Here is a 72,089-nt window from a genome sequence, read left to right on the forward strand (position 1 = left end):
TTTGACGAGTTCAATTCTCAGTTCTCCAGCTCCAATTATGACTGTTCTTACACATTCACAATTTTGAGTTGTCAAACCTCAGAAAGGTAACTACTAGAGAGAGTGTAGCATGGTGAGTATTCATGGTATCAAAGTTCATATTGGGTTTAGAAGGTCAGACAAATCTGTGCTGCAGAAGCTTTGGAACTTTTGTACAAACATATTATCGAATAACTAATGAGTATGAGCCTACATGCTATTTAACCAATAACATAACACCTTTCATTTTATGTTATAAAGTATTTCGCCTATTACCATCATAGCTATAAAGCTATTATTGCCCCAAGATGTCCTCATAGACACTATCCACAAAATGACCCCTTTCCCAATTTTTTCTCTCTTATCCCACTTTTTAATTTTACCAAACCATATAGGTTTTAAGTTCAATCAAATTATGGTCATGTCCCACTTTCTTGCCCTTCTTTATTTCTTTCTCAAGTTTACTGACATCATGTTGCCAGCACTGTTCTTTGTTTTCCACTCTCTACAATTATATGATTATTGTGTTTTTTTTTAAGCAGTTATTGTACTTCTGCCAGGCCTTAATCCTCATAATTCTAAAGCTTTTCCTTTTTGCTCCATTTTCTAAATTGGGCATACATCTGATAGATATTTAGTTACATCCTACATACTAAGTATGCATGATGCTTATTGGAACTTTGGCATTATGCTGACTCTTCACCTTGACCATGAGTGAGACATACCATACCTGTGTGTCCACGTCATAGATACATCACAAATAGAGATTTGTAAGGAGTAAGGATTGAGTATGCATGTGAAAGCATCCCCTTTTAAGCACGGGCCCTTCACCCCTCCTCTCTTCTCTCTTCCTGGTTGGCCAACACCTAATCATACCTCCATTATTTCCCTTCATCAAAAACTCCATGTGGGTATGTTGAGTCTTGTGTTTCCTTCTCTGCCACTGTAGCCACATAAAAATATTTGGTGCTGTGAAACTGACACATGCTCTCTCTTTAATCCTCCTGTCACTTGCTGGTGGTTGGCCAAGACATTTGTGGATTCTGATCCCTAATGACAGCCCACTCATCATCTGCTGAGATCACCATCTAATAGCGGCTATACTTCAGTAAGGTACCCTTTCTCCTGGTCAGGGGAGACATTTCCTTGAATTTGAAGGCTATTGATCTTCCAATAAGTACACTTCTGGTGATCCTGGAAGCAGGGGAGCCCCCGTCTCCTTCTTTAAGGGCACTGAGGATTCCTCTCACTGACCATTACCTCTGGTACATTTCCTATGGGTGAAGTCCAATACTGCCCTCGCTGAGCGGTACATTCAACTTTCAGCTTTAAGACTCTGGTGGTTACTGAGTACGGTTTTTCAGACTGCTGAGTCCTGTTGAGTCTTGCCCTTGACATCGTTCTCAACCTGGCAAGCTCCGAGAGTGATCTTTGACATTTTTGTTTCACCCATGGGAAACAAACCAACAAAAGACAAAATCACATCCACTACAATGGGATGTCTGCTAGAAAATATAAAACCCTTTCACTTAATTGCAATCTTTAAGCCACCCAGAACCACTCATGTCAGTAATAAGAAATGGCCTAGAAACAACATACATAATTAGTCAAACTGGCCACCTGATGGCTCTTTGGATCCTGACATTTTATGGAACCTTCCAAATTACTACCAGCAGAATGGTAGATGGAAGGAGCTACAGCAGGTCCAAGCTTTCTACTACCTCTCTGCTAAACATTCTCTTTCATCTTCCTCTTCTCCATCTCATTTCGTTTTAGCCATGAAATCTAACTATGAGGCAAACTCCACTAACACAGACCCCTTTGATGAACCTCCAACAATTCATCCTCAACATCCAACTACCCCTTTGGCTCTTTTTGCTCCTACTCCTTGTCTTTCTTCCTCTTGAGCTTTTTCTCCTCCAGTTTCTTGCTCTCCAGCTTCTTCTTCTGAATGACGAACTCTTCCATCTAATTTAACCCTAGTTACCTATGCTCATGCTGCTACATGCCCTCAACCTACCAAAGCCGAACCACCTACAGTTCTTCCCTTGTGAGAAGTGTCCACTTCTAGGAAATTCTTGCCACTCCAGCAGCTGCTCTGATGAGGGCGTTCCCCAATGGATTCAACTATTCCACCTAAAACCCTGTATTTCCTGACCTGAAACTCACAACTCATATACAGACACCACAATGGGATGTTGTTCCTTTAAGCTTCAGAAGAAACAGTTATCATACAGCTTGTGTCCTACTTCAGAAGAAACAGGATTCACTCCTACAACCACACATACCGGACTGGGAACCTCATATGCATTCCTTCCTGTTCTCAGAATGATCTGAACTCTTCCTTTTTTAATTGCACCCTGCTCATCAATTTCCTCTCTACCTATCCCTAAACAACTCATTCAAGACTTCTATTCCAGCCAAGTAGCTGTTGTTACAGGAATGCCAGCTAGAAGCCACTGATTTGGACAGACAATGATCTCCCGAGTAAAAGTAACCAGAAATATTCCATCCAGCCTAGACTACAATGGAAAAACCAACTAATAAACTAGAATTCCAACTCTGATTGTGTACTGAACACCAAACTATCCCAATATATGATCATAATTGCATTGTCAACATTAAAGAGATAAATTATCTGTCAGTTTTGAAAATGTTAATGCATCCAGACAAATTATTTCTAACACTAAGCTGCTAATGTGAATAGGATTTATATTTTCACAAACTCAGAGGGTTCTTGTAAGTTTCAGGATGCCAAACTTGACCCACACAAACAGGCCAGATTCACTCCAGACACAGCCTATTCAATTGCTCCCTCATCACTAGACACCTTTCCCTCATCTCTTGAAAAAAAAAAATACACCATGCCCATCTTACAGTCTTCCATTCAAGGACCCGTACTTAAGAAAAAAAATTGTTTCTAAATCTTGTCCTCCAATCTGCCAACATCTTGCCAGGCCTACAGAGGTACTAGATTTCTATGCATCACGGAATGTGATGAAACATCCAGCTTTCCCAGAATGTAGCAATAACTAATGTTTCTTTGGTTCCCCAAAGATGATCTATGCCCACAGATCATCAGGAAGTAGTGATGAGAACTAAATGTATTTACTCTATATCCTGCCACGCCTAACTCCCCTTGTATTTAATGGTAAGGGGTGGCATTGTTGGAACCTCGGCATATAATGACCCTGGCCCTGACAGTGGGCTGCACACGCATACCTGGTGTGGCTACATGATGCCTAAATCACTCCTTACATGGATGTGTAAGGACTCGGTGTACATATGAATCATTTCCGTTTTAAAAAAGCACCTTTCGCAAGCTCTCTCTCTCTCTCTCTCTCTCTCTCTCTCTCTCTGTCTCTCTCTCTCTCTTTCTCTGTTCCCGGTTGGCCAACAACTTTCACCCCTCTTATTTCCCTCCTGAAATAAACATCAGCTGGTCGTGTTCAGTCCTGTGGTTTGTGTTTAATTGCCTGCCCTTGCAGCAAAAGCACAACAATGGTATAGTGTGGATTTGTAACATAAACTTAATCTGTAACCCAGCACATTTATTTTAGTATAAACCTAATCTGGAACAAAACATCTCCATCTTTTGATTACTGGTCTAGCCCTTCGATCCTAAAGCACAGTTATCAGTAGACACATTTAAAGCAATTTTAAAAATGGAGGGATGGTATCCCTGATACTTTCCCATTACATCATACCACATCTATCGCATTAATTTGTTTGTTGTACTGGAAAATTAGGAACCATGATCACCATGTTTGATTCCTAGTAATCTGCCTAAAGAATGACTTGCGTTGTGATCACTGGAGTGGATGTAGACAGCTCATTAGCCCAAGGACAGAAAGCTTAGCCAATTGTTAATGTGTTTGTGGAGGTTCTCACATTGTGTGTACAATATCTTGCAAGGCTACTTTGCTCCATGAATCTATGTGACAGTCTCCATTAATTACTTTTCTATTGCTGATAAGAGATATGATAACCATGACATTGGAGCTCCTTTACAATTTTAGAGATTCAGTCCACTATCCTCATAGCAGGCAGCAGGGTGGACTGCAGGCAGACATGGTAGCTGAGAGATCTACATCTGCATATGATGTCATCAGACAGAGAGAAAGAGAAAGAGCCACGAGGTCTAGCTTGAGCTTCTAAAATTCTATGTCTCAATCCCAGTGTCACATTTCCTCCAATAAATCTATACCTACCCCAAACAAGGCCATATCTACATCAAAGAATGCCATTACCTAGGCATTCTCATATAAGAAACCTTTGGATGACATTCTTATTCAAACTTCACATAAACTATCTATTTTAATATTGTGGAATAATTACCATATCTGTAGCTCATTGGTGACTAGCACTTTATTTTATATTACATAATTATACATAATAAATATATTGTTGTTGATTTAGCCTTAGCATGTAATATAACAATAGACTTTTTCATCGAGTTTCATAATCTATATAGGAATGTATATTAATTTTCAGCAGGAAAACACTAGAAGCAAAAGAAACTCTTTAAGATATTAATATAAGTAATAAAATAAACCCAGACAAATGCCATTAAATTTAATTTATATATATCTGGATAACAAAGGGCATGATCAATTCAGTGAAGAGACTAACAACAGTACAAAAACAATACTTTGAGGAAATTGTTCATCTGAAAAAATATATAGAAGATCACTTAATGAGTCATTATTATTAATTATTACTATTAATATTCCACAATGAGTTATCTAAAAACTAGTTGTCGTGAATATGCAGCAAGAAATGTGGGTTGTAGTTGTCTCTGTTGCAGGCAGGCATTGGATCCTCTAGAAATATATACAAAAGGGTGATGTAGCTGCAACAGGTAGTAGTTCAATTTTAGTCTGTTGAGTGACCTATATATTGATGTCCATAGTGGCTGCACTAGCATTTCCATCAGAAGTATGTAGAGAATTTTATCTAAAATTAACTACATTCATCCAGTGATCTAATATTCCAACTTTAGAAACAATAACTCAGGCATTTTTCCTAGGGTGGTAAGAGTCAGTTCAGGTGAGGCTTTGGTTCTCACAGAGGTGTACACTGGATGCTCTGATTACTGGAAAGGTGTGTAAATGTCCTTTCAACATCTGTCCTTTCTGTTTTGAAAAACATTTTTAATGTGGATAATTTCCATCACAAGTGTTGCCTGAATATTCTCTGTTTATATAAACCAGGCTTTAAATACAAGCTGTAGGTATGCAAAAAAGAAAACAATGAGGAATAATGGGAACAACAAGAAGGAGGTGGTGGAATGTGGAAATAAAAAAAAAAAACATGTAGTAGAGAGATGAATAGGAATACAATATACTGACATATGTATAAAAATAATATGCTACAGGGATGAATAGGAATACAATATACTGATATATGTATAAAAATTATATGCTACAACCAACTGTTTTATGTGTAAACTTCAATATTTATACAAAAATGCTAAATAAGAGAACTCCATAAATGTATAATTTTACATTAGTTATATGTGTTATATTTTAAGTAAAAATTCTGGAGACAAAGAAAATGATTGTAAAATCATATGAAGACTACTTCCCCAGGAATGTGAAACAGTTATTAGCATGTGTTCAATATCTGTTAATAAACAACAGAGCTTCAAATCATATTATATAAAATATTCAAGATTAGCAGAAAATTGAAATAGAAAATTCTACCATTATGAATGGCAACCACAAAATGTCTCTACCAATATGTGATATAACAGGTATTTGGTAATTATGTTTAAGAATTCAAAATAAATCACAAACATGCAAAGAAAAATGTGTAATATGTTCTCTGGTTTAATAAATATCAAATTGTAGCTTAATACTTTCAGACATAAATTAACATAGCACTTATTATTTCACTATTCAGGTTTATGAAATACTTAACGAAATCATGCCAGTTTTAAACAGAGCTTCCCAGAAAGATGAGAAATATTTTCCTTTGACTGCTTGTATTGGAAGGGATAATATATAATGATTTAACATCATGAAAATACACACAACGAGTCAACTAATCGACCTGTAAATGTCAAAATATGGTTAGATAATGCAGGCTTGTCATTTAACTGAAATACAATGTCCATGTGCATAATCATGATTTGATATACTTGTGTCTACATAAAACACAGTGATAGAGTACATCTTGGAAAATGGTACTGCTTTTAAATATTTTAATTCTGTCATTCTAAAGGCAAATGAACATGGTTTAAGAGTTAAAGCTGTCACTCTCCTACATTTTTAATTTACTTAAAGTCTAGTGGGATTTTATGCTTTTGGATTATGAGCTAGAATCATAGGCCAACAAAATGTTGACCCATATAATATATTCAATCATAATTTTGATCATAACTATATGATGTGGAAAATTAAAATATATGTGGTGTGTTTGGATTTTAGACTCTATGGGTTGGACTGGAGAAATGTAATCTTATTTATCAATCGTTGAAAAGTCCCTTGAGAGAAATGAAAAATTAATGGAGGCGGAATATAGTCAAAATGCATGATATAATTATAAAGTCCATTGTTTTTTCAATCAGTATACACTGATGAAAAAATTTAAGACGTTATGACACAGCTTTAATAGATCCACATGGGAAAAGATATTTTCAGGCCTTGCTAGGGACAGAGAGGAATGATATGATTGCCAAATCTATTTGTTTTGTTTCGATTTATTTATTTATTTATTTATTTATTTATTTATTTATTTATTTATTAGAGATTTGGCCCGTTATGAAACAAGCATGCCTATTATCAATCTATATTTTCCAAATCAATCAGTAGGTTGACTATTCATATTTAGGTGTCTTTGGAGATAGAAATGGACATTCCATATATGTCTATTAGTTGTCATGAAGACAGGCAACACAAAGCAAGTACAAAGGTATACTACTAAGGATGTCACCTGATAAAATATGTAGATAAGTTCAGAAAGACCTGTTGGGGATCCCAGTTAAATGGATACGTATATAAAGTGGGTAATTTAAAACCGGGGGATTCTGGTTTTCTAACCCCAATAGTTTTATTTGCTAGTGTCCCTGCCTGTCTTGTCATCAACCTCATCATCATATCTCCTGTCCACATTCATTTTAACTCACATCCATCCTTAAATAAGAAGTGATTTCTCCCTTTAAATGATCAACTTACTGACAATTGTCTTCCTTCTGTTCATCACCAGTAAAAATGTTAATGTTAATTACTCATCTACCATTTCCTGCCTTCAAACTAGTACTTCATTAAAAATTAAGATGCACAGGAAATTGCATTCTTTTCATAGTAAATAAATCAAGAAGTATTCAAGTATGAAATTCAGATTCCCTTAGTAGTGTGACACTTGGATACTTTGCTATTTTTGCTTTTAGCCATCATCAGTACAGAATTCAGACCATAGAAAACTCAAATAAAGAGTCATATATATATATATATATATATATATATATATATATATATATATTGATCTCTGTGTGTTATTCCTCAAATAAAAATAAAGATCCATGTGGTGATTTCTTTAAGGTAATTTTCACAAAGATATGCATTGTAAAATATCATTTGCTTTTTACTCTGACAGGAGATTGAAGAAGTTTGGCCAAGATTTACTTTCTGCTACTTTACTGATGAGCAAGCTACTTTCTGTGGTTTCAAGACATGATTTTGAACAAAGAATCAACTCAGGAAAAAGAGTGAGTTGGGTATCACAAGGACGAGAATGCTATTAAAAAAAAAAAAAAAAAAAAAACCTCAAATGTAACATTCAATTCTAATTGTGACTGACTGGGTTCAAATTCCCATTTCCCCAGATACCTTAGATACATCAGTTCCTATTACCTGCCCTGCTTCCATTTCTGCTATGGAAGAGTAAATATCTAAGCTAACAGAAGCCATCTCAGAGCCCACCATATGACTGGACTGGATGATGAGCTAAAATATAGCAATCTGTCCAACCCATGAGACAAGGCATTGTCAGGCAAGTTTGTTGAGTGGTCACGTGACACTATTGATAATAAACACTTGGGCAATCCCTCATCCAAATGTTGCTGTGTTTATGAAAATCCGTGTGCCTTTTATTGAGAGGTCATCAGTAAGTAAAAAATATGATTATGACAATTGTGATATACTCTATGTTTGTGGTCATCACAAGGGAAGAAGCTGTGTTCTGTCAAGTACTGTTGCTACTACTTCACCTTCAAAGATCAACACACATCTGAATCCCTTCATACCCCTTTAATGACTAAGCCTCCTTTTGCTTTTCCTATCCCTGAGCCAGACTGAACCACAATATGCCCATGTAACTTCTCAGGAATTAAATGATTTGTGGATTCTTTTGTTTTTCTGTGTGTGGTATATTTAACCTTACCAAGATAAAAAATAAAAATTTAAACATGAAGGAAGGCAGAGGGTGAAATATGGATCATATAGAGTATTAGTAAGCCCTGTCTGGTATCGCATAGTTTCTTCTTAACCACAAAGGAATTTAGGTTCTCCAAGGCATGCCTGTTTACCCTTTTATTCTAAGATACAGGGACTACCTCTACCCATCAGCTCCTGTTATCCCACGGTCATCACATCAAACTCCACAATTTCTCCAAGTCACAACCTTGTCCACACAACTTTAGTTACTTTTCTCAAAGCTGTATGAATATTACTGACAAGAAGCAATGTAAGGAGATTATTTTGACAGATAGTTCTAGGGAATAAATTCCATCACAGCAGGAAATACAATGCAAGAGAAATGGAAGAAACATCTGGACAGTGGTGGCACACATGTATAATACCAGAACCCAAAAAGCAGAGGCAGGACACTCTCTGAATTTGTGGCTAGCCTGGTTTACAAATTGAGTCCCAGAACAGCCAGAGCTACAGTGAGAATCCCCCTGTCAACAAATAAAAATCAAGCATAAACAAACAACAAAAGAAAAAATGGGAGAGGCTGGGAGATACCTGGTAATATTGCATCTTGATTTTAGGAAAAAGCAGGAGATGCAACTCCATAGTTGATTTTCTGTTTTTTGTTCAGTCAGGCAGTTAGAATGGTCTCTCACCTCCATTAAGTAAATCAATTAATTCCCTACAGACATGCCCAAAGAGTTGTCCTATCAATGCTTCTAGATCCTGTCATGATAGACACCAAGAGAGGTTATTATAAGTCGACCCCTTATAGACTAGAGATCTTTTCTACTGTGGAATATTAAAGATGTGTTAATTTTGTTCTTGCTTGAAACATTTGTCTAATGATTGAAAGATGTGTAGCATTGTTCCCATGTTACATTTGTTTAACTCTGTTAAAATATGTTAGTTTTCCTGTCCTAAGCACCTAAATGGCCAGAAGCAAGGCAGGAGAATGGAGAAAGGGCTGGAAAGCTCAGATCATAAATAAAAGCTGAAGAGAGGTGAAAGGAGCCTGCCTGAGTATAGGGTTGCTTAATTTCTGGCTTCTATACTTACTTGTATGGATAACTGTTATTGTTAACTTAAGTATGTCAACTCAGGACATGGTTTTCCTCCTTAAAATACCTTGAGAATGACTTGGGCTATAATACAATCTCAAAAATACAGTGTAGTCAGTCACCAGCTGCCTAGTAACAATTATCTTTTGGCTTAAATCCATGACTCAGCAGTCTTCTCTGGTGGAAATCTCACAAAACATCGAGAACTCCACGATCACAGAATAAACAATTATGGATTTTTTTTTGCATATCCACAGAGACACAGCATTGTGAGCCTAGCCTTAATTACGGTCAATAAGCAATCTAATAAATCCGCATTTAACAAATATAATGGATACTATATATCCATTCTGTAGTTCTGTTATCTGAATCTAAAACCCCCATACATATAAATTACTTTGATAACATAATTTCCTAAGTCATATCCATTATAAGCTGTATATTAAGGAAGAATTTCCGTCTTTTTTCATCTCTGCTTCTAGTTTTTTCATTTAATCCTGTTATCATCATTATTATTATTATTATTATTATTATTATTATTATTATTATTAAACAATGGCTCTTCTCATGGAACAAGGTGGGATAACTGCAGATATGAAACTCTCCCACTGCTCTACCAATCCAATTCCTCAGTCCATAGCTCTATATCAGGCCACCAATTCCGGTCTTTCTTCTACCATCAGCCACATGTTCCCATCTTCTCCTAACCTGCCTTCGCAAATCCTTGCTTTGTTCCAGTTTTTAACTCCAGTCAACAATCCTGGGAATTGTTAATTTCTAATTTGAGAAGACACTGACTCAATTCTTCATGGCAATATTGATTAAAGGAAACTTATTTATTCATGGATATAGGGAGTCACACCTTAAGAGGGCATTCAAGTGGTTAAATCTTGGAAATTAGAAGATGAGGTCTTTTATATCTCAGGGGCTGAGAGTTTGCAAATAGGACATTTGATGGGACAATAAGTATGGTATAAAACAGAACAAGCCTAAGCATAACAAGTTAGTCTTTACGTCCTCCTGATACAAAGATATGGCTGCAATTACATACGTGAAAGGCTATAGGATGTCAGGTAATAGGTACTCATAATAACCTTTTGAAACAAAGGCATGGTTGTTAATTCCTAGAACAGGTAGGACAGACACATTTGTAGTTGAGGTTATTGATAATAAGGCAGAGACCAATCCTTGAAAAAAGCAGATTTAATCATAAACACGAATGTGCCTATGTTGTCTCTACTATAAAATGGCTTTAATCCCAAGATGGAGGCAGGCTATTTCTTCAACACACAGGTCAATATGACCATGAAAGCAGGTAGGCTATCTAGGTTATCTCCTTTTCCGTTTATCCTCCAAAACAAAATCTCCGAGTTTCATCACCAGATCTTCATCAAAACACCTGCTCCTTTCTTGCTTCCCCCTCTACCCTACTCCCGATTATTCCACACAAATGATCTCTTCCCCATATCCTCCCATCACCCCATCATTGCTTTATTCCAGCCCCCAACAGTGAAGGTATACCTGAGAGCCTAAAGACCACACCCATGTCCAAGGAAATAGATGGGCTAACTGAAAATTTTCACCTCTCCTTCATTCCTCTAAGGCCAATGCCACAATCCAATCACCTTCAGATCTCTAGCAAAGCAGACCTCCAGCTATGTCATTTCCACCCTGTCTGCAAAAATTCACACAAGACTAAGCAACTCTTCTTCCAACACCATGATTGTCGTCTTCCTCTGAAACTTCATCCCCAACTTCATAGCCTATCCACATTCCTAAGACTTAGGTACAATTTCCTGGAATCACATTTTACCTGTAACACCCAGTGGCCACTGTAAGGATGCAGTGAAGATGGTGGCCTGGCCCTGTCACCAGGTGAATGCACTCAGGTGGTATTATGGTCGGTCTAGGGTTCCATGAATAGCAGTCTGCACACATGTGTGAGGGACCACATTAAAAGACAGACCCTGCTCAATTAGGCTCTCATTGCAGATCTCGTTCTGACCTTTCATCTTCCCAGCTCTCCTCACTTCCTGGCTCTCTTCCCGCTCTCTCTTCCAACTATTCCTCTGGGGAAAACAGGACATTTCCTTTCTCTCTCTTCTGTCCTCTCTGTGTCTCTGTGTCTATTTGTGTCTTTTCTATTTCCTTCCCCCACTCCCCTTTCTAATAAAATGCTTACTTAAGCTCTGTCATATGTCTGGAATGTTTGTCCCTCTGCCTTTGGCACCCTCACCTGCCATGGAATCTGCCATGATGACCCATTCCAGGTCTGCTATGCTTCGCTTGAAGCTTTATCCTCACATTGGTACATGTGACTCAGCAGGTTATCCTGGCATTTGCTCCTGTCTGTGGCAGTCTAAGGTATGCCACACGTATTTCTGCCTCAATTGTGTAGAAAAATATTCAGCAAATATATATATATATATATATATATATATATATATATATATATATGTCAATATATTCTAACTTCTGACAAGACCGATGTGTTTATGGCAACTGCCATCTTAACCATGTGGCCTAGGCATTTGTTGGCCCACTACATGACTAGGCAGAGGGATAGTCTTTCCCGCTTGTGCCAACAAACCTGGTTTTCAGACATAATTTATTTACTTTTGCCTTTTCTTTACTTTTCTCTAACTTCTCCTTTCACTGGCTCTGTTTCAAATGGCTTGTTTGCGTAATGGTGTGCCTATTCAGGGCCTGGTAGGCCTCACTAAAACCTTGCATGTTCAATCCACACTGGAAATGCTTTCTTGTCACTCTCAGTTTTAAGTATACTTTGTCTCTTTATATGTCCAGTCTGTTTGATGCAACATGTGAATCAGAGATCACACTCTGGTTATTCTCTCTTACTTTTACCTGGTATGTATGTGTACAGGTAGGTACTGTTTAAACATGTAAGCTAACTTTCTAAATGTAACTTAATTTAACTGTGCTATGACTCAAATATTTCTAAATTGTTTTGTGTCAGGCAGTTGTGGCACATTTCTTTAATCCCAGTACTCAGGAAGCAAAGGCGGGTGGATCTTGAGTTGGAGGACAGCCTGGGCTTCACAGCCACTTCCAAGACAGGCTTAAAAGCTACACAGAGAAACTTTGCATCAAAAAACCTCAAACAAACCTAACCAAACACAACGTAAATCCTCCAAAAAATCAAATAGTCTTTATTTACTCCAGACCCAAAAATCAAAAAAGACATGGATACATTTCTCTATATATACCACATACCAAAATTGAAATTATTGGTTGCAGAAGATCTTAATGCCATTGTAGAGAGAGGTAAAGTTTGCATGTAAACTTATTTCATGTGTATTGTATTGGGTAAAAATATTTACAATTTTGCACATTTCTGTTCTTTTAACATTAAGTATGGGATACTCAAAATAAATTCAGTTATTAAATGATATAAGGTTGTTGAAGTCTCTAAATTCTATTGATTTCATGTGATCCTATAAAATTAAGTCAATTTCTTCTATACTGAAATGAATCCTATCTACCTTGATGTATCTAGCATGCCATTCATACGAATCTTTTTTCCCCTACTTCTTTCCACATATCTGCTTATATCTCTTCTCACTCATAGCAAAAGCTTTCTTCCATCTTCTTCCCTATAGCACCAAACTCCTTTCTCAAAAAGTCTCCTATGTTCATGAATACTTTTTTTCTTTATCTTCAGCTCAATGTACTTAATAAAGATTGCTTGCATGAGCATGGATGTATGTGAGGTTACTTGTTCAAATAAAGACAATTTTGTAGTAGTTATTGCATATTTGAATATGAATATGAATAACACACTCTTTACCATTAACTGCCTGTCGCAGCCCCAACCACAATAGAATGATGGCATATATAGTTTTGTGCAGGTATTGTGCCAGGCCATGATGGGAGATGTTTCTCTTAAGATATGTCTTAAGATAAATATGTTTCTCTTAAGGATTAATGAATAAAGCACTGGTGGCCTACATGGAACAACATAGGTGTGACTAGGAGACAAGGAGAATTCTGGGAGATGTTGTAGAGAAGAGTCTCAATATGATCTCAGGAGGAGAGGATGAGAGTCTTGCATAGATATACATATATTGGTAATTATGTGTTAGTATTTTAGACAGAGCTAGAAAATAAGAATCACTAGTAATAGGCCAACAGCTTTATATAAAATATAGCATCTCTGTGTGTTTTTTTGTGGCAGATGCAGCTATGGTACTAGGTTGGATGGAAGTGCTAGAAACAATGCCATATTCAGCAGATGGATTTTCACAATATTCTCCCAAATGCTGCCTATTATATTCTTACGATCCCTCCTTGCAGAGGTTCCCTGAGCTTTTGAGAGGCTGACATTGATGTATTTTTTTAGAAATGTGCACTCAAAAGGAACATACTGTCAGTGTGTTCACAACTAGTGATAAAGATGCTCTATTTAGTCCTTTGAGCGCTACAAATCCCTGGCATTAGCTGTCACCATTGGAGGCAGAAGCTTCTCTGACCAAAGCAAAGAAAAGCACTGCTCTATGGGTCAGCCAAACATATTTAGAAGGCAGTGTGGCAAAATGCCTATATAACAAATCAATAGTAATAATTTGTCCACTAGCTACCAGGTCTTTCCCAGCCATGGGATTTCAACCAGTTTTAAAGTACCTAGCATGAATATTTAGGGAAGTGTTTCTCATCTTAATGTTTCAATTCTTGGTTTGTGGTGACTCCCAACCATAAAATTATTTTTGTTGTTATTGCATAAAAGCATTTTTGCTAGTATTAAATAATAATGTGAATATCTCTGTTTTCTATTAATCTTAAGTGATCTCTGTGAAAGGGCTAGTTACATCCCCCCTCACACACACAATGAACAATTGCAAGCCTTATATCACACCAGATAGCAGATGGTTACCACTGTAGTAGGCATGCAACTATTTGTTGTACTATTTGGCTCATCTTTCCTGGCTGTGTTTATAGTTGAGTAAAGCTGCAATAATTTTTATCCCTCAGAAGCCTATGTTGAACCTTTACATCACTAAGAAATTTAGCCAAGAGCAAGGAAGCTTCTAGCTCATACTACTCTAATTTACCTATGTCTTGTAAATAATATGCGTTTATTTACCTTTTTCTGAGACAATAAGGCTCCAAGGAGTTGAAATTATGAATGTGTACCGAGGGTCCTGGACTGAAAACAAAGCAAAACATGGTTTTATTAGTCAAATAAAAGTTCTTGTGCTTGCAAAGCAACACTTTACATATGGAGTTATCACTTTCCTTATTTTGTATATGAAATTGAATGTGTACTCTGACAATACATTGACAGACTTCCTCACTATTTCTGATTGAAGAATGTGGTAGAATCATTCCTGATATAAAGATCATTTTATTGAATATATATATATATATATATATTCCAGAAATCTGCATATTTTGACAACCTATGTATGTTCATCTTTTACTCCATGTGTTTTAGAATACTGTACATACAGCATTTCTTTCATTCCTTGGAAATACCTTAGACTCTCATGTTGCCCATGAATACTCTCATGCTAATGACATACACCATAGGTATAGGTTGTCAGTCTGAGTATTAACAAGGTCCACAGAATTCTGACAAAAAGCATAGCCTCATTATTTGCAGATAACTGCTCTTATGAGTAAAAGTCCCTAGACCATGCAGCAAAATAATTTTCTGAAAAGAGAAAGAATAAAGATGGCTTGCCTAAGGAAGCAGGATCTTAAAGAATGTCCTAATGGTAAGCACCATTTTTCTCTTTAGTTTTTCCTAAATATGGCAGATGGTAACAGACAGACAAGCAGACAAGAGAGATAATAGAAAAGACGAAGAAGGAGTAAGAATGATAGATGGAAAGTCAGGGCCAAATAGAAGGACAGAGAGGGAGATAGAGAAACTGGAATGTACCTCCCAGATGAACTGGCCCCAAGACCATGACCATAGCAGATATTGCAATGCCCTCAATTGCCATATGGTAGGATGAGTGATGGATAGATGCTCCTACATCCTCCCAAAAGATAAAGCTGTACCTGAGCTCATTAGAATGGGAAAAAACTAAATGAATCTAATTTGGGCAGCATGACAGAGCTGACACTGTTGACTGGGGTTTGGTCACCCTGCCCTGCAGTTCTTAGAGTAGGAAAGCTGGCATTGAATCCCTGACTGCCATGTTCTGTTAAGTAAGATGGAAAGATGCTCTATCCCACTGTCCCAGCACCACCTCCTGAGGTGGGCAGGAGATGATGCCTTCTACCAGCCTCAGTTCTTAGGAGAGTGAGGACTACAACTGGCCTGGACAGAACATTAGAGCTGATCTTACTGGTTTGGGCACTAGGGAGCTAGCCTTGAATGTGTAGGAGGAGAGCTGCCCCCACCCACTTTGTCTGGCCAGCAGAAGAACTGACCCTACTCTGACCAGCTGCAGAAATCAGGAGAGTGATCCCTGCACCTTGCCTGGACATCTCAGGAGAGTTGACCCCATTGATGTTGTGGGGGTATGAGGTGGTCCTGAGAACATGAGCATCAGAGATTGGGTCTCACTTCCTATCTGCCATACAGTCAAGTGGGCAAGGATGAAAAGCCCCTCAACTCATCCATTGTGTTTATGGCATGTGGGAGAACTGGCCCTGAGGAGCTCACCTGAAAAAGAGAACTCCACATACCTCTCACCATATGTAGCACTCTGCTGAAGAGCCTTTGTGCTATACTTGATATAGTTGACCCTGGTGCTGTAATTGTGGGTGACTCAGCCATGAGGGTTTGATGGCAGGAGAACTGACCCCCTTAAATGTGTAGTGTATAGGGTGAGCTATCTAGTTTGATGCTGGACAGCTTATCCTGGTGGTATTGATTAGACAGACCTGGCAGAACCTCTGAAACTGTGAGCCACCCTACTTAACTATTCCCTTTGTAACAGTTATGGCGGTCATTGTGCCTTTTAGTAGCAAGAGAAACCCTGAAAGAGTGAGGATAGTGCTTATTCAGCTTACATCTTCCTTGACAACACATCACTGTTGGAAGTCAAGATAAGAAGTCAAGCAAGAAAAGACACTGGAGGAAGAAACTGAATCAGAGACCCTAGGGAAACACTGTTTACTGTCTTGCTCTTCATGGCTTGCTCAACTTACTTTTTTATACAATGAAGAATCCCAACCCAGGGATGGCAATACACATAGTAACCTGTTCTCTCCCATATTAAGTAAAAGACATACCTCACAGACTTGTACATAGGCAATGTGACATAGGCATTTTCTTAATTGTGTTTAGCTCTTCCAAGATGACTGGTTCGTGTCAAGTTGACAAAAATCTAAATAGCACATTATTTGACGATTTAAGTGTCTGATATGATGATGATTTGCTATCTGACGTGTCTGTAACAATTTGTTATTTGTTTTTGTTTTGTTTTTTTTTTCTGTTTTTTTGTCATTCAAACTACCTCACACATTGGTAGCTTGAATGAGAAATGTCCTTTACAAGCCCTAGTATTTGGATAGATAGTACCCACTTGATCTAATTGCTTGGAAAGGTTATGCATGTTTCAGGAAGTACAGCTTTACTATAGGAATAACATAACTGGGAGCTGGCTTTGATACACCTCATAGCCTTACCCCACTTCCAATTTGCCTTCTCTGCTTTATGTATGTTGTAGAAGATGTAATCTCTAAACATGCTGCTATTCATGCTTTCTTGACTCCCTTCCTTCCATAAGTTCTTTTGTAATGTATCACAGCAACAAAAGTCACAGCAAGTGACACATTCACTTACTTCAAATTTAAAGGATAGCCACAACAAATAAAGCTTTGGAGAATGCAGACGAATAGATCATAGACCAAATGGATTATAATATATGTTTATAGAGTCCAACTAACGTATGTAAAATATACATTCTTTTAAGAATTCCATTAGTGAGACATTGAAGAAGACTCAAAATCTCAAATCCCATTGAAATTAAAATGTAATAGGATTTTCTCCACAAACCCATTTTGATTGTGTAAGTACATAGTTATGAGTAATTATATGAAATTTTATAACTGACATAAATAATCAAATATTGTACACCAAACAAGCACAAATCAAGCACAATACTACACATAAAGATAAAAAGGTATAAACTGATGAAAAAATCTAAATTTATAGTGCTATGAAATAATGTAACAGAAAGGGTTCATTAACAATTCAAAAATATTGACAACACTTAATCAAACTAACATAAATGAAGTTATAGAAGATACAAGCATACATGCAATGAAAAATATAGATGATACAAGCAGACAAAATTAGAAATAAGTTAGCAACATTAAAACAGATACTTATGAAATCCAGATAATTGTAAACAATATGTTTAAGAGGTTATGTGATGATAAATTTCAAAATCAAAAATAAAGATTATATTTTCTAAATTAATAAGCCCACCAAATTGGAACCAAGTTAAATCTGAAAGACAAAATGAGTAGGTAAGTATGTAGGTATTATGCTTAGTGAAATATAGTTTTTCTCACTGTGAGTGACTAGTGAAACAATTGATTAGGACATGTTATTCTTTTACCCTTTTAATAAAAATAGATTCTTTACTCACATATGTCCAGATTATATTATCTCCTCTTTCACCATTACCGGTTCTTCTCCCACTGCTCTACAATCTGGATCCACAATTTTCTGTTTTTCATTAGAAACAATTAAGTTTCTGAGTGATTAATACAGTATAAAATAGTCACATATATATTGAATATAAAACTATAATTAGATGAAATAAAAAATAACAGACGAGGTTTGGACAAGACAGTAAAGAGAGATGCAGAGAAATCACAAGAAACAGAGAAACATTTGTTCAAAATCCAGGAATGTCATAACATCAATCGGGAAGCTATGGTGTGTGTGTGTGTGTGTGTGTGCGTGTGTGTGTGTGTGTGTGTGTGTGTGTATGTGTGTATACCATGAAACAGGGATGAAGGAAACTGATGTTCATATCATAAAATGATGAGAATATGTGTGCTCATGAATTAGCAAATTAATAGAATGAAATGGCAATATTAACATTTATGATCTATAGATTGAAAATAATTACCCTAAATTTCAGAATGATATTCTTCACAGAAAGGGAAGAAACTAAACAACAAAAAATAATACTCCTAAATTCCAAAATTTCCTATAAAGGCACAGCAAACAGTGAAGCCAGTCTTATACTGAAGGAAACAAAACAATGTTGACAATATCACAAAAGCTGGTTTGATGTCATATTACAGAGTCAAAGTAGGAAAAAATTCATGGCCCTTTCACAAAAGCAGGCATGTGGACTAACTGAATAGTTTCAATAAACAAACCTATGCAGCTATAGATACCTTCCTTTTCACAAAAGTTTCATAAACATGGCAACTATAATACGAAATGTTGTGAAACAAGTCATATTTGGAAGATACCTTTCTTATTTTATACATAATCTTATTCAAAATGATGAATGTCTTTAAATTATGTGTAGAAACTTTGAAAGTGGAATAGGAAAATACATTAAGATACATACATAGGCAACAACTTTCCTAATAATTCTACAATGGAATGTTTCAGTAAGATTCCATCCAACTCAAAACACAGCAACCAAATAACCAGTCTATAGATAACCTTCAAAGTGAGGGAAATCTCATACAACTGTTCTTCCAACAATATATATAACTGTCAATAACATGTAAAGTTGTAAGAGAATTAAACACTGACTGAAAAATAAGCAATTCTATTAATAATTAGGCCAATAAATTTAACAGATGCTTCCCAAGATGCAAAGAAGACTATACACCCATACCCATCACTGAATACTGTAAATGGAGTATTTAATTGGTCTAGATAACAAAAATCTGCCATCAGATATACAGAAAAATGCTGAGAGATCATAGAGAAAGAGCAAGCCACCACTACTCCTTACCTCCTTGGTTTCCCAGGAGACAATAAACAAATTCTGGTTTCTTCCAGCTTACATTCTGATTCCATTCACTTACCTCACTTCCTGCCTCTCTGTAAAGACCTGCAGATCTCTATGGTTAACTACTGGAAAGTTCCTATCTCTGACAATCAGTCAGGCTTTATTTGTACAAGCAAGATATCACCACGGAACACTAATTACACTTTCAATAGTAATGCAAATTACTTCATATGATATGGAAATCAATATGGAGTAATAGTAGAGCTATGTGTAACGCCCCCATAAAACATTTGTGTGTGTGTGTGTGTGTGTGTGTGTGTGTGTGTGTGTGCCAGTGCATGCATGTGTGTTCACGATTTAGCCTATGATAAAGAGTACCCTGCTGGAGAGAAACAGGCCCAGGGTAGATCTTCCTATAGGAACAAGGAACATCCAGAGTCTCAGCAACCAGGTTCTTTGACCCGCATACCCAGTCTTATACAGGACCCTGATCTCCGAACACATCTATAGGAGGTGGAGACACCTCCTATAGAACATGGAACACCCAGAGGTACAGATATGCAATCTGACCCACATAAGCTCTCCAGGAAAGTACCATAGAAAGAGGTAGACTCCACAAACACCTACTGGAAGAAGCTGTGGGAAGATGGTGATACAAGAAAAATCCTAATAACAGAAAGACAAGCATGACACCACCAGAATTTAGGGAATCTACACCAACTAGACTGGAACACAACAACAAAGCAGATGAGACAGAAAGGAAAGACTTAAAAATTGCTATCAAAAAACGATATAGGCCCTCAAAGAAGATATGAGAAAAATCCCTGATAGAAATGGAAGAAAAAAAAATAAACAAAAAAGTGGAAGAAATGAATAAATTACTCAAGGAAATTAAAGGAAACACAGAAAGCCAAGAAAAAATAATCAAGCAGGTGAAGGAAACAGATCAAGTCTTGAACCCTGACATAGGGAAAATAAAGGAAACACAAACCAAATGAATGCTGGAAATAGAAAAACTGGGAAAAAAATCGGGAAATACAAGTGTAAGCATAACCAACAGAATGCAAGAGATGGAAGAGAGAATCTCAGAAGAGAATCACAGAAGAAGAACTAGAGTTAATTGATTCATCAACCAAAAACAAAAAAAAATCATCAATCCAACAAATCCTTAAAAAAAAATCTAGGAAATGTGGGACACCATGAAAAGGCCAAACATAAGAATAATGAGCATATAGGAAGGTGAGGAAGCCTAGCCCAATGGTGCCAAAAATATTTTTAACAAAATTATTGAGGAATACTTTCCCAATCTGAAGAAGGACATGACCAAGAAAATCCAAGAAGCATACTGAACACCAAATAGGGTTGACCAAAGAAAAAGACAACTCATCATATAATAATCAAAACACTTAGCATACAAAAAACAATATTAAGAGCAGCGAAGGAAAAAGGAAAGGTAACATATCAAGGCAAACCTATGAAAATTACACCTGTCTTCTCCATGAAACACTCATGGCCAGAAGGGCCTGGATATATGTTCAACAATTATTAAGAGACCACAGATGCCAGCCCAGGCTACTATACCCAGCAAAATTCTCAAACAATATAGATGGATAAAACAAGATACCTAATGACAAAACCAGATTTTCCCAGTACACATCTGCATATCCAGCGCTACAGAAATTACAGGAAGGAAAACTCCAATCCAAGGAAGTTAAATATGCCCACAAAGACATAGGCAACAGATAATCTAACTACACCAGAAACTAAGGGTAAAGCAGTACAAATATATTCAAAATACCACTGCCAACAACAAATCTAAAGCAAACAAGCATCAACAGTCAATGGTACTTACTCACCCTCAACATTAATGGTCATAACTCACCTATAAAATGACACAGGCAAACAGAATGGATACAAAGACACAATCCATCCTTCTGGTGCATACAAGAAACACATCTAAGATTCAAACATAGACATTACGTCAGGTTAGAGGGTTGGGAAAAGATCTTCCAATCAAATGGAACCAAGAAGAAGCAGATCTGGCTATCTAATATCTAACAAGTTAGACTTCAAACCAAAATTAATCGAAAGAGATGAGGAAGGTCACTTCATATTAATCGCAGGAGAAATCCATCAACCAAAATCTCAGTTCTGAACATCTATGTCCCTAATACAAATGCACCCACATTCGTAAAAGTATGGCTATTAACACTCAAACCTCACAATAAACCTCACACTTATAGTGGGAGACTTCAACACACGACTTTCAACACTAGACAGGACCAAAAATCAGAATCTCAACAAAGAACAAAAGAACTAACAGAAGATATGTCTCAACTGGGTTTAACAGACATTCCATCCAAACATAAAAGAACATACCTTCTTCTCTGTTCCACATGGAAACTTCTCTAAAATCAACCACATCCTTGGTGACTTAAAATACCTCAAAAGATACAAGAAAATAGGTATAGTCTCCTGTATCTTGTCAGACCATTGTGCTTTAAAATTGGAATTCAACAACAACACAAATCACAGAAATCCTGCAAAGTCATTTAAACTGAACAGTGTAAAATTGCATCACACCTGGGTCAAAGGATGAAATTAAGGCTTTTCTAATAGTCAAGGAGAATGAGGACAAAATATACCAGAACTTATGGGACACCTTGACAGCAATGCTACCAGGGGAGTTCTTTGCACTAAGTGCCCATATGAAGGAAATAGAGGATAGTCCCATAACACAATTAACAGATCAACTGAAAGTCTTACAACAAAAAAATAAAACACACAACAGAGGAGAACATGACAGGAAATAATTAACTTGAGGGTTTAAATCAAAAAAATAGAAACCAGAAAAACAATACAAGAAAAAAAAATCAATGCAACAAAAGAGTTTTCTTTTTTTTGTTAAGAAAAGCAACAAGATAGACAAATCTTTATCCAGACTAACGAAAAAGCAGAGATAGAACATGCAAATTAACAAAATCAGAAATGAATAGGAGAACATAAGTAAGGACACAGAGGAAATCCAGACATTTTCAGGTCATACTTTTAAAACCTGTATTCCACAGAAATTGAAAAGTCAAAGGAAATGGACAAATTTGTGCATAACTATAACTTACCAAAGTTAAACCAGGAACAGAAAAAACAACTTAAATAGACCTATAATTGTAATGAAATAGAAGCAGTCATCGAAAGCCTTCCAACCAAAAAAAAAGCCCGGGTCCAGACGGTTTTAGTGCAGAATATCACCAGACATTCAAGGAAGAACTAATACCAATACTCCTATAGTTGTTCCACAAAATAGAAACAAAAGGTTCATTTTCAAACTCTTTTTACAAGGCCGCAGTAACCTTGGTACCCAAGCCTCACAAAGACATAACAAAGAATGAAATCTTCAGACCAATATCCCTGATGAACATGGATGTGAAATTACTCAATAAAATACTTGCAAACTGACTTCAAGAATACATCAGAGAAATCATCCCCCATGACCAAGTAGACTTCATCCCTGGATTGCAAGGATGATGTAACATACTTAATCTATCAAAGTATTCCAACACATAGACAAACTGAAAAAAACCCCATATGATCATCTCTGTAGATGCACCAAAAGGCTTTGACATAATTCAACACCTTTCCATGACAAAGGTTTTGAAGAAATCAGGCATTACAGGAATATACCTAAACATAATAAGATAAAGGTACAGTAAACCACCTGCCAACATCAAACTGAATGGAGTGAAATTTATGATGATTACTCTTAAATCAGGAACAAGACAAGGTTGCCCTCTCACTGCATATCTCTTCAATATCATTCTTGAAGTTCTAGTGAAAGCTATAACGCAACAAAAGGAGATCAAGGGGATCCAAATTGCATAAGAATTATTCAAAGAGTCTCTATTTGTAGATGACATGATAGTTTACATAAGCGATACATAAATTCTACCAGGTAACACTTACAGTTGGTGAACACCTTCAGCATACTAGCAGGATACAAGAAAAACTAAAAACATCAGTAGCCGTAATTTTATCAGAAGACAAAGAGGCAGAGAAAGAAATCAGAGAAACATCACCCTTTATAATAGCCATGAGCAACATAAAGTACCTTGGGTTAACGCTTATTAAACAAGTGAAAGATCTATATAATAATAAGATTGTGACTCTAAAGAAAGAAATTAAAGAAGGTACCAGAAAATGGAAAGACATCCCATGCTCTTGGATAGGTAGCATAATCATAGTAAAAATGGAAATTTTGCCAAGAGCAATCTACAGATTCAATGCAATCCCCACTAAAGTCCCACAATAATTCTTCACTGACCTTGAAAGCATAATACTCAACTTTATATGGAAAATCAAAAGACCCAGGATAGCCTAAACAACCCTATACAATAAATGAACTTCAGGAGGCATCACCATTCTTGACTTTAAGCTCTACTACAGAGCTATAGCTCTGAAAACTGCCTTTTAGTGGCACAAAACTAGACAGGTAGACCAATGGAATTGAATAGAAAATCCTGATATTAACCCACTCACCTATGAACACCTGATTCTCGAAAAAACAGCTAAAAGTATACAATGGAGCTAGGATAGCATCTTCAACAAATGGTGCTGGCACAATTTGATGAGGGTGTGTAGAAGACTGCAGATAGACCCATGTCTTTTGCCATGCACAAAACTCAAGTCCAAGTGGATCAAAGGCCTCAACATCAAACCAGCCACACTAAACCTCTTAGAAAAGAAAGTAGGAGGTACCCTTGAACAAATTGTTATAGGAGACTGCTTCCTGAACATAACTCCAGGGGCACAGACACTGAGAGCAACAAATAATAAATGGGACCTCTTCAAACTTAGAAGCTTCTGTAAGGCAAGGATACAGTGGACAAGACCTAAGGGAAGCCCAACGCTTTGGAACAGATTTTCACCAATCCTATATCTGACAAAGGGCTAATCTCTAAAATATAAACAATATTAAAAGAACTCAAGAAATTAGTTCACAAAACACCCAATAACCCTATTGAAAAATGGGGTGGAGATCTGAAGAAGGAATTCTCAATTTAGGAAATCAAAAGGACACTTAAGTAAGTGCTCACCATCCTTAGCTACGAGAGACATGCTCATCAAAACAATTTTCAGATGCCATTTTACTCCTGCCAGAATGGCTAAAATTAGAAACACCAATGACAACTCATACTGGAGAGGATGTGGAGAAAGGGGAACACTCCTCTATTGCTGGTGGGAGTGCAAACTCATACAGCCATTTTGGAGATCAGTATGGTGGTGCCTCAGGAAAATGGGAATTAGTTTGCCACAGGACCTGACAATCCCCCTCTAAGGCGAATGCCCAAATGATCCACATCCATGCAACAAAGACATCTGTTCAGCTATATTCATAGCAGCAATATTTGTAAAAGGTAGAACTTGGACGTAACCTAGGTGCCCCTCAATTGAAGAATGGATAAAGAAGATGTGGCAAATCTACACATTGGATTACTATGTAAAATATAATGGAATCTTGAAATTTGCAGGCAAGTGGATGGCACTTGATGAAACCACCCTTAATGAGGTAACCCTGTCACAAAAAGAGGAACATTGTATGTACTTGGTCATATATGGATTTTAGACCCAGAACAAAGGATCAGCAGTCTATAATTAACAGCACCAGAAGAATTATGATACAAGGTATATTCTAACAGATTTACATAAGTTCTCTCAGAGAATTGGGAAAGGACAAGTCCCCCAGAGCACAGAGAAAATCAGGGCAGTGAATGGAGAGAGAAGTATGAGAAAGAGAGGGAGAGGAGATGAAAACACAAGCTACTAGGAAGATTGAGTCAGGGTAGGAATAGAATGCAGTAGAGAGAGAGACAGAACATAAAAGAGGGAGACACCATTGATTTGAGGAGAAAACTGAACCCAAAGAAAGTCTTAGGGACCTTCAAGACTACTGCCACCAAAAATTTGAGCATCTGTGGAAAGGCTACCATAAATGTCCTACCCGGATACTGAGATCAACAAATTATTAATGGAGACCTCATGTAATACCTATAGGAAACAGAAGCTAACATACATAAATAAACACTGAGCTGAACGAGAACCTAGATGCAGATGGAGAATACAAGACCAGTTTTCAGAAACTCGTAAAGACAGCTGACCTGAACAAGGTGGAGGTAATGAGCCCCCAGACTTATATGTGGGAACCAAGCATGGGACTGAATCAGGCCCTCCTGAATATGTGTCTCAGCCAGAAGGAAGGAACAGTCTAAGGGACCTCAGAAAATGCACAAAAGGACCTTGCGAACGCATAACTCATGGAGGGATACTGCCTTAACCTAGAGACAGAAGAGAAGTACTAGTCCCTACTTCAAATGAACTTTCAGATCTACATGACCCCACCTGTGTGGCACTGCCCAACATGTGGAATTTGGGTTGGAGGATGTGAGGGGAAGGTGGTCAGGGTGCATGTGAGGGGGCAGAGGGTGTAAAAGGGAGGAAGGAAGGGAGGGATAAAGGGAGGGAGGGATGAGACAGAGATGGGAGGGACGTGTAAAATAATAAATATAAAAAACCCAAAAGATAGATATACATATACAATGAAGTAAAATCAGCCATACAATGAATGGATCTATATTATTGTTATGAATATGGAGATGGTAATATTAAACAATTAAGACATTTTAGATAAGCATCATGTTTTCTGTCATATGTAGAACCAAGGTTTGAAAAGACAGAACTGTAGAATGGTAACTCCTTTTTGTGGAAAAGTCTAAGAGAAGATAATGGATGTTAAGTAATAACATTGTACTTTGTATACATATGTGAAAACGTTATAGTGACTCCTTTATGCCTGCTACCTATTACCCCCTCTACAGCATTATGGACCATTAACCTTCTGGAATCATAAACACAAATAAACATTTTTTTCTATATGTTACTCTGGTCATGATGTTTTATCACAAAGCAAGAGACTAGTCACTAGGACACAAGCTAAACCTTTGGAAAATGGCATCAAAATATGCATTCATAACTGTATCAGCATAAATGACCTTTGCTGTGAGATATTCACTTTTTCTCCTTCTGTGGCACTGACCATGCCCATTGGTGGGTGGAGCCAGGTGTGGAACTAACCTGTGGAAGGAGGTCTGAGGAGGATTCTGAGAATGCTCTCTTGCTGGCAGGTCACTGAGGGGAGAGCATCCAGTGGAGCCAGCTGGTGTTAATCTACCCAGGTTGTAAGTTATTTCTCCTTGAATACATACCTATTCAGGCTATTTCTATATCCTGATCTGGTGTCAGAAGCAGGATAAGGATTTTCACAGGACCTGGGTTTCACCCAGGCAGCAGGCGGCAGACACCATTCCACAATGGACAGGGTCCCTTGCCTAAACAGGTCATCAACAGTCAATGATGCTTACTCACCCTCAACATTAATGGTCATAACTCACCTATAAAATGACATAAGGCTAACAGAATGGATACGAAGACACAATCCATCCTTTCAGTGCATATAAGAATCACATCTAAGATTCAAACATATACATTACCTCAGGGTAAAGGGTTGGGAAACGATCTTCCAATCAAATGGAAACAAGAAGCAAGCAAGTGTGGCTATCCTAATACCTAACAAGTTAGACTTCAAACCAAAATTAATCAAAAGAGATGAAGAATGTCCCTTCATATTAATCGCAGGAGAAATCATCAACACTAAATCTCAGTTTTGAACATCTATGCCCCTAATACAAAGGCAACTATATTCGTAAAAGGAATGCTATTAACACTCAGACCTCACATAAAACCTCACACACTTATAGTAGGAGACTTCAACACAACACTTTTAACACTAGACAGGACCATGAATCAGAAACTCAACAAATAACAAAAGAACTAACAGAAGTTATGTTTCAAATGGGTTTAACAGACATGTATATAACATTCCATCCAAACACAAAAGAACATACCTTCTTCTTTGCTCCACATGGAAACTACTGTAAAATCAACCACATACTTGGTGGCATAAAAAACCTCAAAAGATACAAGAAAATAGGTATAGTCCCTGTATCTTGTCAGACTATGATTCTTTAAAATTGGAATTCAATATCAACACAAATCACAGAAATCCTGCAAAGTCATTTAAACTGAACAATGTAAAATTGCATCACACCTGGGTCAAAGAAGGAAATTAAGGATTTTCTAATAGTCAACGATAATGAGGACACCACATACTGCAACTTGTGGGTCACCTTGACAGCAGTGCTACGAGTAAAGTTCATTGCAATAAGTGCCCATAGGAAGGAAACAGAGGCTAGTTCCATAACACAATTAACAGCACAACTGAAAGTCTTACAACAAAAAGAACAAAACACACAACGGAGGAGAACATGCCAGGAAATAATCAACTTGAGGGTTTAAATCAACAAAATAGAGACCAGGAAAACAACGAAAAAGAAAAATCAATGCAACAACGAGTTTTTTTTTTTTTTAAGAAAACCAAGAAGATAGAGAAAACTTTATCCAAACTAATGAAAAAGTAGAAAGAGAATATGCAAATTAACAAAATCAGAAACTTGAAGGGGAACATAACAATGGACACAGAGGAAATCCAGATAATTTTCAGGTCTTACTTTAAAAATCTGTATTCCACAGGAAATTTAAAATTCAAAGGAAATGTACAAATTTCTGGATAACTATCACTTACCAAATTTAAACCAAGAACAGACAAACAACTTAAATAGACATATAACCACAATGAAGCAGAAGCAGTCGTCGAAATTCTATCAAGTTAGGCAGCATATGCAAACTTTGAGGCTATATTTCTTCCTTGTCAGAAAATTTTATTAGTGTGAGGATCACATACATAAATGACTCACTTTTGATGATATCAAAAGTAGAGCTCACCCCCACTATAATTTTCAGTCCCATATAGAAGAACCAACAACTTGTCCATTTATAATATTCACTGAGTCACAATGTAGAACAAAAGTCACCTAGTGCTGTGATTTGCAACATTCCTAGTGCTGTGGCATGTGAATACTCTTACCCTTGTAGTGGGGACCTTCAAACATAAAATGATTTTCATTGCTACTTTATAACTGCAATGCTGTTGCTGTTATGAATCATAATGTATGCATCTGAAATGCAGGATATCTGATAAATTTCCCAAGGAAAGGTTCATTCAACTCCCAAGGGTCATGACCCACAGTTTGAAAACCTCTGTTCTGGTGGAGTACAACCCAGAACTATGAAACTGTTCTTAAGTTCTGTCTAAGAAGAATATTCAGTTCTCAAAATGCTTTGGACTCTACAAATATTATCCCAGCGAAATTTAAGATAAAGGATTTGTTTTTTTCTTCTTTTCCCTTCTTGACCTTCTGTTTTCTTTGGGTTGAATCAACCAAGAAGAGATCGGACAGCTTATTACAATGTTCCACAATCACTCATCTCATGGGTAAAGAAATACAGACAAAAGTTCTTAGAACATGTAGGATGCATTCTGACGTGGATATGTCTTTTAATGACTATGGAAGCTCTTATGACTATGGAAACACTTATAAAGTAAAAACACTTAATTGACATGGTGGCTGAGAGTTCAGATGTTCAGTGAATTATCACCATGGCTGGAGGGTGGTGTTATACAGGCAGACATGTTGTTGAAGAAATCTTGATCACAAGCCAACAAAAGGTGGACTCAGGGAGTGGGCATGTCTTGCTCCTATAGGAGACTCAAAGCCACATAATGACATACTTCCTGCAGTAAGGAACCATCTACCCCAGGAAAGAAACCACACCCCTTAACATTGCCACTACCCATGAGACTATGGGAACACACTCCATTTATATTGCCACACTTGGAGTAGCAAGATAGGATCTCTAATGATCTCCTAGGCATTAGAACCTAGGATTAGCAGGGTATTATCAAAGGTCATAGTGCTCCAGACAATTTATATTGTGTTGACCCTGGTTTACAATCCTCAAGAGGTGGAGCATGGAATGCTCCACTGGTTTAGTAAGCATCTAAATACTGATAAATGACTCAACTTTAGTGCACACAGGATTTTATTTGATACAAAGCCTCACTGAGTGTGCCACGATTCCTTAAAGTCAATGATAAAGGAAAACCTTTGGTTAAATGTTATGTCAATAAATACCCGAGGTCTATGGCACAGGATTATTGTGTAGCAAGCATAATCATCTACTCACAACTTGTATCTGGTAAGTTTCTGATTGTGCTCCCATTTTCAAGAGCTTAGAAAAGATTATCTGGATGTGGCAGAGCGTGTCTGCTATAATATAACATGAACCATGCTATACTTCTGCTTTATATATATTGGGAAAACACAAATTTCCCCCAATCATTCAAGGGAAAAGCAAATTTCCCTTGTATAGGTTGTACCCTGTAAGGCTTTAAAGGTTCTCTGATGCCCCAGTAATGTTTATTAACATTTATTTACTTATCATGTGCATTGTGTTCTACCTGCATGTATGCCTGCATGGCAGAAGAGGGCATAAGACCTCATTACAGAAGATTATGAGGCACCATGTGTGTGATAGGAATTTAAATAATGGATGACCAGATAGTGCTCTTAACCTCTCAGGCAAAACTCTAGGTGCACCAGCACCCCCCCCCCCAAGACAAACACCTACCACACACCAATGACTTTCCACAGTTCTCTGCCTCTCTCCATCAGCTCCAATCATGCTGCCCTGCTGGCTGATCCTACTCACACATGACAGATCTTCTCTGGCTACTAGCTTCAGCCACTGTCAGCCCACTACCTGGAATGCACATCCTACATATCTGATGCTAAAGGGCCAGACTCACTACTTTCACAATTTCATTCCCAAACTGAATCCTCCATGAGGCCCTTCTTGGGCACTATGTTTCTCTGAAAAGAACATCCTCCCTGCAATTTCATTTCCTCAAAATTAGCCTTTGCATTCCTTCTCTTATCACTTATCATAATGAAAATGCTTCATACTGACTTATGTAGCCACTGCACATCCCTATACTACATAGAAAGCTCCATGAGGATAGCATCTGTTCATCTGCTGTATCTGCTTACGTCTGTGTCTGAAACAGTAATGGGCAGAGCCCACCCAAAGTGCTAATGGGACTAAGATAATGCAAATGAAAGGAGAATCAGTGGGATGAAGCATGTGAAAACACACTATTATCTCTGGGTCTAGTCTTAAATCTAAAAATGCAGTTCCCACCAGGGCACGGACTTGCATTTTTTTTTCAGTGAGCCAGTGCGAGTTTGTCCCTCTGCAATTCCTCCCCCAGAGGAGAGGACCCAAGTATGGTGAGCTTGAGCATTCTGTCTGCCAGGTCCTCAGTCCTTCCCCACCGCAAGGACATTCAGATGCTTCAGGGAGCCTGGTCAGGAGCAGGAACTCGGTTTATTGCATCAAGCAGAGACTTATGTAGGGTTGAGGTAAGGGGTATGACACTTAGGATGGGGTAAAGTGACATGAAGGGAAAGGACCAATAATATTGCACGAAACTAGAGAAATGTCAGGCAGCCTGTGGACTTAATCATGTATTGCTTCCTAACACCAGCGTGGAGGTTACAGGACAAGGACAGGTTGCCTAACTTGAGCTAACCTCAGGAAATTCCACTAGACCCTATGCCCAGGCCTATTTAGGCCAAACATCTTCTCCTTCTCCTTTTGCTTTTGTTAATGGCAGAAATCATGAAACCTGTCTTAGGTTTTTCCCCACTGGGAATCTACCCGTCATCGGGTATCATGTATGTAGCTAATAGAGGATCCATTTTATGAACTGTCTAAGGTTGCCTCAGCTTATCTGGGATTTTAGTGATCAGTGTTCAGTTGGAGTGTGGGGTAGAAATGCTTATGTGAGGAAGGCTATTCATATGAGTAGTTTGGCTCTTGAGAAATAAATCAAAGATTTGACCTCATGATATTTTACTGCATATTACTGCTGGCGGATGAATTTTATGATCTGATTAATCATACAGGGCAGGACAATGAGGATAAGGAGGAAGAGGAGGTGGAGAGGCACAAAAACTGGAGAAGGTAGGGTTTTAAAAATTGTAAATCAGCCCATAGCATTTGGGTCATTTGGTCTCTTTCCTTATGGATATCTGCCCAATTTCACTTTTCTACTTCCTCTCTGGGGACGGGACAGGACTTTGAACTAATAACAGTGCATATGCCAATCCCTTCCTGTTCCTCTCCTGACTTGGGTGTAGCTGGCCACTGACCAGTATAGTAGGCTCAAGGTACCCCCTACCCACTCTGACGAGATACACAGGGGTAAGTGGGGACCTGTAAGGGCCATGATAGTAGGGTGGAACCTGAGTGGGGGAATCACAAAAGCCCTTTTCTCTTCCTACCACCAGCCTTCCAACCCTCTCCCAGGTTTCCCAAAAGAAGTAGTTAGGTGCTGGGGACCAAGGTGCTAAAGCTACAATGGTATCACAGGTTTTCATGACATTTGCATTTGTGAGCTTCAGACATCTTGATTGAAGTATGAGTTGTAGGGTGTTAAGTCCAAGGTCATGCTTAGATGAGTTTACATTCTCCATACAAATTGTCTCACTCACCTTGAGAGAGGGTTTGGTCTCTGTTGTGATTGCCCCATGTTGCCAGCATTTGAATTGAAGTGTGGTCCCTCTGCAATGCCTCCTTCAGATGAGAGAACACACGAAATTTGATCTTGCATAGGCAAGAACATTCAGATACTGCATGGTGCCTGCCTTATCAATGGCATAAATTCAGTTCATTACAACAAACAGGGAATTATATAGGATTGGCATAGTGGGTAGGAATCATAGGATGGGCTGGGGTGAACTGAAGAGAAAGGGCCAATAATATTCCACCAAGCTACCAATTACTGAGGCATCCTAAAGTTTTATATCAGACCTTGCTAACTCACACCTTCGTAGATGTTACAGGCCAAAGACAGGTTGCAAAACTTTATACAGGCTCAAAAATTTGCACGAGGCTCTTTCCCAGGCCTCTTTGGCCCAGAAAGGCAGGGCAACTGGAGGTATGGCCTAGGGAAACCTTTTCCAAGTTTAAAATAATTCGAACCCTTGCTCACACCACAATGCTTGTATACTTATTGGGACATGAGTCTTTTCCCAAAGTGTGTATGCTATAGAAACTTACCAAAAGTCTGCCTTGATGCATAATACAACAGAAATAGAAACATCAAAGAAAGCATGGGAGTTAGCAGAAATGGTCCCTGGAGGACCTGCTGATGTTGGCCGAGCAAAACAATATTATGCAGGAAGGAAAACTAAAGCTGCTGGTGGGGTGTACTTTTCCTGTGCCATTCTTGAGGCCCTGAGCATACGAGGTCACTGCTTGCTAGACAGTGTGCATCAACGATATTTTACACCTTCTTTTAATGTCTAGGATATCATCGAGTCCCCCAAGTATGGCCTCAGTAAGACCTCAGGAGGAGGAACCAGAAACACTCCTTTCTTTTGAGGCATCAGCAGGAGGAGCAGGTCAAACACACACAGTGCTGCATGTAGAGGTATGTCAGAAGGATGGAGAATGACAAGAGAGGGCAGAAGAGGGGGGGTACATGAATAAAGAGTAGTGAGGCAGTTTCTCTTCCCACAAACAACAGCCATTCAACATGGCAGTGTACAGCCTAAGGAACCAATTTGGCAAAGCCACAATACCCATCCTACACAATCACTTGGTTTATGTACCACACTCTCCAAAAAAAAAAAAAAGATGCACATAACACATCTCCATCAGAGTTGGCTTCGAGGTTAGGAAGGCAGGGGGAGCTAGTCTGATTATTAGGGACCCAGAAGGTATGATTTGCTACAGGCTTTGCAGGGAATCTAACTTGAATCATAGGCCTCAAGAAGGGCAGGTCCTCTTTGCTAGGACACTGAATGGAGCCAGCTCTGTCATCAGGCAGCTGTGAAAGAGCATGGAATGCCAGGTCCCCTCTATAGCATAGAGATATGAGGCACAATCATCAGATGCCTCCTCCACCCTGGAATGCAAGGAAATCCAGAAAGAGGAAAGATGGTGTTACATGGCTGTCATTCCTGGATTCCCCAAGGATCCATTTTACCAAAGGAAGTGTTTACCCTGTGCCCAGAGGTAGCCTGGAGCTACTACTAGTGCTTAGAGTTCAGATTGTGTCGGACTCGATGAAAACGGTTCAGTCTGGTAGGCAATTCGGTTCCACTGTTTCAGTAGTCCCATGGAAAGAGTCGTCTGAGACCGTGGAACATTTGTCCATTGTTTGCAAGGTAACCATTGCTTCCAATGGTAGCCACCCAGAAGAATGTGGATTACCAAGAAAGCCACTCTTCCTGGAATTGTTCCTTCTACATCTATGTCGTTCAAGTGCCTATATCTTCTATACATGACTCCTGCTGGCCAACCAATTCCCAGAGCCTCTCTCCTCAGGGTCCTCCCTGCAGAGCAGACCTAGAGTACCTTTACCATGTGCCTCATTAAGGATGGTCTGTGTATTCTTCTACCAAGTTGGTCAGGTTTTGTGAGGGACAGAAGTGACCAGAATGCTTTCCACTCTTTTCCCTCCCTCCATTTTCACTCCCCAATCCATATTTCTTCCTTTACTCTTTCTGTCCCATCATTGTGGCCTCTCTCCCATTCTGGCTATTTTCCCTTGTCTCTAGGCAGTCACCTCCACATGCCCCTCCTCCATATTCCATCTCCAGTCCCTTGTCCTCCTCTCCCAAACCTGATGAGTGAAGTCCCATTCCATTTGTAGATGACCTTATTTGATGCGAACTCACTTCTCTTATGGGTTGAATTGACAATAGTTCCTTTCTTTCATGCTCCACCCACAAACAAACACCCAATATTTCCACACTGCAAAGAGCACTCACAGCACGCCTTACCTACAGAAATGTGTCTTTGTCAGCACAAGCAACTGTTAAGCTCACTGTGAACTGCCAACGCTTTTATAGCCCTCTGTATATCTAGAAATTATAACTTTATTTCAGCAGTTGTGACATGACTTTACCAATCAATCAGATCTTTTTCACCATATCATAGACATAGATATTGAAATCATCCTCAAATTTGATAAAATATACAGATGATTTTGATTCAACTTGATGAATCACATTCCCAATTCTAGGAGACCCATCTTCTTTTTCGCATTGTATATTTTTGCCTATTAGCCCATCTGCAATTCCCAGATCTAAATCTTGTGGAGGAGCCTCCTCCAAGCGTGGAATGATATGCAGGTTGCCTTCTTTATAGACATCCAGAAGCTGGTACATATACAGGATTGGATCTTTTTCATAGGTAATGTAGAAAAAGGATGTTAAGACTGATGCTTGGCCCAGGACTATCCCCCCCCCCATTGAGTCTTAAGGCCACACTCTCCTTCAAAGAGGTGTGCTACCTCTTTTCCAATGATGTCATCTGCATCAACAAAATCATCAAGGAAATCTTTCCCAATCTGAAGAAGGGCATCACCAAGTAAATACAAGAAGCATACCGAACACAAAATAGGGTAGACCAAAGAAAAAAGACCCCTCAACATAGAATCAAAACACCTAGCATACAGAATAAAGAAAGAATATTGAGGGCAGTGAAGGAAAAAGAACAGGTAACATATAAAGGCAGAGCTATCAAAATTTCAACTGACTTCCCCATGGTAACCCTTAAGGCCAGAAGGTCTTGGATAGATGTCTCTAAGCATTAAGAGAACACGGATGCCAGCCTAGAGTACTATATCCAGCAAAACTCTCAATAACTCTAGATGGAGAAAACAAGATATTTAATGACAAAACCAGATTTTCCCAATATGTATCTACAAATCCAGCCCTACAGAAATTATTGGTAGGAAAACTCCAACCCAAGGAAGGTAACTATGCCCACAAAAATGGAGGAAACGATAATCCATATACACCAGAACCTAAGGACAAATCAGAAAAAATATATTCACATTACCCCTGCCATCAACAAACCTAAAACAAGCAAGCATCAACAATCAATGGTCCTTAATCACCCTCAACATTAATGGTCTGAACTCATCTATAAAAGGACACAGGCTAACAGAACCGATATGAAGACAGAATCCATCCTTCTGCTGCATACAAGAAACACATCTAAGATGCAAAGATAGACATTACCTCAGGGTAACAGGTTGGGAAAAGATTTTCCAATCAACTGGAAGCATGAAGCAAGCAGGTGTGGCATTCCTAATTTCTAACAAGTGAGATTTCAAACGAAAATTAATCAAAAGAGATAAAGAGGGTCATTTCATATTCCTAGCAGGAGAAATCCATCAACACAAAGTCTCAGTTCTGAACATCTATGCCCCTAATACAAAGGCACCGACATTCCTAAAAGAAACGATACTAAAACTCAAAGCTCCTTTAAAACCTCACACACTTATAGTGATAGACTTCAATATACCACTCTCAACACTAGACAGGTCCACAAATCAGAAATTCAACAAAGAAACAGAAGAAATAACAGAAGATATGTCTCCACTGAGATTACAGACATCTATGGAACATTCCATCCAAACACAAAAGAATATAACTTCTCTGCTCCACTTGGAACCTTCTCTAAAACCGACCACATAATAGGTGGTATAACAAACCTCAACAGGTACAAGAGAATAGGAATAGTCCCATGTACCTTCTCAGACTACCATGCTTTAAAATTGGAATACAACAACGCAAATAGCAGAACACCTGCAAATTCATGGAAACTGAACAATGTGCAATTGCACCAATCCTGGGTCAGAGAAGAAATAAAGATATTAAGGACTTCTAATATTCAACGAGATTGAGGACACAACATACACGAACTAATGAGACACATTGAAAGAAGTGCTACGAGGGGAGTTCATTGCACTATGTGCGCGTATGAAGAAAACAGACATGGTCATGTAAGAGAATTAACAGCACAACAGAAAGCCTTACAACAAAAAGAAGAAAATTCACCCCCGGGCAGAAGATGCCAGGAAATGATCAACTTGAGGGTTGAAATCAACAAAATAGAAACCAGGAAAACAATATAAAAAAATCAATGCAACAGAGAGTTTTTTTTTTTTAAGAAAACAACAAGATAGACAAACCTTTGTCCAAACTAATAAAAAAGCAGAGAGAGTACATGCAAATTAACAAAATCAGAAACATAAAGGGGAACATAAGAACGGAAACAGAGGAAGTCGAAACAACATTCATAGCATACTTTGAAAACCTGTTTTCCACAAAAATTGAAAATTCAAAGGAAATGTACAAATTTATGTATAACTATCACTTACCAAAATTAAACCAAGAACAGACAATCAACTTAAATAGACCTATAACCGCAATGAAGTGGAAGCAGTATTCGAAATTCTATCAAATTAGGTAGCACAAGTTAACTCTGTGGCTATATTTCTTCCTCTTCAGAAAAATTTTACTAGTGTGGTGATCACATACATAAATGACTCACTTTTGACGATATCAAAAGCAGAGCTTCACCCATAAAATTTTCAGTCTCATATAGGAGACCCTATAACAAGTCCATTTCCAATATTCTCTGAGTTAGTAAAGTAGAAGAAACTTCACCTAGTGCTGTGATATGCAACATTCCTAGTGCTGTGAAACCTCAATACTCTCAACTTTGGACTGCGGACCTCCAACCATAAAATTATTTTCCTTGCTACTTCATAACTGCAATTCTGCTACTATTATGAATCAAAATGTTTGCTTCTGAAATGCAGGGTATCTGATAAAATTCCCTAGGAAAGGGTCATTCAACTCCCAAGGGTCATGACCCACAGGTTGAAAATCTCTGATCTGGTGGAGTACAACCCAGTAATATGGAAATGGTCTTAAGTTCTATCTACGAAGAATACTCAGTCCTCAAATTGCTTTTGACTCTGCAAATATTATCACAGTGTTATCACAGTGTAATTTAAGATAAAGGATTTGTTTTTTTTTCTCTTCCTGACCTTCTGTTTACTTTGTGTTGAATCAACCAAAACAACATAGGAAGGCTTCAGACAATTTTCGACATTCACTTTTCTCATGGGTCATGAAACACAAGCAAAAGTTGTTAGGACATGTAGGATGCATTCTGACGTGGATATGTCTCTTAATGACTATGGCAGCTCATATGACTGTGGCAACTGTTATAAACTAAAAACACTTAAATGAAGTGGTGGCTGAGAGTACAGATGTTCAGTGAATTATCACCATGGCTGGAGACTGGTGATATGCATGCAGACATGGTTTTGAAGACTTCTTGATCACAAGCCAACAGTAGGTGGACTCAGGCAGTGGGCATGTCTTGCTCTTATAGGGGACCTCAAAGCCACATAGTGACATAATTTCTCCAGTAAGGAAACATCTACCACAGGATAGCTATACCTCTTAACATTGCAACTCCACATGACCATATGGGAACACATTCCAGTTATACAGCCACACTTTTGGTAGCACGATAGGATCGTTAATCATCTCCTAGACATCTCCTAGTACCTAGGGTTAGCAGGTTATTCACAAAGGGCATAGTGCTCCAGACAATTTATATTGAGTTGGCTGAGTTTTTCATTCCTCCATAGGAAGAGCATGGCATGATACACTGGTTTAGTAAGCATCAAAATACTGATATATAACTCATCTTTAGTGCACAGAAGATTTTATTTGATTCAAAGCCTCTTTGAGTGTGCCAAGAGTCCTTAAAGACAATGAGAAACGAACACCTTTGTTTAAATGTTATGTCCATAAATACCCGAATGTCTACGATGGCACAGGATTCTTGTTTGTAGTATGCAAAATCATCTACTCACAAATCATATCTGATCAGTTTCTGATAGTGCTCCAGTTTTCAAGCGCTTAGTAAACATTATCTGGAAGTGCAGGGTGTGTATGCTATAATATAACACGAGCCATTCTATACTTCTGCATTATATGTACACCAATTTCCCCCAATTAGTCAAGGGAAAATCAAATTTCCGTGGTAGAGGTTGTAACCTGTAAGGCTTTAAAGGTTCTCTGATGCCCCAGTAACGTTTATTAACATTTATTTACTTATACTGTGCATTGTTTTCTACCTGCGTGTATGCCTGCATGGCAGAAGAGGGCACAAGACTGCATTACAGATGATTATGGGGCACCATTTGGGTGATGACAATCTAACAAATGGAAGACCAGACATTGCTCTTAACCATTCAGCTAATGCTCTATCTGCACCAGCAACACCCGCCCCCCTTAGACAAACCCCTACGTCACACCCATGAGTTTCCATAGTTCTCTAACACTCTACATCAGCTGCAAACATGCTGCCCAGCTGGCTGATCCTCCTCACACATGACAGGTCTTCTCTTGCCAATGAGGATCAGCAACTGTCCTCCTGCTTCCTATAATGCACATTCTCCTTATCTGCTGCAACAGGGCCAGATTCACTACCTTCACATTTTCATTCCCAAACTGAAGCCTCCATGAGGCCCTTCCTGGGCACTGTGTTTCTCTGAAAAGAACATCGACCATGCAATTTCATTTCCTCAAAATTAGCCTTGGCATGCCTTCTCTTATCACTTATCGTTATGACAATGCTTCATATTGATTTATGAAGTATGTGACCACTGCATACCCTGTTACATAGAAATTTTCATGAGAATAAGATCTGTTCATCTGCTGGATCTGCTCTTGTCTGTGTCTGTAAGAGTTTTGGGTAGGGCAGAACAAAAGTTCTTATGGGACTATGGTAAAACAAATAAATGGAGAATCACTGGGATCTGCATGTGAATTCAGACTATTTTCTCTGTGTAGATTCCTGAATCTACAAATGCAGTTCCCACCAGGGCACGGACTTGCATTTTTTTTTCAGTGAGGCAGTGCGTGTTTGTCCCTCTGCAATTCCTCCCTCAGAGGAGAGGACCCAAGAATGGTGAGCTTGACCATGCTGTCTTCCAGGACCTCAGTCCTTCCCCACCGCAAGGACAGTCAGATGCTACAGGTAGCCTGGTCATGAGCAGGAACTCTGTTTATTGCAAAAAGCATGGACTTATGTAGGGTTGAGGTAAGGGTAGGACACTTTGGATGGGGTAAAGTGACATGAAGAGAAAGGGCCAATAATATTGCACGGAAGTAGAGAAATGCCAGGCAGCCTGTGGACTTAATCATGCATTGCTACCTAAACCCCAAGTGGAGCATACAGGACAAAGACAGTTTGCCAAACTTGGCTAATCTCAGGAAGTTCCACTAGTTCCAGGACACTGAATGGAGCCACCTTTGTCATCAGGCAGCTGTGAAAGAGCATGGAATGCCAGGTCCCCTCTATAGCAAGGAGACATGAAGCACAATCATCAAATGCCTATTTAGGACAAATATCTCCTCCTTTTGCTTTTATAAAAATTTCAGAAATCATGAAACCTGTCTTAGGTTTTTTCCCCATTGGGAATCTTACCCACCATTGGGTATCATGTGTCTAGCTAGTAGAGGATCCACTTCATGAACTGTCTAATCTTCCTCAGCTTATCTGGAATCTTACCCATAAGTGTTCAGGTGGAGGGTGGGGTAGGAATGCTTATGTGAGGATGGCTAATCATATGAGTAGTTTGGCCCTTGAGTAGTGAATCGATGCTAATGAACTTTGACCTAATGAAGTTTTACAGCATCTACCTTCTGGTGGGTGAATTGTATGATCAAATTAATCATACCGTGCAGGACAATGAGGATGAGGAGGAGGAGATGGTGGATAGGCAAAATAATTGCAGAAGGTAGGGTAGGAAGAATTGTAAATCAGTCCATAGCGGGTTGCTCGTTTGGTTTGTTTCCTTGTTGATATGAACCAAATTTCACTTTTACACTTCATCTCTGGGGATAGGACAGGACATTGGCCTAATAACAGGGCATGTGCACATCAATTCCTGTTCCTCTCCTGACTTGGGTTTAGCTGACCACTGACCAGTAGGTTAGTTTTAAAGTAGGCCTTACTCACTGTGATGAAATAAACAGGGGTGAGTGGGAAACTTTAATGGCCATGAAAGTAGGGTGTAACCTGATGGGGGGGACTCACAAAAGTTCGTTTCTCTTCCTCTCACCACGCTCCCAACCCTCTCCCAGGTTTGCGAAAAGAAGTGGTTACTAGCTGGGAATCAGGGTGCCAAAACTTTGATGGTATCACAGATTTTCATGACATTTGCATTTTTGAGCTAAGGACATCTTGACTGAAGCATGAGGTGGAGAGTCATATGGCATGGGTCATGCTTAGGTGAGCTTGCATTGTCCATATTAAGTGTCTCGCTCACCTAGAGAGATGGCTTAGTCTCCTTTGGATTTGCCCCATGTTGCAAACAAGTCGATTGCAGTGTGGTCCTTCCACAATGCTTCCTTCAGACTAGAGGAAGAAAGAAAGTTGAGCACACTGTCTACCTGTTCCCCAGGCCTTGCAAAAGGCAAGAACAATCAGATACTTCATGGTGCCTGCCTGATCATTGGCATCAATTCAGTTCATTACAGCAAGCAGGGACTTATATAGGATTGACATATTGAGTGGGAATCTTAGGAGGGTTGGGATGACCTGAATATGAAGAGCCAATAATATTCCACAAAGGTAGCAATTATCAAGGCATCCTACATTCTTACATCAGACCTTGATGACTCACTCATTCGTAGACATCACAGGCCAAAGACAGGTTGGCAAACTTTACCCAGGCTCAAGAATTTACTAAGCTCTTGCCCAGGTCTCTTTGGCCCAACACTGCAGGGCAACTGGAGGCATGGCCTAGGGAAACCTTTCCAAGTTTAAAACAATTCAAACCATTGCTCACACCATGATGCTTTTATACTTGATGAGACATGAGTCCTATCCCAAGGTGTGTATGTTATTGGAACAGAGCTAAAGTCTGCTTTGATTCATAACACAACAGGAATAGAAATATCAAAGGAAACATCGGAGTTAGCAGCAATGGTCCCTGGAGTGCCTGCTGATGTTGGCTGAGCAAAACCATATTATGTAGGAAGGAAAACTACAGCAGCTGTTGGGTTTAACTTCTCCTATGCCAATCTTGAGGCCTTCAGCATACAAGGTCATTGCTTGCTAGGCAGGGTTCATCAACGATATTTTACACCTTCTTTCAATGTGTAGTAAATTATAGAGTTCACAAGTGTGGCCATAGTAAAAGCTCAGGTGAAGTAACCAGAAACACTCTTTACTTTTTAGGCAGTAGCTAGAGAAGTAGGTCAAACACACACAGTGCTGCACTCAGAGGGATGTCAGAAGAAGGAAAATGACAAGAGAGGGCAGAAGAGGGGGGACACATGACTAAAGATTTGTGAGGCAGTTTCTCTTCCAACAAACAACAGCCATTCAACATGGCAGTGTACAGCCTAAGAAACCAATTAGGCAAAGCCACAACTCCCATCCTATTCAATCACCTGGTGTTTGAACCACACTGTCAAAAAAAAAAAAAATAGAAAAAAGAAAAACAAAAAAGACAAAGAAAATGATGCACATAATACATCTCCTTCAGAGTTGGCATTGAGGTTAGGAAGGCAAGGGGAGCTAGTCTGATTATTAGGGACCCAGAAGGTATGAGTTGCTACAGGCATTGCAGGGAATCTAACTGGAATCATAGGCCTAAAGAAGAGCAGATGTTCTTTGCCAGGACACTGAATGGAGCCACCTGTGTCATCAGGCAGCTGTGAAAGAGCATGGAATGCCAGGTCCCCTGTATAGCATGGAGACATGAGGAACAATCATCACATGCCTCCTGCACCATGGAATGCAAGGACTTCTAGCAAGAGGAATGATGGTGTGAGTCAACTGCCATTCCTGGATTCACCAAGGATCCATTTTACCAAAGGAAGTGTTTAACCTGTGCCCAGAGGTAGCCTGAAGCTCGTACTAGTTTGCTTAGGATTCAGATTGGGTCAAAAACTCTGAAACCAGTTCTGACCTTTAGGCAATTCGGTTCCACTGTTCCAGTGTTCCCATGGAAAGAGCCATTCATGACTGTCGAACACTTGTCCATTGTTTGCAAGGTAACCACTGCCAACACAGATAGCCACCCAGAAGAATGTGGATTACCCAGAAAGCCATTCTTCCTGGAATTGTTCCTTCTACATCTACATCCTACAAGTGCCTATATCTCCTATACTTGATTCCTGCTGGCCAATGAATTCCCAGAGCTTCTCTCCTCAGGGTTCTCCCTGCAGAGCAGTCCTGGAGTACCTTTATTGAGAACCTCATTTAGGCTGCTCTGTGTAGTCTTCTACCGAGTAGTTTCTGGTTTTGTGAGGAACAGAAGTGACCAGAAGGCTTCACTCTCTTTTCCCTCCCTCCATCATCACTTCTAAATCCATATTACTTCCTTTACTCTGTCTGTCCCATTATTGTGGCCTCTCTCTCATTCTGGCTACTTTCCCCTGTCCCTAGGCAGTCACATCCTTATGCCACTCTTCCTCAGACCATCTCCAGTCCCTTCTGTTTCTCCACACAACCTGACCAGCTAAGTCCCACTCCATTTTTAGATGATTGTCTTTGACACAAACTCACTTCTCTTACAGTTTGAATTGACAGCTGTTCCATCCTTTACCGCTCCACCAACCAAAACATGCCCAGTATTTCCTCACTGCAAAGAGCTCACACAGCATGCCTTACACACAGAAATGTGTCTTTGTCAGCACAAGCAATTGTTAAGCTCAATGTGATGTGCCAATGCACTTTTAGGCCTCTGTATATCTAGAAATCATAACTTTATTTCAACATTTGTGACATGACTTTACCAATCAATCAGATCTTTTTCACCATATCATAGACATAGATATGGAAATCATCTTCAAATTTGATGAAATATACAGATGATTTTGATTCAACTTGGTGAATCACCTTCCCAATTCTAGGAGACCCATTTTCTTTTTTGTATTCTATATTTTGGCCTATTAGCCCATCTGCAATTCCCAGATCTACATCTTTTGGAGGAGCCTCATCCAAGCATGGAATGATATTCAGGTTGCCTTCTTTATAATCATCCAGAAGCTTGTACACATACAAGATTGGATCTTTTTCATAGATAATGTAGAAAAAGGATGTTAAGACAGGTGCTTGGCCCAGGACTATCCCCCTCCATGGAGTCTTAAGGCCACACTCACCCTCAAAGAGGTGTGCTACCTCTTTTCCAGTGATATCATGTGCAAGCATGGGATCAGGGACTTCAGATGTTTCCTCGTTTTCAGAAAGAACTTTAAGTGATATTATCCTCTTTTCGTTGTGAAGTTCTAATCCATACACACAGTCGATGTTGTCATATTTCACCAGATAGAGAGATGGTGTTACAGCAATCTGCACTAGGACAGTAGCCTTCCAATGTGTGATGATTCCATTATCTTCCTTCCAGAAGTGGGAAATTCTGCGGCCCACTATGTTATTTTCGGTGGGGTAGGAAGATCTTCTCTTAGGCATGGCCCGTGAAGTGTTTTTCTGCATTGGACCAGCATATTTGGTGGCTTTATGGCCTTTCTCTCCCCTTTTAACGCGGATCCTGGGCTGCCCTTTGGCCTCCTGGGTCCTGGAAACATGGTAGGGAGTGCTGGTTCCTGGGTCCATGACTATTGAGGGGAATAAAGGAAGAAAGTGTTAATTAAGTAGACAAAGGCTAACTTCTCCTAGTTGGATGCCTTAGCACCAGGCGCTGGTCCTTAAGTGCCTCTAAGATGCCCAAGTACAACCCTGCCTGGGCACCTGCTGCTGTGCTCTGTGCTTCTATCTTTCCTGGTACCCTGCTATGGACTGGAAAGTGGCAGAGGGGAATTGGATAATAGGAAGTATTAGGAACTCTGAGTTACCAGAGCTGGTCACTTTTAAGCTGCAATTCTGCCAGGGCATAATCCTCATTATTATACTGCAGTTCCTTTATGATCCATTTTCTATATTGGCCATACATCTGATAGATGTTAGTTACATTCCATAGACTAATATATATGAAGCGTGTTGGATCTTTGGCATTATGGTGACCCTGTGCCTTGACAAAAAATGGACAGCAGAATTACACCTACGGTAATTATAACATCCATTGCAATTTAAGATGATATAATATCTGAAATCAACTTTTCCATATCTATGGCAAATAATTTTACAATGCAGGACTTTAGGTATTATTTTACTTCATATATAGAAGGAATTTTAGCAGAAGAAAATTGTGACTTGACCAATATGTACATTCATTTTGTAATAGCAGTGGGTTTCATCATTAACATGATATTCTTAAAGAAATGGTTTGAGATTACAGCAAACAATAAGGAACTTGTACAAACAATAGGAGATTTAGTAACAAGGATTCAGAACATTGAAAATGATAGAATGCAAAACATAGAATGCTTAGAAGAAAAGGTTCAGAATATTGAAGATGGTATTGGAGAGCTGACATGTAGAATACAACATGTGGAACATAAAAATGACCAAGTAGAAAACAGAATTTGTTCCATGTCTGATGCCTCAATAACCTAAAGAGAAACAATTAAATGCATTAACATGCTAGCAAAAGCAGGTCATTCCTGGTTGAAGGAAGGTACTAATAAGTTTAAAAACTGGAGCATCACATAGAAAGACTAGATGATAGAATCACTTCCATATCTAAGGATAATGGCAAACTATCAGATAGAACATTGTTTCTGGAAGGCAGTTTACATGCCCTTCAGAAAATATCTAAGGATGAGAATATTAAAAACATGGAACCATTTGTAGTTGGAGAAAGTAAGACTGTTGCAATCAAGGCTCTAGAAAGTTATTTTATTTTTTCAACAAGTTCAGACACTCAAAGAAACAATGGTGAATAAATTTCACCTTTAGAAGACCATCATTCTGATACATCAGAAAAAGAATTACAGTTATCAGGGCATGAAAAAACTTAAAAGGTTATACACCATTTAGGGTCAGGGGAGCTTTCCCTCTATCTATTAATGAAAAACCAGCAAAGAAAAAACACCGAAAAGGTGTCATTGCATATCAGTGGGAACCAATACGTATGAAATGTTTAAAAGGTATAAAGGAATCAGCAGTGGGAACCAATGCGTATAAAAGATTTAAAAGTTATAAAGGAAGCAGTAGTCTCGTGTGCCATTCACCATATGTGAAGCAATTAGTAGAATCATGGGCAGTGAATAACAAGGTAATGCCTAAGGATTTGGATCAAGCAATATCAGCTGTCCATGAAAGCTCCTCTCAAATAGAATGCAGGGATTTATGGAGAGAGGAAGAAAAAGCTCCTGAACTTCAGGGCTTAAAGAAAGGTTATAAAGCTCCCCAAGATAAAATTCTTGGTGAGGGTCTTTATGCTCACTCAGAAACCCAAGCTGCCTATGATGAACATACCTTGTCTCTATGCAGTACAGCAGCTTTGAATGCTTGGGATAAGGTTCATGAATTAGGAGAGAGGATAGAATCCTATCCCAAGATAAGGCAAGGACCTAGAGAACGCTTTAGTGTGCTTCTAGAAAGATTATCTAGGGCAGTACAATTAGAGGTTGCAGACATAGATCCTATGCGAATACTTATAGAAACTTTAGCTTATGAGAATGCGAATCCTCAATGCAAACATGTGCTTTGTCCTTTAAAAATTCGATCAGCACCCTTTGATGAATGGGTCCTATATACTGTCATCATTGATTGTTTTGGCATTAAGACAGAAGCATTGGTATGAGAAGCCATATCTAAAGGTCTGAGAAGACATCAAAATAACAGAGGTCTTAACTAAGTTCACATAAGAGAAGCAATCTCCAAAGGTTTGAAGAGATATCAACATGATAGATGTTATAACTGTGGTAAGATAGGACATCTAAAAAAAATTGTAGGCAAAGCTTCCCTAGAAAATACACTCCTAGGAATGAATCGAACAGAAGGCCTCAGCTTCCTCGCTTATGTAGAAGGTGTGGCAAAGGCAGACACTGGACAAATGAGTGTTGATCAACCACAGACATGCAAGGAAACACTTTACCATCGGGAAGCTCCTTGGGGGGGCCTCTTGAATGCCCCCACATCACAGGTGGTCCAAACATTCCCAGTCACAGTGGAAGACAATCTCACACAGGACAATTAGAAAATTCTGTGCCTATTATATAAACTCATACCATTCTGGAGGACAAACTAGCGATGGGAGTTGGATAAAACATGACAGAAGATAATAAAAAACGTATATTTTGTCAATCTTCTATAAATAGTCAAATGCCTAGAGTGATAGTTAAGATGAATAACAGACTGTTTGATGGGATACTTGACACGTGAGCGGCCGTAACTATCATAACTAATAAATCTTGTCCTCGAAGATGGCCCCTGAATAAGGTAAATGTTCAATGTTTAGGAAACTCTGACTCAGGTAAAACAGAGCACAAGATGGATTTAATGTATAGGACCAGAAGGACAGAGAGGAAGGATGAGACTACATGTGGCTGATGTAGTGATTAATTTATGGGGTCATGACCTATTACAGCAATGGAATACACATATTAGCATTACTCCAGTATTAGATAGGAACCATAAATGAGCTCATGATTGTGGAAAAATATTATAAAGTATTATACAAGACAGACACCAAATATCCAGGCTGTACAAAAACATTATACAACTGCTGAACAAACAGAGGAATCAAAAGCCCTACCTTTAAAATGGCTAACAGAGGAAACTGTATGGGTAGGACAATGGCCTATGATCTCTGAAAAGTTAGAAGCTTTAGAAAGCCTGGTTCGGGAACAGCTAAATGCTGGACATATCGAGGAATCAACTAGCCCTTGGAATTCTCCTGTATTTGTTATCATAAAGAAATCTGGGAAATGGAGAACACTTACAGACCTGAGAACCATCAATAAATTTATCCAGCCAATGGGCTCCCTACAACCTGGAATGTTCTTGCCTTCTTTGATACCCAAGGAATGGCCTATTATAGTTATTGATTTAAAGGATTGCTTCTTCACTATACATTTACAAGAAAACGATAAAGAGAAATTTGCCTTCACGGTACCTAATTACAATAATTCTAAACAGGTGAAGAGATATCAATGGAAGGTTTTGCCATAGGGAATTCTAAATAGTCCCACCCTGTGCCAATATTTTGTACAAAATCCGCTAGAAATAATTCATAAACACTTTCCACAATCCATATTCTATCATTACATGGATGATATATTGTTAGATGACTCTAAAGGTGATATATTAGAAAAAAATGTTTGAGAAAGTAAAGGAAGTTTTACCTCGCTGGGGATTACAAATTGCACCTTAAAAACTACAAAATGGAGAATCTAATATTTAGGATATGAAATAGGTGTACAGAAAAGTAGACGACAAAAAGTACAGATCACTACCAGAATCTTAATGTTCTTCAAAAATTACTAGGAGATATTTCTCAACTGCAAACCATTGTTGGAGTAGAAGGGCATGATTTGACAAACTTGAAATGGCCCTAAATGGATACAAGGACTTGAATAGTCCATGAATACTATCAGCTGAAGCTGAAGAGGAATCAGAATGGGTAGAAAAGGGGATACTAAAAGCACATGTGGACCTTGTGGATCCAAACCTAGACATTATTCTGGTTATATTAGAATCTGGAGAATATCTTTCAGGGATGTTTATGCAGAGAGAAGATACCATATTAGAATAGATATTCCTACCACATAAACAAAATAGAAAACTAAAAACACATGTAGAAATCTCTGACTTGATTATAAAAGGTAAATTAAGACATCGTCAACTAACAGGAAGGGACCCTGCAGAAATTATAGCACCATTAACTAATGAGGAAATTTCCTCCTTATGGAAAGATAATGAATATTGACAGAGAGCATGCAGTAAATTTTTGGGAATGATTAGCAACAATTATCCCAAAAGTGAGAGAATCAAATTCATAAAGAATACGATTTGGATCCTTCCATGCATTGTAAGAAAAACACTTATTTCTGAAGTTCCTACATTCTACACTCATGCAAAAAATTAGGTAAGGCAGGATAAAAATCAGGAAAAATTAGGGAAGTGGTTGAAAGCTCTTCCAATTCTGTCCAAAAGGCAGAATTGTATGTCATTCTCACGGTACTTAAGGATTTTACAGAACCCCTCAATATAGTTACTGACTCTCAATATGCAGAGAGTCTTCTTACACATTGAGACTGCAGATTTTATTCCTGAAAATACAGAATTAACTTCATTGTTTATACAGTTACAAGATTCTCTCAGAAAGAGGACACATCAGATCGCATATGGGTCTGCCAGGTCCTCTAGCACAAGGCAATGATGAAATTGATCGTTTATTGACAGGAAGTGTGCTAGAAGCCTCAGAATTTCATAGGAAACACCACGTGAACTGCAAAGGTTTAAAAAAGGATTTTTCTATAACATGGCAACAATCCAAGGGAATAGTAAGGGAATCTCCCACTGGCTCGTTCTACAACCAAATACTTTTACCACCATGATATGGCAAATGGAAGTGTTTCATTTTGCAGAATGTGGAAAATTAAAATGTGTACATCACACTATAAATACATTTTCAGGGTTTCATTGAGCCACTGCTCTGATCTCTGAAAAGGCTGATTCTGTTATCACACACCTATTGGAGGTAATGGCCATTATGAGCATAGCTGCACAAATGAGAACTGACAATGCTCCAGCATGTGTCTCCAGCAAATTGAAACAGTTTTTTGAGTATTATAACACAAAGCACATAACTGGTATACCACACAATCCTACAGGACAGGAGGAACCAAGACACCCAAACACAGATTACATAATGCTTTATTAACATTAGACTTTTTAATGCTGATGAAAAAGGAAAAACAGGTACAGAAAGACACTGGACAATAGAAAACACTTCTGAACTAACTAAGCCAGTATACTTATAGGATGTATTGACCTCAGAATGGAAAGCAACATATGTGTTAGGTTGCGGTAGGGGTTTTGCATTTGTATTTACAGGAGAAGAAAAACTATGGATACCATCTAAGTTAATCATGATCCGAGTTGAACAAGAGAAACATCTTGATGAAGAGAAATGACAAGTCATCGAACAAATTAGGTCCCATGAGATGCACAGAGACCTCTCAAAGTTAGGTGAAGTGTTCTGTTCTTGTTCTTACAGGAAAACAAGAGAAAACCTATCTTTAAACAGTCAAAAGACACTGAACATGTAAGTACCTACAGAAGAGAAGACAGCTCTCCAGAAACAATCACTTCATGAAGAGGAATCTAATTTATGGTAAAAAAATACTTAATTCTAGTAAACTATTTCTATACAGAAATATATTTCTCTTCACTAACTAGTATTCCTGTAGTCCCAATACATGAAAACCAATGCTGGCTTTGGAGTTGGATTTGGCTTTCCTTCTCTAAATTCAAGCATGTTGTTAAAATTAAATTCACGGTTTCTGCCTTAAATCAAAAAGCCAATTGGTGTAAGGCAGAAGAAAACAAAATCTTGGAACTCATTTCTTATCTGCAATTTTCTCTCTGAAATCCTAATTTTCTCACATATATTTTAATGCTTATTTTTGCCTTTCCCTAATGCATAAGTTAAAACTTGAAAAAATTTCTTTAATATTGATGTTTAAGTTTTCCACAAGGAATAGTAACAATTCCTAACAGCAGTGCTTGAACTCTCCGGAAAGAAGATGTGGCACCATGTCATCATTTCCACTTGATTCAACCTGATGCATCTGGACTACAAACATCACCCTAAAACTGGTTTGAGACTGTATTGCTCGAGACTCATGACTACCTAGTAGTAATCGTGCACCTTCTTTTTACACACAGGCTAGAATTTCAAATAGAACTGCAGTCAAGTATTTTCTGCCACACAATGACTAGCTACATATATCACAGGCAGTTCTGTTGAGAAATTTGGTTGCTAAAAGTTTTCTTCCTACAGGATCTCATGGAGAAATCATCATTCAATTTCAGCAGGAAGTAACCTTAAGATAACTACACTCCCTTTCCCTACCCTTGGAATTTGGGGACAATAGTCATCTTCTTTGGGTTGGTTTTAGTTATTTAGGTTCAGGTATTGACGGTGATGGTTCTACTCGGTTTTATCTTTTAGACAGGAATAGGGTATGGTTGGGAAAGGTATGGTTTAGATGGGATATAGGTAGATTAGCCTATTTTCTTGTGAATTATTGAGTAAGAATGAGATAATAGTATTTTACAGCTTACATTGTTATATATTCTTATCTGTGGTAAGCTATGTAAAATTAAGTTTATATTTTTTATATCGTGTGAAATCCTTGCACTTATGATGTTTTAGTCACATTATTTTTACCATATTCTGCGTTTGTATAGTTTATTTATGTTCAAGACATTTCATATATTGATACAATTTATGCACATTTATTCTTGCCACATTCTATGTATATATACTTGTCTTGTATTCAAGACATTTTGTATATTGATACAATTTGGGATATTTATCATGCTGCCCTTTATAGTTCTAACTCTTGTCTTGACATTTCTACTCTACCTCTATTTTAGGAATTTATATGTATGTATATGTACATAGTTATATTGTTTAGGTATTGGTCGCTGCTTTACTCAGAGAAGTTTCATTCAGTTTTTAGCTAAGTTCTTGAGTTTACAAATTATAGTCACTCATGAGATTAGTGAGGTATAGATGCTTAATCTTCAATCACGTCATAGTCATGCAGAACATGACATTTAAATGTTTTAATATTAGTACTGTGTTGACATGAAACTCTGTTGATGCTGACAGCACTGGGCACTTTCATGAAAATATGTTGGACACTGCTGTTGCTCCTCTTGGAGTTCATTCTTGCCTCAACTAATCGACCCTTGGGCAAAGAACTGGTCCCACTATGACCACTGATTTGGACATACAGTACTATGTGTTTGCAGGAGAAAAATAGAGAAGACTGCTTGACCTTGCCAAGTCAGGGTGAGACAGCCTTTCTACTTACCTGTTGTTGTTTTGGTCTGTCAAATACTCTTGGTCTTATCCAAAACTGGGTGTACAAACGTTGCTGTGAGACCTAGGGTGACAGTCCAGGTAGCTTGTTGTTTCTGTCCTTGCTGCACCCTTTGGAAGTTGCCCATCTGCACTTCCTGTATACCTTAGTACCATAATTTCTCTTCTCAGGTCTTGATGAGGTTGAAGATTAAACTATCACAACTATTATTCTGTCTTCCAAGTTGGATATATTAGGTACTAGACTTAAGTTTTCCTGCTTAGGAAAACTCTGTTGCAAACTCCGTTATGCCTTCACCCTAGTACTAGATATGTAGGTCTTTTTGTTCTCGATTTTCCTTTTCTTAGAGCACACTTGTTCTTCACTGTTTTGCATATAGTTTTGTATCAGTCCTAAATCTTTTCTTTAGACTAAAAGGGAAATATTAGTGGGATATTCATTTTGTGTCTTCTGTAGCACTGACCATGCCCATTGTTGAATGGAGCCAGTTGTGGATCTAAACTGTGGAAGGAGGGCTGAGGAGGAGCCGGGGAATGCAATCTTGCTAGTGGGTATGGGAGTGGAGAACATCCAGTGGAGACTACTGGTGATAATCTATCTAGGTTGTAAGTTATTTCTCCCTTAATAAACATCTATTTGGCCTATTTGTTTATTCTGGTCCTTATTTAACCATAGTAGACCTTGGTATTGATACAGAGTTAACTCAGTGGATTGGATCAACAACACTGATCTGAAATATTTTAGTGGTAGGAAGACACAATCAGCAAGCACTTGAAGAGATAAAATTAATTATAGCATGTTTGAAGTGTTGGAAAACATGCAAGAGGAAATTCCTCTCTCATTGTAGACAGAGTTTGGAAAGAGTAATAAGTCTGACATGAAGCAGCACAGTGCAGTAAGAGTAGAACTGTATTTTGACATCGTGATGAAAGTGTGTTTCCATGTATAGTACAGTGATCCAGCCACAAATTCTATTAAATTATGTAGCACATGCTAACTATGGGGCTATATTTCTTCCTTGCCAGAAAATTTTATTAGTGTGGTGATTACGTACATAAATGACTCACTTTTGACGATATCAAAAGCATAGCTCCCCCCTATAATTTTCAGTCCCATATATATGAGACCCTATAACAAGTCCATTTCCAATATTCTCTGAGACAGCAAAGTAGAAGACACTTCACCTAGTGCTGTAATTTGCAACATTCCTAGTGTTGTGGCACCTTAGTAAATACTCTTACCCTTGTAGTGGGGACCTCCAACCATAAAATGATTTTCATTGCTACTTCATACCTGCAATTCTGCTACTGTTAGGAATCATAATGTATGCATCTGAAATGCAGGATATCTGATAAAAATCCCTAGGAATGGGTTATTCAACTTTCAAGGGTCATGACCCACAGGTTGAAAACCTCTTATCTGTTGGAGTACAACCCAGAACTTTGGATATGGTCTTAACTTCCATCTAATGAGAATCCTCAGTCCTCAAAATGCATTTGACTCTACAAATATTATCCCAGTGAAATTTAAGATTAAGGATTTGTTTTTTGTTTTTTCCCTTCTCTTCTTCTACTTTTCTTTTCTTTGTGTTGAATCAACCAAGAAGAGATAGGAAGGCTTCAGACAATGTTCCACAATCACTCTTCCCATGGATCAAGAAATACAGGCAAATGTTCTTAGTACATGTAGGATGCATTCTGACGTGGATATGTCTTTTAATGACTGTGGCATCTCTTATAATGTAAAAACACTTAATTAAGTGGTGGCTGACTGAGCAGATGTTCAGTCAATTATCACTATTGGAGATATGCAGGCAGACCTTGTGATGATGACATGGCAACAGGAGGTAGACTCAGGCAGTAGGAATGGGTTGTTCCTATTGGAGAGCTCAAACCAACACAGTGATGTACTTCCTCCAGTAAGGAAACACTCCCCATGAGCTTATGGGGACCCACTCCCTTTTGACTGTCACACTTGGGGTAGCAAAATAGGGTCATTAATCTTCTTATAGGCATTAGAACCTAGGGTTAGCTGGGTATTCACAAAGGGCATATTGCTCCAGAGAATTTATACAGAGTTGGCCCAGATCTTCATTACTCCATGGGTGTATTCCTAGCATAGAATGCTCTGCTGGTTAAGCAAGCATCTAAATACTGATAAAAGACTTATCTCCAGTGCACACAGAATTGTATTTGATACATAGTCTCACTGCGTGTGCCAAGAATCCTTAAAGACAAAGAGAAATCCACACCGTTGTGTAAATGCTATGTCTAAAAATACAGAAGGTGTACTGTGGCACAGGATTCTTGTGTGCAGCATGCATAATCATCTACTCACAACTTGTATCTGGTAGGTTTGTGATTGTGGTCCAGTTTTCAAGAGCTGAGAATATGTACCTGGAGATGGCAGAGTGTGCCTGCTATTATATAACACAAACCATGCTAAACTTCTGGTTTATATGTACAACCATTTACCCATTCAGTTAAGGGAAAATCGAAATTCCATTCTAAAAGTTGTAACCTGTAAGTCTTTAAAGGTTCTTTGATGCCCCAGTGATATTATTTTTAACAAATTTTTTAATTATCATATGTATAGTGTTTTTGCCTACATGGCAGAAAAGGGCATGCACACAACACATCTCCATCAGGGTTGGCTTTGAGATTAAGAAGGCAGGGGGAGCTAGTCTGGTTTGTAGGGACCCATAAGTTGTGAGTTGCTAAAGGCTTTGTAGGGAATCTCACTGGAATGATAGGCTTAAAGAAGGGCATATTCTATTTGCCAGGACAGTGAATGGAGCCATCTGTGGCTTCAGGCAACTTTGACAGAGCATGGACTGCCAAGTTCTCTCTATAGCATGAAGACATGAGGCACAATCATCAGATGCCCCCACTACCTTGGAATGCAAGGACTTCCAGCAAGACGAAGTACAGTGTGACTCGACTGACATTCCTGGATTCACCAAGGATCCATTTAATCAAAGGAAGTGTTTACCCTGATTGCAGAGCTAGCATGGAACTCTTACTAGTTTGCTTAGGGTTCATATTGTGCCAGGCTCTCTGAAACCAGGCCAGTCCGGTAGGCCATTCGGTTCCACTGTTCTACTAGTCCCATGGAAAGAGCTTTCAGGGAATCTCCAGTGCTTGTGCTTTCTTTGCCACCATGGACAGCCACCCAGAAGAATGTGGATTACCAAGAAAGGCATTCTTCCTGGAATTGTTCCTTCTACATATACACTCTTCAAGTGCCTATATTGCTTATAAGTGAGACCTCCTGGCCTCGCAAGTCCCTGATCCTCTCTCATCATAGTCCTCCCTGTGGAACAGACCTTGAGTAACCTTACTGTGTACCTCATGTAAGCTGCTCTGTGTATCTTCTATGGTGTAGGTTTGGTTTTGTGAGGGCCAGAATTGACCAGAAGGCTTCACTCTCTTTTACCTCCCTCCATCATCTGTTCCCAGTCCATATTTCTTCCTTCACTCTGTCCCTCCCCCTCATTGTGGCCTCTCTCTCATTCTGGCTACTTTCCCCCTGTACCTTGGCAGTCACCTCCTCAGGCCCCTCCTCCATAGACCATCTCCAGTCCCTTCTCTTCCTCCCCCCAACCTGACCAGATAAGTCTCATTCCATTTTTAGATGACGATCTTGGATATGTGCTCACTTCTCTCAAGGGCTGAATTGACAGCTGTTGCATCATTACCTGCTCCACCCAGCATAATACACCCAGTGTTTCCATACTGCAAAGTGCTCACAGAGCATGCCTTACACACAAATATGTGTCTTTGCCAGAACAACCAACCATTAAGCTCACTGAGAGCTGCCAACACACTCAAAGGCCTCTGCATATCTTGAAATCATAACTTTATTTCAACAGTTGTGACCTGGCTTTCCAAATCAATCAGATCCTTTTCACCATATCATAGACATAGATATGGAAATCATCCTCAAATTTGATAAAATATACAGATGGTTTTGATTCAACTTGGTGGATCACCTTCCCAATTCTAGAAGTCCCATCTTCGTTTTTGTATTCTATACGTTTGCCTATTAGACCACCTTCAATTCCCAGATCTACTTCTAGTGGAGGAGCCTCATCCAAGCCTGGAATGATACGGAGATTGCCTTCTTTATAATCATCCAGAAGCTGGTACATATACAGGATTGGATCTTTCTCATAGGTAATATAGAAAAAGGTTGTTAACACTGGTGCTAGACCCAGGACCATCCCCCTCCAGTGAGTCTTAAGTCCACATTCTTCCTCAAAGAGGTGTGCCACCTCTTTTCCAATGATGTCATCTGCAAGCATGGGATCAGGGCCTTCGGAAATTTCCACCCTTTCAGAAAGAACTTCAAGGAATATTATTCTCTTGTCGTTGTATAGTTCTAATCCATACACACAGTCGATGTTGTCATATTTTACTAGATAGAGAGATGGTGTTACAGCAACCTGCTTCAGGACTGTAGCCTTCCAATGAGTGACATCCCCATTATCTTCCTTCCAGAAGTGGGAAATTCTGCGGCCCACGAGGTTGTTTTGGGCAGGAGAGGAAGATCCACCCTTAGGCATCTCCTGTGAAGCATTTTTCACTATTGGACCAGCATCATTGGTGGCTTCATGGCCATTGTCTCCTTGTCCTTTAGCGGGGCTCTTGGGCTGCCCTTCGGCCTCCTGGGTCCTGGAATCCTGGGCACTGGTACTGGGTCCTGGGTCCATGGCTGAGGAGGGGGGAAAAGGAAGAGCCTGTTAGCTAAGGGGACAAGTGGCCAACTTCTCCTGGTTCGAAGCCTCAGCACCAGGCGCTGGTCCCTAACCACCCTCAAGAAGCCTGAGGACAGACCTGGCTGGGCATCTGCTCCTGAGTTGTGTGCTTCTAGCTTCCCTGGTGCCCTTGGGATGGGCTGGAGAGTGGCAGTGGGGCAGTGCATAACCAGCAGAATTAGGAACTGCGAGTCACCATAGTTGGCCACTTTTAAGCTGAGCTCCTAGAGCCTAGGGCTCCATCGTCATGGGAGCTAACCTGTTTGGAGGCAGAGAGAAGCACTGCAAAGTACCTCTCTTTCTCGACTTTGCCTTTAACCTCAGTGCCTTAAGTGTTTCCACCTGGGGCTCAGGGTCCTGGCTGAAGACCCAGTTCTCCTCCAATTATTCACCCCGCTCTCCCCCTCCTCCATGCTCCAGTGCTCATTTCTGAATCTGTGCCTGGCTCCTAATGTAGCCCTGGGCCTCCTCCCCATGCGTGCCATGTGCCCACTGCAATTCTGTTTCTCCCTCAGGCCAGCTCCCTCCCACACTGCTCTTGCCTGGCGCTCACTTAGGAACTAGTTTCTTTGGGTGTCCTGTCCAGGGCTCTGCAGCAGGGACTGGCCAATTTGCTTCTGCCTCCATCAAAAGTGAGCTGAGAAGGCACTCAGTCTAGGCAGTGCTCACTAGAACTCAAAGAGAGGAGCCAACTGCCTGCCTGCATGCTAGTCTGTGGCCATGGATGTCTGAAAGTATGATTGGACAAAAGCTGGTAGCTGAGAGCTGCTGGTGTCCTGCTGCTGGTGGGTTAGTGCGTTCTTTTGCGTTCTTCTCGCTGAGGAAGCTTCACTGCAACCACGGATTCCATCAAGTGTGCTACTCTCTCATTCTCATTATAAATGTTTGAGTCTCATTTTCTAATCAATGGATTCCTCCCTTTTATGCTTAATTTTACAAGTTGTTTTCGTTTTTTGCTGGTGGTGGTATAGGTGTGTGGTTTGGTGTTGTTTGTTTGTTAGTTTTTTTCGTACTGTTTCTTTTTCATCTGGTGACCCTGATGTTTTTATTTTATTTCCAATGTTCATCACCCTGAGTCCTGTTATGCCCTTTTAAGTCTTGTCTTTCTCATATTCTCGCTTCAGGTATATTTTTTTAAAATTCTTTAATTTCTTTGTCATGTAATAAGTTACAATGCATAGTGCATTTCCTCCTAAATAGACAGGACCACTGACTTGCCACAAAATTACTGTAAGGTTACCTCAAAGTGAACTAGAGTAGCATTTCTGGTGGTTACGTAAGAGAAGCATTCCTCACAAACTACTGTAGGTGGTTTGTCAGCCAAAAGGAGTCATTTCCTTTGTCTCTGCCTAAAGGATCAAATGGCTTGCTATTGACATATACCTCTGAATACATGTCAAAGTCCTTGCTGCCTGTCAGGCTAAGTCCCTTTCCTTTTCACACAAATGTATTAAACAACTTAAACCCAGGCCTGGATCCTAGCCCTTCTCACTTGCTCTTCTGCCTTAAAGACCCAGGCTGCTCCAGATAATGGTATTTCCTACCCTCAGCTATGTATTTTCCATATAACCCGCATATTTTTTTTCCATTCTCTGATTTAGGCCTTGGCCATGTCCAGTGTATTTCATTCTCTCACTACTCCGGATTCTTCCAGATGACTCTGGATATACATTTTCTCTTACCTAAAATAAAAACCTGCCATCCCTACCCTGGAGCAGCCACCTCAGTGATCTCTTTACTGTGCCCATTGCTTACACAGTCAATTTCACATAAAAACACAAAATTCACCACGTTTAGTAATAAATGCACTTCTGTCATAGGTCATTTTGTGTATACAGTATGCACATTTATAAATTTACATTAATTACTATATACCAATAATAAGTTTTGCTTCCGAAGATGTGGATATCCAGGGTCACATAATTCCAACTTGCAGCTCAATTCATTTACATTAGGCACAGGCATAATGCTTTGAATAATATACTGACAAATTCATTTGTTGACAATTCTCAAAATGCCTTTCTTTCTTACTTTTTTTTTTTTTTTATTCTAACAGGGTGTCCCTGTATAACTAGGGCTGACCGGGAACTAGCTTTGTAGACCAGGCAGGCCTCTGACTCATAGAGATCTGCCTGCCTCTGCCTCACCAATGTTGGTGTGCCATCACCTATGACCTCCCTGCTGTGTGTTCCGTGTTTCTTTAAAACAGTATGTATATATTAGATTTGAAAAACTGTTTTTGAAAAAAAAAGTACTAGCTTGTTTTACCTTTAAATTATTGTCATTGTGATTAGAATTTTTAAATTAATTGTGTTAGTTGCTCATACACTGGTATGGGTGTGATTCATATTTCTTTCCTTTCTGTTTATGTATATTGTGTGATACATAACCTACATTCTGGAAAAAATATTGGATGTTTGAGAAGGTTTCATTCTAATACATTTCAGCAACACAAAATAATTTTTTTAAAAAATAATGGGATATTTTTTGTTTGAATTGTCTGAGAAATGCAACAAGTATTAACCTACATACTCAGGGTTAAGGACTGAATTATTTCCCAATAAAATCATATTTTAATCTCAGCAGCAGCCCCTAGGAATGTGACATTTTATGAAGATAGGGCCTTTTTACAGGTAATTAAGGTAAATTCTATCAAATATATAAATTCTAACCCTATATAATTGGAGTTCTTATAAAATATTAGAATACAAGGCCACTCAGATCAGGCCATCTGAAGTCAGAAGTAGAGACCGACACTTAGAATTCAGGAGAAACACCGGAAAATAATTAAACCTTTTGTTCAGATTTAGAAAGTTCATAATTTTGAGAAAATAAGTTATTTGTTGTCTAAGCTAATAAGTCATACTATTTTGTTAAGCAGTCCTGGCATGCAAATACACTTTTATGTCACCAAAACCTAAATTTTCCTGTCTCCTCCTTTGTGTTGTCACTTTCTCCCTAGCAAACCAGAGCTGCCTAACATTTTGCAGATCAATGATTTCTCATTCACAGACACTGGGACAAAGTGTCACTTCATTGTACAGTCTTAAGAAATGTTTTCTTTGAAAATTATTTTGTACCAACTCAGGGCATTTTCCTCCCATTTTAATACAGCACCCCAATGCTGTACCCAGTTATTTTAGATCCATTTCATCTGCTGATTTAAGAACTAAGGACATTTACCTAACAATATAGATTCATTTAATTAATAACTTTATCACAATAAAAGCCCACACTAAACTTGGAGGCAATCAACCCACACAAATTATCTGGGATTTAAAGAACAACAACAACAAAAATAAGGTATGACACAAGGGCAATTGAGGTCACAGTCAATGTTCATAACATCCCCGTGTTATTATATTAAAAGGCAATTGACTATTTTTCTATTATTCTTACAAAATTTGTTTCTCCATTGCAATTTCTAACAATTTACTTATTATAACTTTTCAATGCCTCATTTTCAAGATATTTTTGATAGGATTTTTGGTGATGTGTCCTTTTGACGAGTTCAATTCTGAGTTCTCCAGCTACAATTATGACTATTCTTACACATTCACAATTTTGTGTTGTCAAACCTCATAAAGTTAACTACTAGAGAGAGTCTAGCATGGTGAGTATTCATGGTATCAAAGTTCATATTGGGTTTAGAAGGTCAGACAAATCTGTGCTGCAGAAGCTTTGGAACTTTTGTACAAACATATTATCGAATAACTAATGAGTATGAGCCTACATGCTATTTAACCAATAACATAACACCTTTCATTTTATGTTATAAAGTATTTCGCCTATTACCATCATAGCTATAAAACTATTTATTGCCCCAAGATGTCCTCATAGAAACTATCCAAAAAATGACCCCTTTCCAAATTTTTTCTCATCCCAATTTTTAATTTCACCAAACCATATAGGGTTTAAGGTCAATCAAATTATGCTCATGTTCCTCTTTCTTGCCCTTCTTTATGTCTTTCTCAAGTTTACTGACATCATCTTCCCAGCACTGTTCTTTGCTTTCCACTGTTTACAATTATATGATTATTGTCTTATTTTGAAACAGTTATTATTCTTCTGACAGGCCTTAACCCTCATAATGCTACAGCTGTTCCTATTTGCTCCATTATCTAAATTGTCCATCTATCTTATAGATTTTTAGTTACATCCTATTGACTAAGTATATATGATGCTTATTGGAACTTTGGCATTATGCTGACCCTGAACCTTGAGAAAGAGTGGGACACAACATACCTGTGTGGCCACGTCATAGATACATCACAAATAGAGTTTCATAAGGACTCAGTATGGTTGTGCAAGCATCCCCTTTTAAGCACGTGCCCTTCACCCCTCCTCTCTTCTCTCTTCTTGTTAGGCCAACACCTAATCGCACCTCCGTTATTTCCTTACATCAAAAAACTCCACGTGGGTATGTTGAGTCTTGTGTTTCATTGTCTGCCACTGTAGCCAAATAAAAATATTTGTTGCTGTGAAACTGACACATGCTCTCTCTTTAATCCTCCTGTGGCAGAGACACTTGGGGATCCTGATCCCAAATGACAGCCCACTCATGATCTATTCATTTGCTGAGATCACCATCAAACAGCAGCTACAATTACATAAGGTACCCTCTCTCCTGGTCAGGGGAGACATTTCCCTCAAATTTGAAGGCTATTGATCTTCCAGTACACTTCTGGTGCTCTTTGAAGCAGGGGAGCCCCCAGTCTCGGTCTTTAAGGGCACGGAGGATTCCTCTCACTGACCATTACCTCTGGTACATTTCCCATGGGTGAAGTCCAGTACTGCCCTCGCTGAGCGGTACATTCAACTTTCAGCTTTAAGACTCTGGTGGTTACTGAGTACGGCTTTTCAGACTGCTGAGTCCTGTTGAGTCTTGCCCTTGACTTCGTTCTCAATCTGGCAAGCTCCGAGAGCGATCTTTGACATTTTTGTTTCACCCATGGGAAACAAACCAACAAAAGACAAAAGCACATCCACTACACTGGGATGTCTGCTAGAAAATATAAAACCCTTTCACTTAATTGCAATCTTTAAGCCACCCAGAATCACTCATGTCAGTAATAAGAAATGGCCTAGAAACAACATACATAATTAGTATGGCTCTTTGGATCCTGACATTTTATGGAACCTTCCAAATTACTACCAGAAGAATGGTAGATGGAAGGAGCTACAGCAGGTCCAAGCTTTCTACTACCTCTCTGCTAAACTTTCTCTTGCATCTTCCTCTTCTCCATCTCATTTCGTTTTAGCCATGAAATCTAACTATGAGGCAAACTCCACTAACACAGACCCCTTTGATGAACCCCCAACAATTCATCCTCAACATCCAACTATCCATTTGGCTCTTTTTGCTCCTACTCCTTGTCTTTCTTCCTCTTGAGGTATTTATCCTCCAGGTTCTTGCTCCCCAGCTTCTTCTTCTGAATGACGAACACTCCCATCTAATTTAACCCTAGTTACCTGTGCTCATGCTGCTACATGCCCTCAACCTACCAAAGCTGAACCACCTACAGTTCTTCCCTTGTGAGAAGTGTCCACTTCTAGGAAATTCTTGCCACTCTAACAGCTGTTCTGATGAGGGCGTTCCCCAATGGATTCAACTATTCCACCTAAAACCCTGTATTTCTTGACCTGAAACTCACAACTCATATACAGACACCACAATGGGACGTTGTTCCTTTAAGCTTCAGAAGAAACAGTTATCAAACAACTTGTGTCGTATTTCAGAAGAAACAGGATTCGCTCCTACAACCACACATACCAGACTGGGAACCACATATGCATTCCTTCCTGTTCTCAGGATGATCTGAACTTTTCCTTTTTTAATTGCACCCAGCTCATCAATTTCCTCTCTACCTATCCCTAAACAACTCATTCAAGACTTCTATTCCAGCCAAGTAGCTGTTGTTACAGGAATTTCAGCTAGAAGCCACGGATTTGGACAGACAATGATCTCCCGAGTAAAAGTAACCAGAAATATGCCATCCAGCCTAGACTACAATGGAAAACCAACTAATAAGCTAGAATTCCAACTCTGATTGTGTACTGAACACCAAACTATCCCACTATATGATCATAATTGTACTGTCAAAATTAAAGAGATAAATTATCTGTCAGTTTTGAAAATGTTAATGCATCCAGACAAATCATTTCTAACACTAACCTGGTAATGTGAATAGGATTTATATTTTCACAAACTCAAAGGGTTCTTGTAAGTTTCAGGATGCCAAATTTGACCCATACATACAGGCCAGATTCACTCCAGATACAGCCTATTCAATTGCTCCCTCATCACTAGACACCTTTCCCTCTTCTCTTGAAAAAAAGAAAAAATACACCATGCCCATCTTACAGTCTTCCATTCAAGGACCCGTACCTAAGAAAAAAAAATTGTTTCCAAATCTTGTCCTCCAATCTGCCAACATCTTGCCAGGCCTACAGAGGTACTAGATTTCTATGCATCACGGAATGTGATGAAACATCCAGCTTTCCCAGAATGTAGCAATAACTAATGTTTCTTCGGTTCCCCAAAGATGATCTATGCCCACAGATCATCAGGAAGTAGTGATGAGAACTAAACGTATTTACTCCATATCCTGCCACGCCTAACTCCCCTTGTATTTAATGGTAAGGGGTGGCATTGTTGGAACCTCAGCATATAATGACCCTGGCCCTGACAGTGGGCTGCAAACACATACCTGGTGTGGCTACATGATGCCTAAATCACTCCTTACATGGATGTGTAAGGACTCGGTGTACATATGAATCATTTCCGTTTTAAACAAGCACTTTTCGCCAGCTCTCTCTCTCTCTCTCTCTCTCTCTCTCTCTCTCTCTCTCTCTCTCTCTCTCTCTCTCTTTCTCTGTTCCCGGTTGGCCAACAACTTTCACCCCTCTTATTTCCCTCCTGAAATAAACATAAGCTGGTTGTATTAAGTCCTGTGGTTTGTGTTTAATTGCCTGCCCTTGCAGCAAAAGCACAACAATGGTATAGTGTGGATTTGTAACATAAACTTAATCTGTAACCCAGCACATTTATTTTAGTATAAACCTAATCTGGAACAAAACATCTCCATCTTTTGATTACTGGTCTAGCCCTTCGATCCTAAAGCACAGTTATCAGTAGACACATTTAAAGCAATTTTAAAAATGGAGGGATGGTATCCCTGACACTTTCCCATTACATCATACCACATCTATCACATTAATTTGTTTGTTGTACTGGAAAATTAGGAACCATGATCACCATGTTTGATTCCTAGTAATCTGCCTAAAGAATGACTTGCGTTGTGATCACTGGAGTGGATGTAGACAGCTCATTAGCCCAAGGACAGAAAGCTTAGCCAATTGTTAATGTGTTTGTGGAGGTTCTCACATTGTGTGTACAATATCTTGCAAGGCTACTTTGCTCCATGAATCTATGTGACAGTCTCCATTAATTACTTTTCTATTGCTGATAAGAGATATGATAACCATGACATTGGAGCTCCTTTACAATTTTAGAGATTCAGTCCACTATCCTCATAGCAGGCAGCAGGGTGGACTGCAGGCAGACATGGTAGCTGAGAGATCTATATCTGCATATGATGTCATCAGACAGAGAGAAAGAGAAAGAGCCATGAGGTCTAGCTTGAGCTTCTAAAATTCTATGTCTCAATCCCAGTGTCACATTTCCTCCAATAAATCTATACCTACCCCAAACAAGGCCATATCTACATCAAAGAATGCCATTACCTAGGCATTCTCATATAAGAGCCTTTGGATGACATTCTTATTCAAACTTCACATAAACTATCTATTTTAATATTGTGGAATAATTACCATATCTGTAGCTCATTGGTGACTAGCACTTTATTTTATATTACATAATTATACATAATAAATATATTGTTGTTGATTTAGCCTTAGCATGTAATATAACAATAGACTTTTTTCATCGAGTTTCATAATCTATATAGGAATGTATATTAATTTTCAGCAGGAAAACACTAGAAGCAAAATAAACTCTTTAAGATATTAATATAAGTAATAAAATAAACCCAGACAAATGCCATTAAATTTAATTTATATATATCTGGATAACAGAGGGCATGATCAATTCGGTGAAGAGACTAATAACAGTACAAAAACAATACTTTGAGGAAATTGTTCATCTGAAAAAATATATAGAAGATCACTTAATGAGTCACTATTATTAATTATTACTATTATTATTCCACAATGAGTTATCTAAAAACTAGTTGTCGTGAATATGCAGCAAGAAATCTGGGTTGTAGTTGTCTCTGTTGCAGGCAGGCTTTGGATCCTCTAGAAATATATACAAAAGGGTGATGTAGCTGCAACATGTAGTAGTTCAATTTTAGTCTGTTGAGTGACCTATATATTGATGTTCATAGTGGCTGCACTAGCATTTCCATCAGAAGTATGTAGGGAATTTTATCTAAAATTAACTACATTTATCCAGTGATCTAATATTCCAACTTTAGAAACAATAACTCAGGCATTTTTCCTAGGGTGGTAAGAGTCAGTTCAGGTGAGGCTTTGGTTCTCACAGAGGTGTACACTGGATGCTCTGCTTACTGGAAAGATGTGTAAATGTCCTTTCCACATCTGAACTTTCTGTTTTGAAAAACATTTTTAATATGGATAATTTCCATCACAAGTGTTGCCTGTATGTTCTCTGTTTATATAAAACTGGCTTTAAATACAAGCTGTAGGTATGCTAAAAAGAAAACAATGAGGAATAATGGGAACAACAAGAAGGAGGTGGTGGAATGTGGAAATAAAAAAAACATGTAGTAGAGAGATGAATAGGAATACAATATACTGACATATGTATAAAAATAATATGCTACAACCAACTGTTTTATGTGTAAACTTCAATATTTATACAAAAATGCTAAATAAGAGAACTCAATAAATGTATAATTTTACATTAGTTATATGTGTTATATTTTAAGTAAAAATTCTGGAGACAAAGAAAATGATTGTAAAATCATATAAAGACTACTTCCCCAGGAATGTGAAATAGTTATTAGCATGTGTTCACTATCTGTTAATAAACAACAGAGCTTCAAATCATATTATATAAAATATTCAAGATTAATAGAAAATTGAAATAGAAAATTCTACCATTATGAATGGCAACCACACAATGTCTCTTCCAATATGTGATACAACAGGTATTTGGTAATAATGTTTAAGAATTCAAAATAAATCACAACCATGCAAAGAAAAATGTGTAATATGTTCTCTGGTTTAATAAATATCAAATTATAGCTTAATACTTTCAGACATAAATTAACATAGCACTTATTATTTCACTATTCAGGTTTATGAAATACTTAAAGAAATCATGCCAGTTGTAAACAGAGCTTCCAAGAAAGATGAGAAATATTTTCCTTTGACTGCTTGTATTTGAGGGGAAAATATATAATGATTCAGCATCATGAAAATACACACAACGAGTCAACTAATCGACCTGTAAATGTCAAAATATGGTTAGATAATGCAGGCTTGTCATTTAACTGAAATACAATGTCCATGTGCATAATCATGATTTGATATACTTGTGTCTACATAAAACACAGTGATAGAGTACATCTTGGAAAATGGTACTGCTTTTAAATATTTTAATTCTGTCATTCTAAAGGCAAATGAACATGGTTTAAGAGTTAAAGCTGTCACTCACCTACATTTTTAATTTACTTAAAGTCTAGTGGGATTGTATGCTTTTGGATTATGAGCTAGAATCGTAGGCCAACAAAATGTTGACCCATATAATATATTCAATCATAATTTTGATCATAACTATATGATGTGGAAAATTAAAATATATGTGGTGTGTTTGGATTTTAGACACTATGGGTTGGACTGGAGAAATGTAATCTTATTTATCAATCATTGAAAAGTTCCGTGAGGGAAATGAAAAATTAATGGAGGCGGAATATAGTCAAAATGCATGATATAATTATAAAGTCCATTGCTTTTTTCAATCAGTATACACTGATGAAAAAAATTTAAGAAATTATGACACAGCTTTAATAGATCCACATGGGAAAAGATATTTTCAGGCCTTGCTAGGGATAGAGAGGAATGATATGATTGCCAAATCTGTTTGTTTTGTTTCGTTTTATTTATTTATTTATTTATTTATTTTTTAGAGATTTGGCCCGTTATGAAACAAGCATGCCTAAGGTCAATCTATATTTTCCAAATCAATCAGTAGGTTGACTATTCATATTTAGGTGTCTTTGGAGATAGAAATGGACATTCCATTTATGTCTATTAGTTGTCATGAAGACAGGTAACACAAAGCAAGTACAAAGGTATACTACTAAGGATGTCACCTGATAAAATATGTAGATAAGTTCAGAAAGACCTGTTGGGGATCCCAGTTAAATGGATACGTATATAAAGTGGGTAATTTAAAACCGGGGATTCTGGTTTTCTAACCCCAATAGTTTTATTTGCTAGTGTCCCTGCCTGTCTTGTCATCAACCTCATCATCATATCTCCTGTCCACATTCATTTTAACTCACATCCATCCTTAAATAAGTGATTTCTCCCTTTAAATGATCAACTTACTGACAATTGTCTTCCTTTTGTTCATCACCAGTAAAAATGTTAATGTTTAATTACTCATCTACCATTTCCTGCCTTCAAACTAGTACTTCATTAAAAATTAAGATGCACAGGAAATTGCATTCTTTTCATAGTAAATAAATCAAGAATTATTCAAGTATGAAATTCAGATTCCCTTAGTAGTGTGACACTTGGTTACTTTTCTATTTTTGCTTTTAGCCATCATCAGTACAGAATTCAGACCATAGAAAACTCAAATAAAAATTCATATATATATATTGATCTCTGTGTGTTATTCCTCAAATAAAAATAAAGATCCATGTGGTGATTTCTTTAAGGTAATTTTCACAAAGACATTCATTGTAAAATATTATTTGCTTTTTACTCTGACAGGAGATTGAAGAAGTTTGGCCAAGATTTCCTTTCTGCTACTTTACTGATGAGCAAACTACTTTCTGTGGTTTCAAGACATGATTTTGAACAAAGAATCAACTCAGGAAAAAGAGTGAGTTGGGTATCACAAGGACGAGAATGGTATAAAAAAAAAAAAAAAAACTTCAACTGTAACATTCAATTCTAATTGTGACTGACTGGGTTCAAATTCCCATTTCCCCAGATACCTTAGATACATCAGTTCCTATTGCCTGCCCTGCTTCCAGTTCTGCTATGGAAGAGTAAATATCTAAGCTAACAGAAGCCATCTCAGAGCCCACCATATGACTGGACTGGATGATGAGCTAAAATATAGCAATCTGTCCAACCCATGAGACAAGGCATTGTCAGGCAAGTTTGTTGAGTGGTCAAGTGACACTATTGATAATAAACACTTGGGCCGTCCCTCATCCAAATGTTGCTGTGTTTATGAAAATCCATGTGCCTTTTGTTGACAGGTCATCATCAGTAAGTAAAAAATATGATTATGACAATTGTGATACACTCTATGTTGTGGTCATCACAAGGGAAGAAGCTGTGTTCTGTCAAGTACTGTTGCTACTACTTCACCTTCAAAGATCAACACACATCTGAATCCCTTCATACCCCTTTAATGACTAAGCCTCATTTTGCTTTTCCTATCCCTGAGCCAGACTGAACCACAATATGCCCATGTAACTACTCAGGAATTAAATGATTGGTGGATTCTTTTGTTTTTCTGTGTGTGGTATATTTAACCTTACCAAGATAAAAAATAAAAATTTAAACATGAAGGAAGGCAGAGGGTGAAATATGGATCATATAGATTATTAGTAAGCCCTGTCCGGTATCGCATAGTTTCTTCTTAACCACAAAGGAATTTACGTTCTCCAGGGCATGCCTGTTTACTCTTTTATTCTAAGATACAGGGACTACCTCTACCCATCAGCTGCTGTTATCCCACGGTCATCACATCAAACTCCACAATTTCTCCAAGTCACAACCTTGTCCACACAACTTTAGTTACTTTTCTCAAAGCTGTATGAATATTACTGTCAAGAAGCAATGTAAGGAGATTATTTTGACAGATAGTTCTAGGGAATAAATTCCATCACAGCAGGAAATACAATGCAAGAGGAATGGAAGAAACATCTGGACAGTGGTGGCACACATGTATAATACCAGAACCCAAAAAGCAGAGGCAGGACACTCTCTGAATTTGTGGCTAGCCTGGTTTACAAATTGAGTCCCAGAACAGCCAGAGCTACAGTGAGAATCCCCGTATCAACAAACAAAAATCAAGCAAAAACAAACAACAAAAGAAAAAAATGGGAGAGGCTGGCAGATACCTGGTAATATTGCATCTTGATTTTAGGAAACAGCAGGAGATGCACCTCCATAGTTGATTTTCTGTTTTTTGTTAAGTCAGGCAGTTAGAATGGTCTCTCACCTCCATTAAGCAAAACAATTCATTCCCTACAGACATGCCCAAAGAGTTGTCCTATCAATGCTTCTAGATCCTGTCATGTTAGACACCAATAGAGATTATTATAAGTCGACCCCTTATAGACTAGAGGTCTTTTCAACTGTGGAATATTAAAGATGTGTTAATTTTGTTCTTGCTTGAAACATATGTCTAATGATTGAAACATGTGTATCATTGTTCCCATGTTACATTTGTTTAACTCTGTTAAAGTATGTTAGTTTTCCTATCCTAAGCACATAAATGGCCAGAAGAAAGGCAGGAGAATGGAAAAAGGGCTGGAAAGCTCAGATCATAAATAAAAGCTGGAGAGGCGAAAGGAGCCTGCCTGAGTATAGGATTGCATAATTTCTGGCTTCTATACTTCCTTGTCTAGATAACTGTTATTGTTAACTTAAGTATGTAAACTCAGGACATGGTTTTCCTCCTTAAAACACCTTGAGAATGACTTGTGCTATAACACAATCCCAAAAATACAGTGTAGTCAGTCACCAGCTGCCTAGTAACAATTATCTATTGGCTTAAATCCATGACTCAGCAGTCTTCTCTGGTGGAAATCACACAAAACATTGAGAACTCCACGATCACAGAATAAACAATTATGGATTTTTTTGCATATCCACAGAGACACAGCATTGTTAGCCTAAGCAATCTAATAAATCCGCATTTAACAAATATAATGGATACTATATATCCATTCTGTAGTTCTGTTATCTGAATCTAAAACGCACATACATATAAATTACTTTGATAACATAATTTCCTAAGTCATATCCATTATAAGCTGTATATTAAGGAAGAATTTCTGTCTTTTTTCATCTCTGCTTCTAGTTTTTTCATTTAATCCTGTTATCCTTATTATTATTATTTATTATTATTATTATTATTATTATTAAAAGATGGCTCTTCTCATGGAACAAGGTGGGATAACTGCAGATATGAAACTCTCCCACTGCACTACCAATCCAATTCCTCAGTCCATAGCTCTATAACAGGCCACCAACTCCAGTCTTTCTTCTACCATCAGCCACATGTTCCCATCTTCTCCTAACCTGCCTTCGCAAATCATTGCTTTGTTCCAGTTCTTAACTCCAGGCAACAATCCTGGGAATTGTTAATTTCTAATTTGAGAAGACACTGACTCAATTCTTCATGGCAATATTGATTAAAGGAAACTTATTTATTCATGATCTCTTCCCCATATCCTCCCATCACCCCATCATTGCTTTATTCCAGCCCCCAACAGTGCGGGTATACCTGAGAGCCTAAAGACCACACCCATGACCAAGGAAATAGATGGGCTAACTGAAAATTTTCACCTCTCCTTCATTCCTCTAAGGCCAATTCCACAATCCAATCACCTTCAGATCTCTAGCAAAGCAGACCTCCAGCTATGTCATTTCCACCCTGTCTGCAAAAATTCACACAAGACTAAGCAACTCTTCTTCCAACACCATGATTGTCGTCTTCCTCTGAAACTTCATCCCCAACTTCATAGCCTATCCACATTCCTAAGACTTAGGTACAATTTCCTGGAATCACATTTTACCTGTAACACCCAGTGGCCACTGTAAGGATGCAGTGAAGATGGTGGCCTGGCCCTGTCACCAGGTGAATGCACTCAGGTGGTAATATGGTCGGTCTAGGGTTCCATGAGTAGCAGTCTGCACACATGTGTGAGGGACCACATTAAAAGATAGACCCTGCTCATTTAGGCTCTCATTGCAAATCACGTTCTGACCTTTCATCGTCCCAGCTCTCCTCACTTCCTGGCACTCTTCCCTCTCTCTCTTCCAACTATTCCTCTGGGGAAAACAGGACATTTCCTTTCTCTCTCATTTCTTCTGTCCTCTCTGTGTCTCTGTGTCTATTTATGTCTTTTCTCTTTCCTTCCCCCATTCCCTTTTCTAATAAAATGCTTACTTAAGCTCTGTCATATGTCTGGAATGTTTGTCCCTCTGCCTTTGGCACCCTCACCTGCCATGGAATCTGCCATGATGCCCCATTCCAGGTCTGCTATGCTTCGCTTGAAGCTTTATCCTCACATTGGTACATGTGACTCAGCAGGTTATCCTGGCATTTTCTCCTGTCTGTGGCAGTCTAACGTATGCCACGACCCTGAAATCTTCAACTCGGTCACTTTTCCAACTATGGATCTCTGGATTCTTCCATCCACCACTGCCATGTCTGGCGAGTCTCTCCCTCATTCTGTACCTATACCCATAGTTCAGTGAATCAGTACTCATATCATGTCTATGGTCTATAGCATTTAGGCCCGGTCAAAATCCCGATACTTAGTATATATATCTCTGTGGCTGTGGGAGCCTTGGCCCCTGATTTGTGCTTGAGGGGCCACAAAATCAGCCTGTGTCTGTCTGATCCTCTCAAAGTTTCTAGGATGCTGGAGATGATAGGCTTTATATCTTCTCTGCCTTTCTCAAAAAGCTGAGCCCACATCCTCCATATCAATCCATGTGCTTCCTTACTCGCAACCTCCCAGTGATTCATAGTAGGAAGCATAGCCTATGCTGTTTTCACTTGTCTGATTCCCTCCTCTTTCCATCCTGGCTAAACCTTTGTCAGGATGGGATCCTCCCTCCACTTGGGAAAGTCCTCTTCCACTGGACATCTTAAGCTCATGTTCAAAATGTGTCTCTCTGCTCTTTGTCCTATGTCTGCAAATACATTCAGCCTAGGAAGGTGGGTTCCTCTTTTTCATGCAGCTGTGCTAACTTCCTGTTTCTTTTCTGGCCAGATGCCAGTGGCTCACTGTGGGCTGGCCTGAGGCAGAATTTGCTCAGGATGGTTTGCAAATTTTGTTTTCATCCCAGGAAGGAGGTGTTTGTGTTTTGTACCCTAGCATCACTCATACTGACTGTTGCATTACTTTCTCAGAACCAAACAGATTCTCTCAGATTTTGTACTGTAGAACTGTCCATAGATAAGTGCATTCATCGCTTAGACTTACAGTGAGTTTTTGTGGATGTTATGCCTCTTGCAATCTAGTATCCTGTTGGTTTCACACATATTTCTGCCTCAGTTGTGTAGAAAAATAGTCAGCAAATATATATATATATATATATATATATATATATATATATATATATATATATGTCAATATATTATAACTTCTGACAGACACCCATGTGTTTATGGCAACTGCCATCTTAACCATGTGGCCTAGGCATTTGTTGGCCCACTACATGACTAGGCAGAGGGATAGTCTTTCCCGATTGTTCCAACAAAAATGGTTTTCAGACATAATTCATTTACTTTTGCCTTTTATTTCCTTTTCTCTAATTTCTTCTTTTACTGGCTCTGTTTCAAATGGCTTGTTTGTGTAATGGTGTGCCTCTCCAGGGCCTGGTAGGCCTCACTAAAACCTTGCATGTTCAATCCACACTGGAAATGCTTTCTTGTCACTCTCAGTTTTAAGTATACTCTGTCTCTTTATATGTCCAGTCTGTTTGATGCAACATGTGAATCAGAGGTCACACTCTGGTTATTCTCTCTTACTTTTACCTGGTATGTATGTGTACAGGTAGGTACTGTTTAAACATGTAAGCTA

At 38.6% G+C, this 72,089-nt stretch overlaps 3 protein-coding genes across 3 annotated transcripts in view; all 3 read right to left on the reverse strand.

Annotated features, from left to right (window-relative positions):
- The window catches only part of LOC127218093 (spindlin-2-like), a 5,777-nt gene extending 4,361 nt beyond the window's left edge, over positions 1-1,416 (reverse strand). Inside the window, exon 1 of the mRNA XM_051179090.1 lies at positions 1,279-1,416. Within this exon, the coding sequence (XP_051035047.1) occupies positions 1,279-1,416 (138 nt within the window). The remainder of the gene's footprint in view (positions 1-1,278) is intronic.
- Positions 1,417-43,113: 41,697 nt separating this feature from the next.
- On the reverse strand, positions 43,114-43,926 carry LOC127218094 (spindlin-2-like). The gene has a single exon (XM_051179092.1). It carries the CDS (start codon positions 43,924-43,926, stop codon positions 43,114-43,116), a length of 813 nt encoding a protein of 270 aa, XP_051035049.1.
- An 11,244-nt stretch (positions 43,927-55,170) lies between these two features.
- Positions 55,171-55,986, reverse strand: LOC127218095 (spindlin-2-like). The gene has a single exon (XM_051179093.1). It carries the CDS (start codon positions 55,984-55,986, stop codon positions 55,171-55,173), a length of 816 nt encoding a protein of 271 aa, XP_051035050.1.
- Positions 55,987-72,089: the final 16,103 nt, after the last annotated feature.

This window comes from Phodopus roborovskii, unplaced genomic scaffold, assembly GCF_943737965.1.
Source record: "Phodopus roborovskii unplaced genomic scaffold, PHOROB, whole genome shotgun sequence".
In the NCBI taxonomy this organism is placed as follows: Eukaryota; Metazoa; Chordata; class Mammalia; order Rodentia; family Cricetidae; genus Phodopus; species Phodopus roborovskii.

What these genes read in the sequence shown, in the direction of transcription:
- LOC127218094 (XM_051179092.1), bottom strand. Translation starts at nt 43,926, where the DNA reads ATGGACCCAGGAACCAGCACTCCCTACCATGTTTCCAGGACCCAGGAG.
- LOC127218095 (XM_051179093.1), bottom strand. Translation starts at nt 55,986, where the DNA reads ATGGACCCAGGACCCAGTACCAGTGCCCAGGATTCCAGGACCCAGGAG.